The sequence below is a fragment of the Tamandua tetradactyla genome, chromosome 22 (genome assembly GCF_023851605.1).
Source record: "Tamandua tetradactyla isolate mTamTet1 chromosome 22, mTamTet1.pri, whole genome shotgun sequence".
NCBI classification, from domain to species: domain Eukaryota; kingdom Metazoa; phylum Chordata; class Mammalia; order Pilosa; family Myrmecophagidae; genus Tamandua; species Tamandua tetradactyla.
The window spans coordinates 11,714,666-11,786,754 of record NC_135348.1 but is presented as its reverse complement, the minus strand read 5'-3'; the positions used below and the strand labels follow the sequence as shown (position 1 = coordinate 11,786,754).

Genomic DNA, 72,089 nt, shown 5'->3' with positions numbered 1-72,089 from the left:
ACAGGACAGATCCCAGAGTTTGTCATGGGCTACCATGTGATCCTCTCATATTTTTCCTTCTAGCTGCTTCAGAAAAAGGAGGCTAGAGAGCTTAAATATTTTTTATCATCACCACCGACATTTTTCCTTCTTTTTGTGAAAAATAACATATATACAAGAAGGCTATAAATTTCAGAGCACAGCACACAATTAGTTGTAGAAAATATTTCAAAGTTTGACATGGGTTACAATTCCACAATTTTAGGTTTTTACTTCTAGCTATTCTAAAATACCAGAGACTAAAAGAGATATCAATATAATGATTCAGCATTCATATTCATTTGCCAAATGACTCTTCTCTGTATAACTCCACCATCTTCTCTGTATAACTATCTTCTCTGTATAACTCCACCATCACCTTTGATCTTTCCATCCCTCTCATTAGGGGTATTTAGGCTATAATAATTCTAAATTTTTTATATTGGAAGGGTCTGTCACTAATATGGGGTAGGGAAATGGAACTATCTGATGTTCTGGAGAGGCTGGGCTAGGTTTCAGGACCTATCTGGACCAGGGACCCATCTGGAAGTTGTCAGTTTCTGGAAAGTTATTCTAGTGCATGGAACCCTTGTGGAATCTTATATGTTGCCCTAGGTGTTCTTTAGGATTGGCTGGAATGGTTCTTGGGGTTTGGCAGATTATGATAGGTAGCAAGGTCTAACTGAAGCTTGCATAAGAATACTCTCCAGAGTAATCTCTCAACTCTATTTGAACTCTCTCTAACCCTGATATTTTATTAATTATGCTTCTTTTCCCCCTTTTGATCAGGATGGAATGGTTGATCCCACAATGCCAGGTCTGGATTCATCCCTGGGATTCACATCTCATGTCGCCAGGGATACTTGCACCCCTGGATGTCATGTTCCACTTAGCGGAGAGGGCAATGATTTTACTTGCAGTGTTGTGCTTAGAGAGAGTGAGGCAACAACAGAGGTCCTCCAGAAGTAACTCTTAGGCATGGCTATAGGTAGTCTAAGCTTCTCTGGTACCTACATAAGCTTCAAAAGAGTAAGCTTCATGATCGAGGGCATGGCCTATTGATTTGGGTGTCCCTCAAGTTTGACAGAGTATCAGGGAATTCCCTGATGGTAAGGTTTAATAGTTCCATTATTTTCTCTCATCCCTCAGGGGACTTTGCCAATACATTTTGATTATTTGCTTAATATAGTCTAGGATGTATCCAAGCATTACAATAATCCATACAGGATTAAAGGACCTCTTTCTTATTCTGTGCTCCCTGTGTTTCGATTGCTCAAATGAGCTATACGGATAGGTTGAATTGGATTACGCACTACAGAAAATTTCAGTTCCAGACCAAATAAACATTTCTTCCATTGGTCTCAAAGAGTATGTGTGGTTCTAAAATACAGACACTGTCTTCCTTACCCCTATGCTCTGAATTACTTTAACCCCAACCTGTTTGGCTTCATTCTTATCTCTAAATATCAGGTTGTATATAAAAAACAGCCTCTCAAAATCCAGAAAAATAATCACTACTCCAGACTTAATGTGTCTGTGCTAAAAGCTTATAATCTAGGCCTCTGTTTTCTTATAAGCATTTTCTGAAGATGACCATACCATTTTTGATCTTTTGTTTCTGGCTTATTTTTGTCGCACACGCCCACTCCCTTTTGTTACATGCCTCATGACTTTGTTCCTTTTTGTAGCAGCACAACCTTTGTTCATAAATATACACCATCGTTCATCAGTCTACTTCTCTGTCAGTGCATCCTTCAACCACCTGTATTCATCGGGCATCATGTAGAGAACCCAAAGTCCACAGTCCATCAAGATTTTGAATTTTAGATGATTTCATTGTTCCCGAGAGAAAGAAAACCAATAAACACACCTTCGCCAAATAGGATATTTAAACCTCCTCTTAACTCTTGTCCCTCACCCCATTATTTACCTCTGCTCTTGCTGTGGTAGTGCTGATGGTTTCCTTTTGAACATAGCTTATAGCATACAATAGCAGTTTTCCCCCTGTACCCTGGACTTAAACACTCTTTATAGAAGAATCATATATTTGAAGTAATTCTTATAAGAACTAATTCATATTTTTAATGTGAATCAGTGGGACACATAGGTCTATACAACCCCTTTCAATCTTGATCATCTTCAATATGGTAATATTACTTCTAGACCCACCAGAGAATCACCTTTGCTCCTATCTATTCCCTTACACTGGAGTTCAACCTCATTAGTTAATAGTTCACCCATCTCTAGCTTCTACGTATCTCTAAATCCCCTATATTCTGTATTATAAGCCTCTGATTATACCTTTATGCTGGTCATAAAAGTGGAATCATATAATATCTATCCTGCTGTGTCTGGCTAATTTAACTTAGTATTATGTCCTCAAGGCTCATCTACCTTGTCATGTGTTTCAGGACTTCATTTCGTCTTACTGCTGCATAATATCGTATGTATATACCACATTTTGTTGATCCACTCATCTATTGATGGGCATTTGGGTTTTTTTCCCCATCTTTTGGCCATTGTGAATAATGCTACTCTGAACATTTGTGTGAAAATGTCTGTTTGTGTCATTGCTTTCATCTCTTCGGGGTATATACCAAGTAGTGCTATTGCTGGGTCATAGGGCATCTTGATATTTAGTTTCCTAAGGAACCACCAAACAGTCTTCCATAGTGGCTGCACCATTATACATTCCCACCAGCAGTGCATAAGTGTCCCAGTTTCTCTACATCCTCTCCAACATTTGTAGTTTCCTGTTTGTTTAATAGCAACCATTCTTATAGGTGTGAGGTGGTATCTCCATATAGTTTTGATCTGTATTTCCCTTCTAGCCAATGAAAATGGGCATCTCTTCATGTGCTTTTGAGCCATCTGTACTTACTCTTCAGAAAAATGCATATTTATATCTTTAGCCCATTTTTAATTGGGTTGTTTGTTCTTTTGTTTTTGAGTTGCATGATTTCTTTGTATATACAGGAAATCAAACCTTTTCAAATATTATCTCCCATTGCGTTGGCTGCTTCCTCACCTTTTTTGACAAAATTCTTTTGAGGTTCAGAAGCATTTGATTTTGAGGAGTTCCTATTAATCTATTTTTTTTCTTTTGTTGCTTGTGCTTTGGGTGTAAAGTTTAGAAGCTACCTCCTATTACTAGATCTTGAAGACATTTCCCTATATTTTCTTCTAGAAGATTTATGGTGCTAGCTCTTATATTTAGATGTTTGAGTTCTTGTATTTAGGGAGGGGGAGATAGTGCTTGGGAGGGGTGCAGGAGAGGTGGGTTGGGCTGCGCTTTGGGTGGGGCTGGTGGGGTGGGGAGTGCCTGGAGCACGGGAATGGGAGCGGTGATGGGGTTCAGGTGTGTGGGGTGTGGGGTGAGTCGCTGGTCACGGGGTTGCACTGGTGAGGGTAGTTGAGACCAAGCAACACGGCCTGGCTTACTTCCTATTTCCCAGCTTCCATCCATGCACTCCCGTGGGCTCTGCACCTCCGCGCTGGGCTCCAGCTTTCTGCCTCAGTTCCTCGGCCCCTGCAACCAGTGTTGCCCCATGTGGTGCAGAAGGCTCTCCCAGGTCGGTCGCTCTCCTGAATCACCGCCTCAGTCACCCTCCTGTCCCTTCTCTAACTTTTCCGTGTAGTCAGGCTAATCTCGAGCTCTTCCCTTGAGTTTTAAATCAAAATCCTTTTGGTAAAGAAAAACATTATTTTGAGTTGAAGTTCTTGGTTTTCTATGGCAACTTTGAAGAGAGGAACCCCTTGATTATGGAACACCAGGAGGACATGTAACTGATGCTTCCCATCATTAACTGTTCAGGCCTTTTTAACCTAACAAGTCATAACCCTGCTTACTCTGTGTAGCACTCCCTCATCAAAGAAAAGTGGCATCAGCAATTCTGTAGCTTGGACAAGGGAAGAATATGCAAGTTGCATGTACAGTTTGTTGGCATTCTCTCTGTGCTGTCATCTACTCTGCTACACTGCCTCCTCTTTTTCAGCACACACTTATGACCCCATGGAGGAGAGCCCTATGGCTGAGGGACAGAGCAAGAAAAATATGAGTATGACTTCCCAATTCTACAAAACAAACTAGCTGTATTTAGGAGTGCACTGCTACAACATCTACCAATTTAAGAGGTAACCTTTAAAGATGGCTGGGAAGGAAATCCTCCAAGTTGAATTTCAAATAGAATATCTTGATTTTCATTTTTCTGGAAGGAGATATGGCCAGAGGGATGGAGCTACATAAATTTATGAACAATCCCTAACGAGTTCATCGAGTATATTAGGAAAATGGTAAAAAGGAGGCTTGCAGAAGACAGGTACAGATGGATAGCTTGGAAAGGGCCTAGAGTGGGAGGAAATTTGTAAGCTATGCGAAGGCTTGCCAGTAGATCTTCTCAGCAGAGAAAGCACACAATAATGAGGTGGATGAGATGATCTTCTCTGTGGAATAGTTGCTGAGTTCATGAACAAAATCACCAGTGGTGGGGATAAGGTTACACATGGACTCATTATCATGGGCGGCATGCAAAATACCATATACTCTCAAAGCCCCTAACCAAATCCTGAACACACACTCTCCACAAATCAATAGACCACCTACATCACAGTGAAAATAACAACTATAAGGTACAGTTTTAATGCTCATCTTCTCCCCATCAGACTTCATCCTCCCTATAACCCCTCTAGACTCAGACTAAGAGACGTCTGATTAGTTTAGGGGTAATAGCTCCCCTTTGCCTTCATCTTTTCTTCTATTTCTCAAGGCCTGGCTTCATTCTTTATTCTTTTTACCAAAACTATCTTCTCAAGCTTCCTTCACCCTGCAAATTCAAAAGGCCATTCTTTGGAGCTCTTCTTACTGAATTAGAGTCGTCAAGAATTGAGCAATTACTAGAGCTAATGAAATAATTTATGCTTGGAAATGTTTTAAGGACTCTCATGTTGGACTCAGAAATGTACTGATTATTTTTTCCTTCATTCTAAGGCTATGGAAAAAAAAGTTGAAACCATAAATTTGGGTGAATTCCGCTCTCCTAAATATTTCCCATATTATACACTGTTCCTGTGCTGCCAGGAATGATCTTTGTTATCGCCCGTGAAATTAAGAACCCTAAGCCATGGAAGAGGTACCAGGCCTGTTTTTTTTCAGTTGATATCGTAGACAGTGGCTGCATATAAAAATTATTGTAACTATCCCTTAGTGTCAGGTATGTCATAAGTGAAAAATAATGGGAATTATTTTCCTCCCTGTTCTCCTTTTGAACATAATATAATGTAATTATATTATATTCATTGCACAACCTTAGCTCTCAATTGTGCACTGCTAAAATGAGGGACAAATCTTATTAAATTTAGGTAAGTAACTATATTGCTACACAGATTAAGGACACAGTCAAAATACTTGCTTTTGAATTCTAAGAGGTCAACAAAATCAGATATTATTACTATCTATTTAATTCTAATCTACAAATTCATAGTTAGTCCACTAAAATGAGGGTGAGAGATACTCTAAGAAAGAAACAAACCCTCAACATAGAAGAACAAGCATGAACAGCATTATCAACAATATTCCACAAAAATAATGAAAATTAAATTCCCTTTATCCATTTAATCAGTCCTAATTAATTCTTATTCCACTGGCTCTTGTGTCAGCTCTATGATATTATGAAACCATTTGCTTCTGAAATAAAAAGTGCTCTGAAAATCCTGACTCAGTTGCTTGGGACAATCTCAAAAATGTATAATCCAAATCCTCCTGAGTGTCTCTGTCTAAGTGTTTATTCTTTGAAGTATCAGTTGCTAAGATTATCTGGTAATCTCTAAGTCTCTCTTTGAAGCTGTAGTTTGCTAAGTACACAGATCTTGTCTGATTTTCTAATAAAGCTATAAACCTCGAAGTAAAACTTGTAGCTGAAGATGAGCCAGGATGGCCAGGCTTGATTTATGATTATAACCAACAATATCAAAATGGGAAAGAGTAAAATCCTCAATTGTGCAAATAAACTCCTCTATAAGAATTTGTTTAGTGTTTCCTCTGAGTTTGAGGACATATTATTTTCAACGAAGGAATATCCCAAGTCTTTCCTATCCATTCTGTATCTCTGAATATTTTATACTGACATTTTACCTGTTCAAAATTATCCTTTGATTTAACAGCTCTTTCCATGGAGCACCCATGTAGCATAACAAAGAAACCTAATTATTTTTAGATAATGTGAGCAAATACAGCTTTTACATTTTCCTGGGCATCCTCCGGGAAATCTCAAAGTTCGTTTTAAGCATCAAAGAAATTCTAAATTTTTTTTCTGAATTTAAGATCTAATCTTAGGATGACAAAAATCAAAGGAGTTTTCAGAGGAGATTTTTGTCATTTGATTAAAAGAGGATCATGTGCACTTGGCAAATAATAACTGGATACTTATTTAATTAGTGTGACAGTACCATAATTTAAATAGGCATAAAAGACAGTCACATTATTGTAAGCCTCCTTAGCTCTTTCAGAGGTGTCAACATGGTTCTTCTGCATTTTTTAGATAATTAAGGACATGATAAACTTCATGTAGAGCACATAAAATTATTCCAATAATATATGGAATCTCTGCAACCTAAGATTACTTAGAAGATTTTTAAAATAGCAGCAAAACACTTAGAGAGAAAACCAAATTTGAACTGCACTAATATAATTTTTGGTGATAAAAATTTTGTTGATTCCTTAAAAATTAACTGTGAATAAGCTCATCAGAACTGAGTGAACTTCACCAAAATTTAAATCCTTCATTCTTCATTTAAGTCCCATTTATTATAAACCAAGATAAATAATTTCATTTTCCTCAAACCTTCTTTGGCTTGCTGTGCAATCTCAAGTTTTGCCTTCATTTGTTCTTTTATATTTTAGAACAATTTCACCCTTTATTTTGAAAAGTATCTTCTCTCATTTTCCTTTGAAAACAATAAAAATGCCAGATTTCATATACTACTATATTTCACAGTTATGTTATCATATATGTATATCATCCTAGGATATGCTCAATTACCCATAATAAGTATACATTTGAACCAAATTAATTAAGTTCTATTTCACTAGGAATTCATTTGATAATCACTTATCAAACACAAGCAATTTAGTAGACAAACAAAACTCATTCACTATAGCCACAAACATCACTTTTACACCACCAGAAATTGTCAAGAATAAGTTAAGCTCATTAACAAGACTTCAAAGTATAGCTCCTTTGTAACATATTAAGCTAGCAATTAAAGGGATACACATTAAAAACTAGGCCTTGTGAACACAGTTTCAGTATTTTTCCTACTTAGAAATTATCCAAGGATCCAAAGATTATTTATTAGCTAGATTTAATATTAGTCCAAGGTTGTAAAGTTAACTAAGGATCTTGGAAATCAAGTTTTAAGATGGCACATTGGACAATATAAAGACTACTGATATAAAACATTTCCAGCCTTCTGATTCAGTTTAGATGAAGACAGAATTACATTATTTGCAACCATAAGCATTATGTTAGCTTCTTTAATTACTAAATGCAGTTTAAGAAATTTAGGAAGCTTAGATACTCTAATACCAACTATGATCAAAACAAACACAAATCTGATAACACACCAGGGGAAAGACAAATAGCTGTGTTTTTTTAACCAAACTTATTAGTCTAATTTATGTAAGAACTTACCTTGATTGCATGAATTTGGATTCTGATGTAAAAGTATTTCTGAGCTATCAATGAAAAGGAAAATTTTCCTTCAAAGTCCAGTGAATGAAAGTATGAAAAGTTTGGCTTCTTTATTTCCTACAAGTTTGGGAGAATGTGAAATTTACATTGGTTTTCTAATTTTCTATAAACCAATTAGTACAGAGCTTTTTAATTAGAAAGCTTTTGAAATCTAATTAATTAGTAACTAATGGAAATGGGGAATATTTAACACTCCCACAAAAGGTAGTGGCTTTTCTCAATTATAGACACAACAACCCACAACTCACATCTTAAGTTCTACAACCTCAGCTACGGACCCAGTAAATCAGAAACTCACTACTCCAGACTTCAAAGTGCTCTCCTCCTTCCTAGTGGGCACATAATGACTCTTTAAGTAATATGTGTGCATAAAGAAACAAAAAATAAAATTAAATAAATAAATAAACTATAATAAAGTAAATTCCTCATCCTTTGTCACTCTACTGAGAATAAATACTTATGATCCAGGTTGGGAATGTCATATGTTGCCATCAATGAGAAATAACTTTTGTGCAAACTTGAACAAAAACCCAACAAACCAAGAACCAGTAGCAATACAGCTTAGAGAGTGCAGGCAACAGTGGCTCAGTGGCAGAGGTCTCGCCCACTTGATTCCCAGTGCCTGCCCATGCAAAATAAATAAATAAATACAACCTCGAGAGTCAACAAAGTTAGATTTGATTGTCACTTGAAATCAATTCAGGAGCCAGAAAACCAACACATGTCACATAGTTCATGAGGTGCATCCCTTGGGCAATGCAGTTTAATTGTGTCTATCAGAGAGTTCACTTGGGCATCTTGGTGGAATCTCCAAATTTTTTAAAGTAAAATTTTCAAAAAATAAAACTGACAACAAAAGAAAAATAGAAAACACAACATATAAACATAAACAAAATGTGTCAAATATTTTGTTCAATTTATTTACTAATTAGGGAAACAGTGAGATGCTAAGCTTGCTTTGCTTCTGTTCTAGTTTGCTAGCTGCCAGAATGCAACACACCAGAGATGGATTGCCTTTTTTTTATTTATTTATTTTACATGGGCAGAGCACCGGGAATTGAACCCGGGTCCTCTGGCATGGCAGGCGAGCATTCTTGCCTGCTGAGCCACCGTGGCCTGCCTGATGGATTGGCTTTTAATAAACGGGATTTATTTCATTAGTTCTTTAGAGGAAAGGCGGCTAATTTTCAACTAAACTCACTCACTATAGCCACAAACATCACTTTTACACCACCAGAAATTGTCAAGAATAAGTCAAGCTCATTAACAAGACTTCAAAGTATAGCTCCTCTGTAACATATTAAACTAGCAATTAAAGGGATACATGTTAAGTTCTTTCTTTGGGGGGAAGGCACAGGATGATCTCTACTGGCCTTCTCTCCAGGCCTCTGGGTTCCAACAACTTTCCCCGAGGTGTTTCCTTTCTGCATCTCCAAAGACCTGGGCTGAGCTGTGAGTGCTGAGATGAAATGTGCTGAGCTGCTTGGGCTGGACGTTGCGCTCTCTCATTTAAGCACCAGCCAATTAAATCAAGCATCATTCAATGCAGCCAGCATGCCTCCTAGCTGACTGCAGATGTAATCAGCAACAGATGAGGTTCACGTACCATTGGCTCATGTCCATAGCAACAGAACTAGGTGCCTTCACCTGGCCAAGTTGACAACCGAATCTAACTACCACAGCTTCCAAGAGAATTTGAGGGTCTAGTTATTTGAATCACTTTCATGAAAGAATGTTAGAATGCAGTAGCTGGTTTAGATACAAACCTGCTCAATGTTTAACAGCAAAATGATCCAAAACTTTAGGGTTATCTTTTCTATTAGGAAGAAATGATCTGCAGCTCTATCAGACAACAATTTATAATATGTAAGCTCACTAAGTGTGGGACATTAAATCACTTGTAAAGAATGAGCTGAACAAAGAGCTTTCTCCAGATGATAAAATAACCCTTTGGTGAACCTGATAAGCACCACCACTATATGGTAGTGAAAGGGTATCTTGCCCACATTTTTGCCTTATTTCCAATTTGTAAATACTTATTCATAGCACATCCACAGGCAGCTCAACTCCAAGAGATGTAAAACTAAATTTGTCCTCATTCTTTCAAAACACATCTTCCTTTTTCTACTTCCTGTTTTGGTTAATGGCATCAGTGTATATACAATCACCAAGTCCAAAACTTAATAATCTGGCTTTCCTTTCCTTCAACCCCCCTTCCACATACAAACAACCACCAGCTCTATGGATATTATTTTTTCCAAGTTTTAATCTGCCCTTGAAGTTTCACCTTTGTCATTTTTATGGCTCCCTAAATGCTCCAGCTAACTGTTACCCAAAGTTGAATGAGTATCAGAAGTACATGGGATGTGTGGTAGACAGACTCTAAGTCAGCCCCCGATTTTCCCTACATCTTGGTATTCAAGTCCTTATGTAATCCCTTCCTCTTAAATTGGGCATCATGGGAATTGCTTCTAACAAATAGAATAAGGCAAAGGTGACATGATATCTCTTCTATGATTACATTGCATAAGACGATAAGTTCCACCTGACTAGCAGATGCTTTTTCTTGCTGATACTGATGAATTAAGCCTCCACAGAGATAAACCCATGTTGCAAGGGACAGAGAGAAGCCCCCAGACAAGAAGCTGAAGCCCTCAGCCTGCAAAACAAGGAAGTGAATCCTGCTAACATCCATGTGAGCTTAGAAGCATGTCCTTCTCAAGGTGACCTTGGCTATGACCAACAACTGGATTGCAGCCTATGAGACTCCCCAAGCTGAAGACTTGAGTAAGCCATACCCTGATTTTTGATTCACAGAAATTGTGATATAAAAAATATAGGGTGTTGTAGCTGCTAAGTTTGCAGTAATCTGTTATTCAGCAATATATATATGTAATAAGAGAGCTCTTTAAAAAACGCAGGTTCTCAGGAACCAGACCTATGGAATTGTATTACTCAGTAAATTTTTAGTGGTAACCAGGAATCTGTGAGATTTTTTTAAAGATCTCTGTGTAATTCTTACCTTACAATTTGCCTGTGTCTGCTTACAATTTGTCTGAATCACTGCTTTATGTCATGACCCACACCTGCCTACTCAAAACCTTTATGTTGCTACCAGAACTTTCTCTCTAAAGCTCAAAAATGACCAAACTTTTTGCATGCTTTAAACCCCTCAATGAGTACACATTACCAATGAAATAAAAGACTATCTACAATAGAGTACAACCTTCTATTATCTGGCTACCGCATATTTCTCCAGTGTATCCTCCACAAAAGTTAGGGTAAACTGCATTCGTCATCTGAGTCAGACCCTTTGGTATCTCCATGCATTTGCTAGTGCAGTTTCTTCTGCTTAGAGTTCCCATACTCCATCCTAACTCCCATCAAATTCTAAACTACTCATTTAAAATATCCATATAAAATGACATCTCTTTTATCAATCATCTCAACAATCTTTATTTTGCTTTACATTACACTTCATGCATATATCTACTATAGGACATATCCCCTTGTCACATGATTATTTTTTCCAACTTGTGTCTTGTCCATTGGATTGTGATCCTTTGAATGGATAAGATCAATCTTATCCATATGTATTTATAGCAGCATAGTTAGAGGTTAGATATCCATCATATGCATAGAACATTGTTCAAAATTATTGTTCAATAAGATATAGAAAATGCAAAATATCTTTTCAATCCTCAGTGATCATAAAACAATATACACACCATCTTGCTTTTACTTTTATGTTATATATATATATATTCCCTGTTGATTCACTTTTATATAAATCAAATAATATAGCTGGCTTCCCTTATTTAAAGGTACTCAATTCTTCAGTAAATCTTTTGTAAAACAAAGAATCCTTTTGAGAGCATAATGTTAGTTTCCTACATCTCATATTTTCTTTTTTTTTTTTTTTTTTACATGGGCAGGGACCGGGAATCAAACCCGGGTCCTCTGGCATGGCAGGCAAGCGTCCTTGCCTGCTGAGCCATCGTGGCCCGCCCCATCTCATATTTTCTGGCTCTTAAATTATACTGAAATATTTGCCTTTAAAGCAGAGCTCATTTATATTTAATCTTATCAAATTTCTTGTTTAAACAAGTCTATTTCTCTTGGGTAGTCTCTCAGTGTACATTGGGGCAAAGGTGCAACGTTTTGCTCTTACTGGAATAGGCACATATCATGGATACAGATGTGCTTTTCCTGCATGCCATATTTCTGCCAAAACTACTTTTGGCGACTTACAGAATGCCTTTTCCACTGTCACAGTATTCCACACAGCATTGCCTCTGATAAATGTACCCACTTCACAGCAAATGAAGTGTGGGATGGGACTCATGAAAATTCCCTGGTCTTACCATGTTGCACATCATTCTGAAGCAATTGGATTGGCAGAATGATTGAATTACTCAATTATGGCACCAACTGGGTGGCATTACTTGCAGGGCTGGGACAATGTTCTCCGGGAGACTGTGTATGCTCTAAATCAGCGACAGTTCTATGGCGCTGTTTCTTTCAAGGCCAGGATTCACAATTCCAGGAACCAAGGTTGGAAATGGGAGTAGCATTACTCACTACTAACCCTAATGATCTACTAGAAATGTTTTTGCTTCCTGTCCTTGAAACCTTGAGCTCTTCTGGTCTACACAATTTACTTCCAAATGGAGGAGTGCTTCCACCAGGAGACGCACAACGATTCCATTGAACTGGAAGTTATGACTTTCTTTGCTTGTTGACTCAGACGAGAAAGGAGTGCAAAGTGGTGAAATTACTGTAATGGTTGAAGTGATTGATCCTGATTACAAGGGGAAGTAAAATTGCTACTATACAACAGAGGTTTAAACAAGAAGAATTTCCCTGGATTATAGGAGATCCCTTGCAGTATCTTTTGGTTATTACAATCATGTTATGTAATTAAAGCCAATGGAAAACTGCAGCAACCCAATCCAGGCAGGGATGAAGGTTTGGATCGCTCCAACAGACAAAAAACAAAGACCAGCTGAGGTGTTTGCTGAGGGCAAAGGGAATACGGAAAGGGTAATAGAACAAGATAGTTATAAATATGAGCTATGGCCACATGACCAATTGCTGAAATGAGTACCATGATGAATATTTCTCCCTTATTTTGTTACAATATGTTTGTATACATAAATTAAATATCTTTCTTTCTTCCTTATCTCATTCCCTTATCATATAACTTTAAGTTGTATTATTTTATGTCATATGATTTGTTACATGATATCAAGTTTAAGAGTGAATATTACCCAAAGACTTACATTCTCTTCTGGGGAAAAGGTGAGTGTGTTTCCATTTGTAGGAGGATGAGTTGAAACAACCTTAGGCAAAGGTATGATGTTGTTTTTATTTAGAGATGAGTGTGGCTTAAGAATATCAACTTGACAAGTGATGGACTGTGATGGTTAATTTCATATGTTAGTTTGACTAGGTTGTGGTGTCCAGTTGTTTGGTCAAACAAACACTGGCCTGATTGTTACCGTGAGGATATTTTGTGGATTCAAATAATTAGTCAGTTCATTGAATTTATGAATGATCATACCTACAATCAACTGAGGCAATTGCCTCCAGCAATGAGAGATGTCTCGTCAAATCATCTGAAGTCTTAAAGGGAGAAATCATCATTTCAGCAGTCAGAAACAAGAACTTCTATTTTTACTTCAGCCTGTCAGCTTCTCTTGGGGAATTCATCAAAACCTTCCTTGGAATTCCCAATGTGCCACCTTCCCAATGGGATTCAGACTTGCCAATTCCTACAGTCATGTGACCCAAACCCTATAACAAATCTCTTAACATTTACAAATATACATCTAGACAAAGAGATAGAGACAGAGATATATAGATATACATATCCTGTTAATTCTGTTTCCCCGGAGACCCCTGATTAATACTGTTGTTTTTAGGACAATATAGATTCCAATAATCATTTATGTTTGCTGAATTTTAAAGTCACCATCTTCTGCAAAGTTGTATACAAGCCATCCTTCTCTGAGTGAATTTTCTGACAATACTTGCTTCATTTTATATTTCAGGATACTGGTATTTACAACATTTTTCTTTAGTTAGGGGCATCAGTGTTCTCTCATATCCATTTCTCTAATCATGAAACTGTGAAGTAATTTTGGATTCCAGGTACTACTGTTCAGAACAGGGTTATTATGTTATTTGGGAAAGCCAGCAGAGATGAATAGACTCACTTTGTCTGGTAACCTGACCTGTTGGTGGAACTTACTGTTTTATAGTTAAGAAAGCATAGAGACTTTGAGATTTTGCACCTCCTAGAATTTTCTAGAACTCCAAAGGGTTGGCAGGTCTTTGAAATTAATTCAAGTAGAAGTGAGTAAGACTACCACTTACCTGATTTAGGGTGAGGTATTTATTAGTAAAGACATTGTGGAAAAATACCCTAGTGGCTTGTTTGTGACAATTCTATTCTAATCATTGCTTAAGATAATATGTTATGCTTTATTTAATATCCTTGCTCTGATAGATAGTAGTGCTGATAATTTTCTAAATCAAAAAATCCAGTTTTAGGCTACAATTATTATGCATTTTTTTCTATAGCCTATGCTTCATTCTTAGAGTGAATGATTTGAAATCTCATACTCACATGCAAAAAATACATAGACCAATAAATAAATAAACAAAACTTACATTTCAAAAGTAATTGCATAATTTCTCCAAAGTTCTTCACTCTATCATTGTTTGGATAGCCAAGAATCCAGTAAAGGTTACTTGGGGACAGGCAAGAACTTAAGAGTAGCACAGCTGTCAACAAACTAAACTTTGTGTGAGAATCAACCATTCTCAGCTCATGACACAAAGACAAATAGTCTTTTCTAGATCTAGTTTCCGGAAGTAAGAAAGAAGCAGCGAGGAAATCATTGGGGTGTGGATGGCACAAAGGACAGCAACGAATTTGGTTCGATGTTTGCCTGATTACAGGTGATGACCACTCACTGCTTTCCAGTCACCTGAAACATCTCTTTAGGTATCTGTGTCCATTTTCAGTAAATAACAATAGAGCAGGAATTTAGGGAAAAGTAGTCATCAAGAAATGTGGTGTTTGAGGGTAAAGATGTAAAGAGAATGGTCTGTAGGACCTTGTAAACGTGTGTAACTAAGGATTTATATACTATGGGACGAGACAAGATGTCAATTTGACAGAAGAAACTAATAATTTTTGAGAGCCTAGTCTGAGCCAGGCATGGTCCTTGGCACTCTACGCATATTGTCCTAATCTAATTCTAGGCACAATTTTATAGGTTGAATATTATTAGGCATGATTTACAGATAAGGAATTTGAGGCACAGAGAATTAACCCAAGTAACTTGCTTAAAACCAGATAGCTGGGCGGGCCATGGTGGCTCAGCAGGCAGGAATGCTTGCCTGCAATGCCAGAGGACCCGGGTTTGATTCCCGGTGCCTGCCCATGTAAAAAAAAAAAAAAAAAACACGGATAGCTAAAAATTAGCATAATTCAAGTGGCTCACCCCAGCCTATTCACACATCACCTCTAGGCCACAGTTGCCTCTCTATTAGATATGTGAGTGATTCATTAGGCAATATGCAAGCAGAGATTAACTTCTGAAATGACGATTTACCCTAAGAGAATGGAATCCAAAGGAAGAATGAAAGGCTGTGTGTCCCTGAGTCAGAGAAAATTCTATTTTCTTAGCAATTTAAGAATATCTGCTTTTCTAAACCACTGGAAAGAGGAACTTGTTTGGAAGAGGAGGTGAAGAAGCGAAGGACACACCTATTCAGTAGTTTCTCTTCAAGAAATCAGGTCCAGATTGGGCAAGGCAATCATGAACTAGGAAATTAAGAAATGTGAATAAGAGAGAAGATAGTTTCAAATAGTTTGAGTGGCCATTGGTAAACCAATAAATAGCAGGAATATTAAAAAACAAATTGCCTTTTCATATGTTCTTCCAGTATGTACAAATGTACAAAAAACATTTATTGACATCTGTATGTAACAGGAGCCATGCCAGATGCTGATGGTTAAAACACACATAGACCTTGCCCCAAGCTCTCAAGATCTAGTAGAGGAAGGTGTTCATCAAGTAGCTAAATTATCACATAAAATGTAGAAATAAAACTGTTACAAGTGTTAAACAGAGACAGAAGAGGGTTAGAGCTCTTTGATAGGGAAATTTGACTTCCTTAGGATAGGGTAGGACTGCTTCCCTAGGGAAGTGATTCTCTGGTTTCTAACCTGAAAGCTAATTAAATAAAGAGGTATTCCCAGAAATTTGTATTGTATAATTTATATCTACAAGTACTTTTTATCTACGAACACAAGAGTTCTACAAAATGAATTTATCTTTTAATTTGTATGGGTAGTGGGAAGTGTACAAATTCCCAATAATTTTGGAAGAATTTAGGTAAAATACACTTGATTCAACTCTCTCACTTTCACTCTCACTTATTTATTTATTGGCATATTAGCAGGATTTCCCTCTGGATGAGCACCTCTCAGAGGCTGGTATGTAACCAAACTATCTGGAGTACTAAATAATTGGATATTACATTTCTTATCACCAAGAGGTTCATTGGCCACTGTGTCTGATGGAGTTCTGGAATCTTCAACACTCTGAGGCATTCCAGGTGATTTTTTATTTGTATGCTGTATGGTTGGGGTCACATTTCCTTCTTTTTCCATGTGGCTATCCTGTTACTGCATCCAGAGAATTCTGATGAAGAGAACCCCAGGATCACAGTTTGAACAACATTGCATTGGTTTGTCCGATTGTATTTCATTTTTATATCTTCTCCACTATGCTTATCTATACATGATCTTAGTATTGTATTTTAGATAACAACATATCAAATCCATTTAACAGATATTAATAATTACATTTTCTATATCCTTTCCCCTGTGGCAGGTAAACGTAACAAAAAAATTGGCATCTTCAAACAGAACATTTCTTTTTTATTAAACTTGAATGCACTAGCACACCAAGAACAAGGTGAATGAAATGGCAAAAAACTTTATTATTGCTAATTTTTTATATTGCCACAAAATAGAAAGAATCACAAAAAGACACGAGAGGACAGAATTGTTAGAACACTAAAAGAATTTTTGACCCTTGCTCTGAGGCCTTAGTGTTAATTTAAAAAACTCAATGAGGACAGGAAAAAGTAGAATAAATTCCAGGAAATGAAATTTTTAGTCAAGTGTGATCTAGATGACACACGATTAAATTGAAGGTCTTTGCCATTATTTCCAACAGTTAGATGAAAATATCATAAATATTTTATTACTTATGCATGATGATATATTTTCAGAAATTTAGGAGTTTCTATTGTTATAAAAAAAAAAAAGGAAAATAAAAGCAAAAGTACATTTCTTTTCCTATTGGCTGATACCCAGTGTTCCATAGTCAGAGCATCTTACCAGCTTCATTTTTTATGCTACAACACTCCCCATCAAGGCCACTAGCACCTCAGTATGAATTCTCTCTCTGAGGATTTCCTGACGGAAGATGATGGAAGGGAGCCTTTCAAGGGGTCAATGATGGAGGAAAGAAAGGCAGTGAAAAGACTGGACAGATGCTAACATAATTAGAATGGCATAATTATAGACTCTAAGGGACTGAAATCGAAAAAGAGATTATAGATTGAATTCAGGGGAGGATGATATGGCTGGAATGATTGAAAATAAATAGGATTCATAGAGAAAGGTTGACCATGTCCTTTCAAGTATGGAATTTGAATTATACAAAATTAACTTTTAATAGCGATCTGAATTAAGGAAGAATTTCAAGTAACAAAAAAGCATTCTAATTTGGGCATGGAGGAGATAGAGGTGCTTGAAGGAGAAAGTAAGAGTCAAGAGCAGTGAGGGTGAAGGCACAGAATCACATGTAGCCATCTGAGCCCCATTCATGACCTACTCAGTCAGAATCTCTGGGAAAGGGGGAGGACCCTTGTTGGATTTCAGAAAAAGAATTCCAAGAGCAAAAGGAACTTTTGATGCAGAGCTTCCTCAGCCCCTTCCTCAGTGTCCTTGGCAGGTTCAAGGACCCAGAAATGAACCACTTGCCATACTAGCTAGTATTGTATCCTCCAGACAGTGCTGCTGATACCATCCTCCCTGCCAGCATCTCTCCTGTCTGATACATGCACCTGCACATCCAGAGAGAATACCTAAGCAAACTGTTATACCCTAAGTCAACAAGCCCCATCCAATCAAGGGACAGCACACCACCTCCTGGGCACCCTCCCCTCCTGGCATCATTTTCCCTTTAAAACACAGCTCTCAGAACAAAGAACCAGAGCCATTTTCTTTTTCTTCCTGCTGGCTCCCCAGGTGGGAAGCAATTTCAGGGTCCTACCTGCTTTCTTCTTTTCACCCTCCCACCTGCTTCCTCCCTACTTTATTCCATCAATGAATTTGTGAATCTTTGACCCGCAGTCTCATGTGGAATCCTTAAGGACCTTGTACCTGATGATCTTATTATCTATCACCTGTATATTTATAACATGCCACACGTGATTCAAATGTGCATCCCCAGTTTAGAAATGCTAATCTGGTCTGTAGCATTTGAGGAAGAGGATTGCCTGGATGACACAGTAAAAATGAATGATCTGGATCCTGGATTGAGTTTAATGCTTCACTTTGCCAGAATAATCTCTGTCAAAATAAATTTTGGGTAATATTTATTATTTCCATTTGTGGAATGAGTTGTTAAATGGTGCACCATGGGAACACAACAGAAATTCCAGTGAATGGCCACTTTAGGACTTCCATGACCCGAAAGGTCTAAAAGAGGAGGGGATGAGATCCCATCATGGCCAGTTGCCTGGGGAGGCCAAGTGCTTGGGTCATGTTGGTGGATGGCCACTCCACAAGCCCCAACTCCTGTAGGAACAAAGAGACAAATCTGTGCCACCCAAGGTGAGGTATTCATACAATACAGAGGCAATTGGTCCTGCCACTGAGAGGTCTCATCCAGATAGGCAGCTGGGTCTCCTTTTTCCAGGTTTTGGCTTAAGGTGGGTCAGACCTTTTCATTAGACCTCATTGCTTCCCAGGCTGCAGGACAGAAACATAATGAAACATCTGCACACAATTGAAGAGGTGAGAAGGGTCGGTAAGGGCAGAAAGATGGCCACTAGATCTCTTCCTTAGCAATTTACATGAAATTTACTGTTTTCATTATTTAAAATACAAGGTCATTACAAAAATTTAAGGCAGAGATTAAAGAAAAAATCACATGACATAAATGTAGTTAACTTTGGGATATATTTCCTTCCAATCTCTTTCTCTTTTTACCCTTCCAATCTCTTTTATTATTAACGTTAAAACATTGTAGACTTCCAGGAAGATGACCAAATAGAGTAGCTTGAGATTAGCCCTGCTTCAGGGAAAAGTTAGAGAAGGGACCGGAGGGCAACTGAGGTGGTGATTTGCAAGTGTAGCTGACCTTGTAGAGCCTTCTGCTCCTCATAGGGCAGGCCTAGTTGCAGAGGCTGAGGAACTGAGAGACAAAGCTGGACCTGGCATGGAGGTGCGGAGCCCTTGGGAGTGCACAGACAGGAGCTGGGGAATAGGAAGTAAACCAGGCCATTTTCCTTGGATGCGCTACCCTTACCAGCACAACCCCATGACCAGTGACTCACCCTACACCTCACATACCTGAAACCTATCACCCACTCCCATTCCCTGCACTCCAGGTGCCCCCACCCCACCAGCCCCCAGTGCATGTATCTGTCCCCAAACCCCACCACAATTGCAGCCCCACCCAACACTCCTACACCTTTCCTGACAACTACCTCCCCCTCCTTGTTCCCTGCAGGCTGTTGCCAGCACATAAAGGCTGTGGGCACTAACCTCTACACCCAAGCTAGCCCTGACCCCCTACCCATAATGTCACACAAGATCACCCCAACCCTCCTGAGCTTTGCACATCAGTTTACGGCACTCCTAGGTCCACACTTGTGCATGGGCTCCCAATTACATCATTCAGCTCTGGGAACCATAGTTTATAGCAGTCCTAGGACTGCGCATGTGCATGGCCCTCAGCCACACTTACCAGCTCTGAGGAAGAGCTGACCTGTGCAGCCAGGTCAGATCTGCCCCCAGTCCCTGAAAGCATAACACTGACCTACTGCAACAGCTCTACGCATGCTCACTAAGGACCCCTAGCCTTAGACCAGCACACACCAGGGTCACACCCTCTAGACTGATTCATCCTCCCTGACCGCTGGGTGCCCATGTTCACATGCATCAGTGTAAATCCCCAACTTGTACCTATACCTGCCCTGAAACAAATCACTGCACTGAGAGCCCCACCCCATACCTTGCTCACTGCTCTACAACCATCCTGCAAACACAAGACCTTAGACTACTAAAAGAAATCAATTTCCAAAGTAAATCAATCAAGATATTTACATGCCACGAAGACAGCAGAAGATCACAAGGCAAACATATCACAAGGCAAACAGACATAGCCCTGCCTAATGACCAAATTAAAAAGACATCAGAGGAGATGCAGACATTGGAACAACTAATCAAAGATGTTCATATAACTCTACTTGATAAAATAAGTGGGATAGCAAATGATGTAAAGCAAATCAATAAGATAGTAGAAGAGCATAAAGATGAATTAGAAAGAAAAGTTAGAAAAATAGCAGATAACACAAAGATAAAAGACTCTGTTGACTGAATAAAAAACATAGTAGAGGCATACAACACCAGATTTGAAGAGACAGAAGAAAGAATAAGTGATATAGAGGACAGGTTAACTGACTTCAAAGACTCAAAACAACAAATACCAAAAAAGATGGAAAAAATAGAATTGGATCTCAGGGAAATGATAGACAAAACAAAGCACTCAAATATAAGAATTATTGGTGTTCCAGAAGGAGAAGAGAGGAGCAAAGGGCTAGGAAGAGTAGTTGAGGATATAATGGGGAAAAACTTCCCAACCCTCATAAAGGACATAAATATATAAGTCAAAAAAAGCCCAATGAAATCCAAACAGAATAAATCCAAATAAGACTTCCCCAAGACACATACTAATCTCTATCAAATATTGAAGAGAAGCAGAAAATCCTGAAAGTGGTGAGAGAAAAACAATCTACAACATACAAAGGAAACCAAATAAGACTGAGTTCAGAATACTCAACTAGCACTGGCAAGAAGGCAGTGGCATGATATATTAAAGATCCTGAAAGAGAAAAACTTCCAGCCAAGAATTCTGTACCCAGCCAAATTGTCCTTCAAAACTGAGTGAGAGATTAAAGTTTTCACAGACAAGGAAGTCCTGAAAGAATTTGTCAACAAGACACCGGCCTTACAAAAAATACTAAAAGGGTTCTGCTGGCTGAAAAAAAAACACAGAAGAGGGAGGTCTGGAGAAGGTCACAGAATTGAAGAGCACCTCTAAGGGTAACTAAAAGAATACAAAGAGAAAGAGGGAAAAGAATACACAGATCTGACAAATAAAATCCAAAAGATAAGATGGCGGATTCAAGAAACTCCTTTTCAGTTTTAACTTTGAATATTAACACACTAAACTTACCAATTACAAGACACAGATTGGCAAAATGGATTAGGAAACAGAATCCAGCTATGTGCTGCTTGCAAGAGACTCATCTTAGACACAAGGATACAAATAGATTGAAAATGAAAAGATGGAAAAAGATTTTTCATGCAAGTTGCAACCAAAAGAAAGAAGGAGCAGCTATATTAATGTCGGACAAAATAGACTTTAAATGTAAAGACATAATAAGAGACAAAGATGGACACTATATGCTAATTAAAGGGTCAATTCACCAAGAAGATATAACAATCATAATGTTTATGCTCCCAATCAAGGAGCTCCAACGTACATGAGACAGACATTGGTAAAGCTGAAGGGAGTGATAGGTGTTTCAACAATAATAGTAGGAGACTTCAATATACCACTCTCCTTTATAGATAGAACAACCAGACAGAAGATCAACAAGGAAATAGAGAAGTTAAATAACTTGATAAATGAATTAGCACTAGTAGACATATATAGATCATTACACCTCAAAACACAAGGATATATATTATTCTCTAGTGCTCATGGAACATTCTCCAGGATAGATCATATGCTGGGGCACAAAACAAGTCTTTATAAATCTAAAAACATTCAAATTATTAAAAGCACTTTCTCTGATCACAATGGGATGAAGCTGGATCTCAATAACCACCAAAGAATGAGAACACTCACATGTATCTGGAGATTAAATAACACACTTTTCCAGAAAATTGAGGAAAAAGGAACTCTACGTAACTCATCTTATGAAGTAATATCATTTTAATATCAAAACCCAAGTAAAGATGATGCAAGAAAGGAAAACTGCAGGCCAATCTCCTTCATGAACATAGATGCAAAAATTCTCAATAAAATATTAGCAAATTAATTCCAACAACACATTAAAAAATTATACAGATGACCAAGTGGGGTTTATACCAGGAATGCAAGATTCAACACAAGAAAATCAATTTAATATAATACAGCACATTAACAAATTGAAAGGCAAATTTCACATGATCATCTCAATCGATGCTGAAAAAGCATTCGACAAAATTCAGCATCCTTTTCTGATAAGAACACTCCAAAGGTAACTACCTCAATATGATAAAGGGAATATATGAAAAACCAACAGCCAACATCATACTCAATGGAGTGAAAATGAAAGCTTTACCCTAAGATCAGGAATAAGACAAGGATGCCCACTGTCACCACTATTAGTCAACATTGTGCTAAAAGTTCTAGCTAGAGAAATCAGGCAGGACAAAGAAATAAAAGGCATCCAAATTGGAAAGGAAGAAGTAAAACCCTCATTATGTGCAGACGATACGATACTATATTTGGAAGATCCTGAGAAATCTACAACAAAGTTACTTGAGCTAATAAACAAATTCAGCAAGGTGGCAGAATATAAAATTAATGTGCAAAAATCAGTAACATTTCTATATACAAGCAATGATCTGGCTGAGGAGTCAGTTAAGGAAAAAATTCCATTCAAAAGAGCAACTCGAAAAATCAAGTACTTAGGAATAAACTTAACTAGGGACATAAAGGACTTGTACACAGAAAACTACATAACATTGCTAATAGAAATCAAAGGAGATCTAAATAGGTGGAAAGACATTCCTGCTCATGGATAGGAAGGCAAAATATAGTTAAGATGTCAATTCTCCCCAAATTGATCTACAGATTCAACACAGTACCAATCAAAATCCCAACAACCTACTTTGTAGATTTGGAAAAGCTAATTTCCAAATTCATCTGGAAGGGAAAGAGATCCCAAATAGCTAAAAGCATCCTAAGAAAAAAGAACAAAGTGGGAGGATTAACACATCCTGACTTTAAAACCGATCATAAAGCCACAGTGGTCAAAACAGCATGGTTGGCACAAAGACAAAAGCATTGGCCAACGGAATTGAATTGAGAATGCAAAAATAGACCACCAAATCTATGGACAACTGATTTTTGACAAGGGCCCAAATCCTCTGAACTGGGACAAAATAGTTTTTTCAATAATTGGGCATAGAAGAACTGGATGACAATAGCCAAAAGAATGAAAGAGGAACCCCATCTTACACCCTACAAAAAATTAACTCCAAGTGAATCAAACACCTAAATATAAGAACTAGCACCATAAAGCTTCTAGAAAAAAATATAGAGGGACATCTTAAAGACCTAGTAATAGGAGGTAGCTTCCTAAACTTTACACCCAAAGCACAAGCGACAAAAGAACTAGATAAATGTAACTCTTCAAAATCGAATGCTTCCGTACCTTAAAAGACTTTGTCAAAAAGGTAAAGAGGCGGGCAACACAATAGGAGAAAATAATTGGAAATCACATATTGGACAAAGGTTGGATTTACTGTACATACAAAGAAATCATACAACTCAACAACAAAAGAACAAACAACCCAATTATAAATTGGTTAAAGATATGAATAAGCATTTTTCTGAAGAGCAAATACAGATGACTCAAAAGCACATGAAGAGATGCTCATTTTCATTGACTATAAGGGAAACACAGATCAATACTACAGTGAGATACCACCTCACACCTATAAGGATGGCTGCTATTAAACAAACAGGAAACTATAAATATTGGAGAGGATGTGGAGAAACTGGGACACTTATGCACTGCTGGTGGGAATGTATAATGATGCAGCCACTATGGAAGACTGTTTGGCGGTTCCTTAGGAAACTAAATACTGAGTTGCTTTATGACCCAGCAATAGAACTGCTTGGTATACCCAGAGGAGCTGAAAGCAATGACACAAACAGACATTTGCACACCGATGTTCATAGCAGCATTATTTACAATTGCCAAAAGATGGAAACAAACCAAATGCCCATCAATAGACGAGTGGATCAACAAAATATGGTTTATACACAATGGAATGTTATGGAGCAGTCAGACAAAACAACGTCCTGAAGCACATGACAAGATGATCCTTGAGGACATAATGCTGACTGAAATTAGCCAGACACAAAAGGATAGATACTGTATTATTCCACGTCTATGACTAGCATAAATGTATAATCAGAGGCTTATAATACAGAATATAGAGGACTTAGAGATACATAGAAGCTAGAGATGGGTGAACCGTTAGCTAATGAGGTAGAACTCCAATGTAAGGGAATAGATAGGAGTGAAGGTGGTTATCTAGTGGGTTTATAAGTAATATTACCATATCAAAGATGAACAAGATTGAAAGGGGTTGTATAGATCTAAGTGTCTCACTTATTAATACTAGATAATGAATTAATTTTCACAAGAATTACTTTATAGATATGATTCTTGTACAAAGAGTGTTTTTAAGTCCATGGTACAAAGGGAAAACTGCTATTGCATGCTATGAACTATGTTCAAAAGGAAACCATCAGCACGACCACAGCAATAGCAGAGGTAAATAATGGTGGGAGGACAAGAGTTAAGAGGAGCTTTAGATTTCCTACTTGGCGAAGGTATGTTCATTGGTTTTCTGTCTCTCTGGAACAATGCAATTATTTAACATTGAGAATGTTGATGGACTATGGACTTTGGGCCCTCTACATGATGCCCAATGAATGCAGGGGGCTGAAGGATGCACTGATGGAGAAGTAGATTGGTGAATGATGGTGTATACTTATGAACAAAGGTCGTGCTGCTACGAAAAGGAACAAAGTCGAGAGATACGCAATGATGTGAATGAACATATGGGACATTTGGTGAGACAAAATAAACCAGAAACGAAAGAACAAGAATGGTATGGTCACCTTTAGAAAACGCTTATAAGAAAACAGGGGCCTAGATTATAAGCTTTTAGAGCAGACACGTTAAGTCTGGAGTGGTATTATTATTTCTTCATTTTGAGAGGCTGTTTTAGAGATTTATTTAGAGATAAGAATGAAGCTGAACGGGTTGGAATTAAAGTAATTCAGAACATAGCGTAAGGAAGACAGTGTCTATATTTTAGAACCACACATATTCTTTGAAACCAATTGAAGAAAAGTGTATTTGTTCTGGAACTGAAATTTTCTGTAGTGCATAATCTAATTCAACCTATCTGTATAGCTCATTTGAACAATTGAAACACAGGGAGCACAGAATAAAAAAGAGGTCCCTTAATCCTGTATAGATTATTGTAATGTCTGGATACATCCTAAAGTATATTAAGCAGATAATCAAAAACTATTGGCAAAGTCCCCTGAGGGATGGGAGAAAGAATATGGAACTATTAAACCTTATTATCTGATTTGTCAAACTTTAGGGACACCCAAATGCACAGGCCATGCCCTAAATCATAAGACTTATTCTTGTAAAGCTTATGTAGGTAGCAGAGAAGCTTAAACTATCCATAGGCATGCCTAAGAGTTACTTCTGGAGGGCCTCTTTTGTTGCTCAGATGTGGTCTCATTCTCTGCAAGTTAAATCATTGCCCTCCCCTCTACATGGGAAATGACATCCAGGGGTGAATATGGGAGATGACTTCCAGGGATGAATCCAGACCTGGCATCATGGGATCAACAATTCCATCCTGACCAAAAGGGGGAAAAGAAGTCTAATTAATAAAGCATCAGTGGCAGAGAGAGTTCAAAAAGAGTCGAGAGGCTACTCTGGAGGTTGCTATTACACAAGCTTCAGGTAGACCTTGCTACCTATCACAACCTGCCAACCCCCAACCAGGACCATTCCGGCCAATCCTAAAGAACACCTAGGGCAATATATAAGATTCCACAAGTGTTCTGTGCACTAGAGTAACTTTCCAGAAACCTACAACCTCCAGATGGGTCCCTGGTCCAGATAGGTCCTGAAACCTAGCCCAGCATCCCCAGAGCATCATATAGTTCCGTCTCCTTACCCCATATTAGTGACAGATACTTTCAACAGAAAAATTTAGAATTGCCACAGCCCAAACACCCCTAAAGAGAGGGACAGAAAGATCAAAGGTGATAGTGGAGCTATATTGAGAAGATAGGATTTAACAAATGAATATGAATGCAAGCTCATTAAATTGATATCTCTCTTAAAGTCTCCATCATTTTAGAACAGCTAGAAGTGAAAACCTAATATTGTGGAATTGTAACCCATATCAAACTCTGAAATATGTTCTACAACTAATTGTGGTCCTGTGCCTTGAAATATATAACTTTTTAGTATATATGTTATTTTTCACAAAAAAAGAAGGAAAAAATCTATTGTGATGATAAAAATAGTTAAGCCCTCTAGCCTCATATATTCTGGAGCAGCTAGAAGGAAAAATATGAGAGGGTCATATGGTAGCCCATATGGGATCTATCCTGTAATTACTTGTTAAAGAGTGCTTTGAAAACTATTACTTTTTTATTTCTTTGCTTTGTATATATGTTATACTACACAATAAAAAAAAAGAACAATCTTCTGAGCAGTACCCACGTAGCCTGTCTAGATGACTTACTCTAAATAAACCTGAGATGAAGCATTTAAGAAGTGTTCCATATATACCCCCAACTTACTTATGTTTTTCAACTTATTATAAGGTTTACTGCGAGGTAAAATTTTTAAAAAAATACGTGATTATACTAAATATACACCTTCATATTTGGCATTTAAAGTGGATATCATTTTGAAGTAAACATTTTCCAGTTAGCATATATTTTTCTTAGTAATGATTTTAGTAGTGATGCAATATTTTAATTATTATTAAAATTATGTACAGATAACTAATTTCGGTATAAACCTGGAGTCACATCTGGGAGTTTAAATATTTTTTATGATTTATACTATTAAGTGTATATTCTCTACTTTCTTTTATGAACTTCTTTGCTATCTTCTCCCACCCACTTTTCTTCCCTCCTTCCTTTCCTTCCTGACCAGGTGGAGCTCTCAGTTGTCCATGCTAAAGTGGGATGAAGCAGACAATTCAAAGAACACAGTGAAAACATACACGTGCACACATGCACATACACACAAATTTATTAAACCTTCTTCCTGTCAGTAAACAAATTGATCCCAATACTAGCTTCCACTGAAAAATATCTTTCTAGGCTTGGCAAACATTAAGGAACTAACATGATTGACTAAACTATAAGACATCTTTCTATACCAACAAAATGCTACACTCGTATAGATTTGGCAAACATTAAGGAACTAACATGATTGACTAAACTATAAGACATCTTTCTATACCAACAAAATGCTACACTCGTATAGATGTGGCCTGAAAACAGAAATCCCCAATTTTTCTCTGTTCCCATTACTTTTACTGCCTCAGTAACACGTTTTCATGTTGTTCCCTAGGCCAAAAGAACTGCTATTTATCAAGTAGTTAGTTCTATGTAACTTAAAAAATATTTATGCCCTGAAGGTTTAATAGTCATCTGAAAAAATGATATACATATATTGAAAAATTGCAATATTCTCTCATTCTTAAATGACCACAAGTTCTTGCAACTGGTTTATGTGCGTCGACTGGGCACTGCACAACTTTTCTAACCTTGAAATCAGCTTGACTCTCATTTCGCATTCCTTATTGATCAAAATTTTGTTTTAATTCAAAATTTTAATCAGAGAAGTTGTAGGTTTACAAAAATTTCATACAGAATTGCATTGATTTTTTCATGTGGCAATTGCCTTTTATCACAGGAAGCACTCAAAACCCATCTTCACAAAGATAGGATGCCATGAAAGGGATGTAGCACAACTTACTGGTGAAACTGTGAACTAACCTGAGCTGTAGTTCAGCAATGCCTAACAGATGCAAAGAACTAATGCCCATAGATGTTGAATATTGCTGTGCTTTCCTCTAAAATTTAAAGTATCCTACAAGCACCCCTGAGAATTAGCTGTAGTGGCCAGGAATACTTAGTACACAGCGTGGAAACCACGGTCATAGACTTCTCAAATGTTGCAATGTATTCTATGTTTAATAGTATATCCTAATGAATTCAGTACACAGTATGAATATGTATAAAGAAACTTTTTTCAAAGAGGTTAAATCCAGCACTGAATTATTGAATGGTATGATTAATTTACTATAACACAGCCATTATTGCAACATAAGTTAACAACATTCTCCTCTCATATGCAATTCATAAAAGAAACAACAGCCCTCTTTAAATGACATTATTTTAGGATATATATAAGTAGTTGAAAGTAATTTATAAGAAAGAAAAAATTAATGTAGTTTTCAAAATTGCTGAATTCCATATTAATCGGTCTACTACTTGGAAATATGGCTCTTCAGTCTATTTTTTAAAATTATATAACATCCCTATGACACAAAGTAGTATATGTGTTTTTTTTTCGGTTGGGGAAAACTAGGTTGATTTTTAATATCAGATTATTTTAACATTGATAACATGCTCAGAGCAAGTTATCTATGGATTTCAGACAATGATCCAGATTTCTGAGCCCAACTTGTGTGCTTTATTCAGCAATAAGCAATAAGTCCCCACTGGCTATACTCAAAGAGCATGGTGTTTACAATGTGGGAATTAAATATTGCAATCAGCTACCAGGGAACATTATGTTGTTTTCTTGCATGAGGTTGTTAAAGAATAAGTTAAAGTACCATTTATCTTATTACGCAAATCATTACAGGGGCAAATCTACTTAAAAACCTATCGTCTGGAGGTGGAAATTTTTTTTCTGGTTTAATTCTTCAGTTTACAAAGTATTTATTTGTACAGATCCCTGTGTACATATAAATGCAGAGGTTGGAGATATCCTTTTATGTTCACCATGTAGTCTTGCCTCAGACTTTTCACTGCACAGATAATATTAGATTTTGCCGTCTCTGGCTCTGATAATTTCATCAATTGCAAATCAAAGAAGAAAAAATCATTATGGAAGTCCAGAGGCTGAGGTGCATTCCCCAGAAAAGTCCCTCTTTTATAAATGTATCAAATCCTCCAATGTATGGGCAATGGGATGTGTGATGACTTTTCTCTTAGGCTAGCATCAATTTCTCCCCTCCCTGTTCACATGTGCCCTTCTCTCATCCAGAGATGAAGTATATTTCTCTCCTCCCTTTGAATAGAGGCTGACCCAAGTTATTGCTTCACCAAAAAAAAAATGCAGTAGAAAAGATGTTCTGGGACCAGGTCATAAGAAGCCTTGCAGTTTCTGCTTGTGTCTTTTGGAACACTCTCTTTTAGAAGATTCCCTCTGGATGAAGCCTAAAGTCATGTAAGAAGTCTGGCTACTCTGAGAATGCCACCTGTGAAGAGAGAGAAACATGAATGGTCCTTCAGCTATTCTAGTCAACCCAGCCCATCATAAAACCCGTGATTGACAGCACTATCTTAGAAGTGATTCCTTACAGCCCAGCCGTTCCAGTTGATCCCATATGGATCAGAGATAAACCACCCAGCTGAGCATTTCTTGAATTTCTGACCTACAATATCATGAGCAATATAAGATGATTGTTTTAAGTCACTGTTATGGGGTAGTTTGCTATGCAGCAATAAGAAATACAAACAAAAATCCCAGGAGGATGATCACATTGGAGCATCCTCTGATGAGCCCAAAGAACACCTGACTCTCCAGATAAAGGTTACTTAATTAGTTTTTCTTTTTTATTTACTAGTAATCAGAGCTCAGTCTCTATAAAGCTTGATGCCAACATAGAAACTTGTTGAGTTTGATTTTTGTCTGGCAGAGTTGCAAATGTTTTCTGTCTGGTTGAGAATATAAATCCACAAGTTATCACTTTAGAGTGCAGCAGGTTACCCACTAGTGTTACCTCTAATGGATCAGTATTATCTAGCATCCTTTCTTTCACTGCCTATCTGGGCCTTTGGGAAGCTACTTTGATCCAGCTTTGCCAATGTGCTGGTTCTCTTCTTAATCTGGTAAATAAATGTCTGAAGGTATTCACTATATATTTTGTTTGGGAATTATATTTTTAACCTTGAAAATTATACTCTGACATATGTAAATGAGTATTCTTCCCCAGTGGTGCTACATTACCTTAGTATCACAGAACCCTGCTAACTGCAATGGAGAAGCATATTTCAAACAGAAGCTGGTACCCCAGGGCTGGGTAAAGCCAAAAAGGACCCCTAACTAAGTTAAATTGAGTTGGGTTACCTCCTTCAACAAAACGTTTCCCTGATTCTCCCCACACTCTTCATTCATATAAAAACTGAGTATTCCCTCTTGAGGCCCTAAATCTGCTATGTCATAGTCTAGCAGAGGACCTATCTGTTTATGGTCCTTCTTTATTTATATGTCTGAATCCCCTTACTAGACTAGAGACACTCAGTGGCAGGCCTGTGTGTTATTTATTTTTATATGGCTAGTGCCAAGCACAACGCCTGTAACAAATTAGACACTCAATAAAGATTTGTTTACAGGAGTTATGAGTAATAAAATGTTTGAATGGATTTTATATAATTCTTTTCGACAAAAAAAGAGTAGGAGTCATAAATTAAATCCTACTTGCTTTATTCATTCCATGTTTTGAATTTTTACTTTGAGTAAGCCATTTCACAATCTCCAAAGTGGTATGTAGAAATTATATACAAATTTTCGAATTCCCACGCTTAGGACACATCAATACTAATTTAGCGTGAGAGAGAGCTTTGATTTCACTTGTACTCTTTTGCGGAAAATTTAAAATTAAATTTTGCTTTGAGTGTATGATTCAAAAAATATATATCAAATTATGTCCCTATAGGCTACAAGGATAAACACTTATTAAAGAAAACTGAAATTTCTAAAAGGGTGCCTGTTTTCTCTTCAGCCAAGGGTCTTCTCTGCATGTTTCAGACAATCAAATGAAAATTTGCATCGATTCAACTCTGAATTCCTTTAAAAATGTCCCTCCCTTTGTTCTTGGTTAGAATTTGAACTGCGAAACATTTACATCTAAATACCCCTTTGGATTTGGATCCTTACCAGTCTCAATATCTATTCAGATGATCATGGAAAGATAAAAATCTCAGCAAAATGTGGTATAAGTTGCTTACAATCTTGCTTAATTGCTTTGAATCTGCAATTAAAATTTCCAAACAAAAATAAAAACCCCAAATCCATAGAAATAAAAATCATAGCAAATGATATTTAGACCCAATTTAAGATTTAGTAAAAATTCACTTTAAATAACTAGTTGCTTTTTTAAATGAGACATCTGTGTTCATAACACATTGCATGCAAAAATCTTTAGAAAACCTAGCCTCTCTATTAGCTTTGCAAACCTCAGTATTTGGTGGCCATTTATTGCTCAATTCACACTTTACTGGTCCACTCACTGCAAATAAGCCAAGTTTAGATCCGAGAAGGAAATAAAAGTTATTATCTTTTTATTAGAATAAACTTGATTAGAATGATTAGCTTTTTTAAAAATCAAGTTTTGAAAAAAGGGATATTATTTAAAAATTTTTAACAGTTTCAGCTCCATTTACAAAAATTGGGCTCTTTTTTTCTATTTCTACTTGATGCAAACCTAATCATCTCTGTTCAGATATTAACTCTCATTGTTGTTTCCTTCTTGTCTGAAAGAAACGTTAGGCACAGATCCAATTAGAAATACATCTATGATTAATCAAAAATTATACCCCAATGGCCATTTAGGTTTCTAATTTTTGCTACAAGAAAATTTTTTTTGGATTCTCTGTAAGAAGCCTAAGTTATAACTAAATGTATTAAACATTTAAATAAAGCATGACAGAATTAGTTACACACATACTAAGCACTGTAACTAACTGTTAAGCTAAATTGAGTATTAATATCTTCTAACTAGGGACTTGTTACCAGGCTTTGTTTAGCCTACACAATTACATTCATTACTAGCTTCTCTGGAGTTCAGAGAAGTCCTCTTATTTGGGCTTGCTGCTCTCTCTTTAGCTCCTATGTTCTTTCTCTGTTTCTCAGAGGTCTCCTTCTTTCCGGCAGATACCCTGATTTATGGAGCTTACTTCTTTTCTCCTGGAATCAGCTTCTACATTCCAGCTGCGCTACAGTATTTGGCTTCTGTCTGTGATTTCAGTCAAGTTGGTATGGCTTAAAGATTATTTAGTATTCTCTCAGGAAACCCTGACATTAAGGTTTGAAAAACAACTAACTTTCTGGAGAGTGAAACCAAAGGGCTTTCCCCAAGGAATCAAAACAAACTCACTCTTCTTGGTGCTTTTGTTTCTCCTGTTTTTGTTGCCTCTTAGCCAAAAAGTAGCCTCTTCAAGTCATTCCAGTTTGAAGCCACTGAAATTTTATACTGAGCACTTTGTGCAAACAATGTGATTATCCAATTCCATGACATATTCACTTAATCATGGAAGAAGCTTCCTGGCATTCCCTTTATTCAGTTTGACCTTTGTGATTAAGGTTTGTTTATGTAATGGGAACTTGTCTTAAGAAGTGTCTTGCACTTCTTCCTTGTTGGAATTTATATGAAAGAAATAACTGGGCAAGCGCACCAGAAATAGATACAAGATTGTTTATCACAGTTTTGTAATGACAATAATTAATCAGAATATAGTTACACAGTTTAGAACTAGGCAGTCATTAAAGAGAAAATGCATATTTATATTTATAGCTATGTAAAGACATGTGATATATTTTCTTAAGAGTCAGAAAAAATAGGTTACAAATGAGTATGATCCATTTTGTAAAAAAAAGGTTAAAAAAGAAAAAATAAAAAGGAAATGCTAATCGAAAGTATAGAGAAACACTAATATGCTAATAATGGTTACCTTCAGGACAAGATTTTAGACCTATACTGCCCATGATTTACATTGTCTGTATGTGGCTAGTTTTATATTTAGATTATTTAAAATTAAATAAAATCAATAATTCAGTCCCTCAGTTGCAAATGTCACATTTCAAGTACTCAATGTCATTTAGCTAGCGGTAATCATTTTGGACATCACTGACAAAGAACATTTCTATCATTGTTTTCTTGAGCTTTTTACAATGTTTTTAAATTACCTGTATAATTGAAACAACTTAACACAATTATTTATACCTTGGGGAAGGATTCCTCGCTATCAGAATGAATTGAGAGTGAAGGAAATCATATCATGGTTATTTTATCTAACGCATAGGCTTCATAAACGATCCTCTATTCTGACAATGAAATTTTTTAAATGAATAATTGTGACATTTCTTTATTCTTATTGTTTAAAATATCTGAAAATTTTATTTACTCAACAGGCTCTTTATTGTAGTCTCATTGGGAGCATCTACTCAACCAGAAGTGAAGACAGAAATTGCTTATTTGGGAATCTATCTTTGGCTGCATTCCTTTTATGTTACTGTACACTGAGGAATGGATTATGTGATGGGGAAATCATAGTTCAGGCACATTTTAGATACTTTAGGAGGTTTTTCAAGCATCAAAAGCCACATTAGAGGCTACAATATTGATTATGCGCAAGCTTGGTTGCACAGACTATCTATCTGTCTGTCTGTCTGTCTGTCTGTCTACTTGCCTATCTGTCCATCCATCCATCCATTCATCTTATCATGCACAGATCTAATTCACCTGGGATTCTGAATTTTAAAAAATTTAAATTCCTTCATGCAAAATTTGAAAGTTTTTAAGAATATGGATTTTGCTACTCTTAAAAATTCTTATCTGAAAAAAAATATCTTATCTGACAATTCAGGGTCTAGACTGCTGCGGGGCCAGCGACTTGAACCCAAGCAGCAGACTGTTCTTCTTACAAGAAGCATGTGCTCTTATGCTTTCCAACTTGTCATAGCCCTCACCATTTCCTACTGTCTTCAAATTTAGCTTGCTGGTACGTTTATGTTACATGCTATAGCCATGCAGCATCTGAGTTTGAGTCTGTGCCCTATTTTCACAGCAGTCAGCACATGGTAGAATGTTAGAGGTAGATGCGGAGGTAGCTGAGGAGTTGACTGCTTTCAAGAGACAGATCAGATTCAATAATCCTTCTTCAATTTATATTAATCAGTATTTCACCACCACAAACTTCTATCAATGTCCCCATAGGGTTTATTGGTGTCATCAGACTGGCTCATTGTTAGCACAATGAGAAGTATATGTACATTAAAAGATATTAATTAGGTCTTAATGCCCCAAAATGTCATGAATTAAATGTCAAAAATATCCTTGATAATACGACGCAAATAAATTTCTCATCCAATTCTGTCCTTACTTATTGGAAGATAATTTAAAGGTAATTTAAATCTCATTGGGTTTGCTGTCTAGAGGTCTGTGGAACTATGTGAATTTTCTAGGACACATATGGGTATAGAAGGGAGTGAAACAAATATTTATATATGGCAGCTAAGCTGTTTTTGAAAGGCAACCTTAAAGGAGGAAAAAATGCTTTGTGCAATTGCTGTGTCAGGGAAATAAGGTGAATCCTCCAAAATAATTATTGGAACAACAGCACCTGTCTGTTTCTTGTATGCATTTGTTTTTGTGGTTGCTTTTTCAAGCCACTCACACTCTTTTAGAGTTACAACCAATCAGCACCTAGCTCATTCCTCACTGGTGCACATGTATTAGAATGCATGGAACTTGTTGCATTAAACACACAGATGGGAGCAATGAGTATGTTCCCAAAGTAAAAAGTATCTACAAAAATATTTTTAAGCGGAACTGAGTAGAACATGTGGGATATTTCCAGTTCTGCTTACTTCTGGTTGCTTAGTTACTGAAAAGCCCAAGCCGATTTGTTTGATAAATAATTTCTATGTCCCCTTAGGCATAATTCTACATTAACCTAAGATTAACTTCAGATTACACCCGATAATGATGTCTTACATATGCAATACTATTAGCGCTTGGGCAAGCTCTCACAGAACTGAAAATCTAATCTCCAAACAAGTCTTCATTTAATTTTGGAAAGAATATCGATCTTTCTGGGGGGTAACACTAAAATCCCTCTTATTTGTGAATAGTTTAATTTAAATCTAAATTATTTGCAGCACAGTATTTTTTCCCCCAGAGGATGTCCGAGTGAACCGTATGACCATCCTCATTTTAGAAAAGAAGAAACTGATACAATGAGGGAAAGTAAATAGTGCAAGAATCTCAACTCAGAAATTATTAAGGAAAAACTTAGGCCTCTGGCTTTAGGTTTTGTTTTCCTGACTTTGTAGACTCTTCCGCCCCCCAGTAAAAAATGAATAGGGGAAAGAGTGGCTGGTTGTAAACTTCTAGAAGGAATGGCTCTGTATAAAGGATTTCTGGGAGGAACAGATCCTGCAGCTTTGTTGATTAATTCTAGAATCCTATTTCGCTCCTATCCGCTAGCTCAGCTCAAGTGATTATGAGAGGGCTCACCATAAGGAGATAGCAGAGGGGTCTCCAGAGGCTGGCGCTCTTTGTTGCACGAAGCACATGGACTTTATCAAAGAGCGTAGAACAGGGAAGTCAGATAACTGACCAAGAGGAGACTGTGCATTATTCGCTAACCTACTATTGCCTCCTCCTGTTCCAGTTTTGCAGCCAACCGACGCGCCCGCTACAGCGCTACGGGCTTTGGAATCCGAATCCGCGCTGCCGGAACTTGTAAACTGTTAGCAGACCACCTGCTAAGAGAAATGCTGAACCTGGGAAACCAGGATCTGAACCCGCTTTACCATAGGGACCACACCAATGGCAGAAAGACCAGCGCCCGGCGCCCCAGTCCTGGGGAGGCTACGGAGGCGCTTTTCCCTCCCACCTGCCTGAGGTCGCCGTGCGCCCGGCGTCCTGGGGACCGCCGCCTCCCGGCCAGCAGCTGAATGCGTCCGCCCTGCCTTCGCCCCGCTTCTCCCCGGTGGATTTTGTGCCCCGGCCCAAGTCCACGGTGCCTGCCCCCGCTGGACCATTTCTGCAGGAACCGGAGAGTGGGGAGCAAATGGGAGGAGCTCGGGGAAGGCAAAGGAGGTGCGGGCGATGCGGACGCCCAGAGTATAAACTCTGGGGTCTTGCGGAACCTGAGATGAGCAGCTGCAGGCGGTGGTGGCGACCCGCGAGGGGGGCGCCGCCCTAGGTAGGGTCCGCAGCCCGGGAGGCTTTCGCCGAGACCCTGGACTCTGTCTCTTGCTCCCACTGCTGGGAGCGGAAACTTCCCGGCCAGCTCCTTCCCCTGCGGAGCCCCCGTCCCCCTCCCCTCCCCTCCGCCCCGATTTTCTCTTCTGGGTGGGAGGGATCCGCCTCTCCCTCGCCCCCACCCCCCATCTCGGACCCTCCCATCCTCACCCGCCCCCCCCTTTCCTCCCCCCACCCCCCAGGCTTCTCGGGGCGGCGCGGTGCAGTTCCCCCCAGGCGCCCTCGGCCGCAGGGGTCCGCGGCAGAGTCGAGCCGCGCCAGCCCCTGAGCCGCGCCTACTGGCTGCCCGGGGCCGTCGGAGGGGACAGAACTGCTCCTGCCTTTGGAGACCGGTGCCCTCTCCGGGACCTCCGGCCACAGCCCTCGGACTGAAGGCGGCACACAGCTTCAGCGCATCTCAGCAGAAGAGGGAGGGGGCCCATTCGGCAAATGTAAGTCCTAACTCATTCACCCGGGAGGGAGAAAATCCCTAAAGAAGCGCTCGGGTCGGGTGGAAGAGGGCAAGTTGAGTTCCTCAGGAGTGTGGGGACTTTTCTCCCCTGGTTTAAGCTGAAAGGGGGTGTTGTTCGAGTGGGCTGGGGGATACCATCCCCATTTTCTACTTTTGCTGGAATTTTCCTTTCCTAGTGAATATTCTTAACCCTTTCCTCGTCCATTCTTAGAGGGCAGTTAGAATTTTTACGGTGGAGAAGCTTGTTCCTATTTCTGCGGCTTTTTTAGAAAACAAAACACCTGTCTGATGGGGGCAGATCATTCTGGATTCTCCAAAATTTTGAAGAATAAATGCATTTATTTAAGCACGCACTCATTTCCCACTGTGAGGTCTCACTCACTGGTGGGGGGATATGATGGAAGGGAAGGAGGCAAAACTCAAGGCTTTAAGACTTTTTGTAGTACTGATACATCATATGAAATTCAAAGACATAAAATACACAATCCGGCTTTCAAAAAAGTACCGAAGCTCAAAAGCACAGAAAGGGGACATTCTCAAATCCTTCATGTGTATTTTAAACTTTCTACTTAATTGGCAAGCAGTCCTGTCTGCACCGTATGTTTTTGAAAGCTCTGTCTCCTCCAGGACTAAAAAGTATAGGGGATGTAACATGATTTCTGGATTTCCCCCCCTAGAAAAATTTTTGGAAGCTGCTGTGATAGATAAAATATCAAACTTTATTAACGTAAGAGATTATTGCAAAAAGCTCCACGAATGTAAATGTATTATAGAATTAAAGCATTAACTGGCCTCCCACTCAAGATAATTTGAAGTTCTGTTAATCTCCGAAAAAACCTTGAAACCCACTTTCCTAGTCTATGAAGAAATATTTCTATAATAAAATCTCTGAAGAATCATCTGTTCAAGAAAAGTGTACCACTTCACATTTCTCCTTAAATGTGTTGAGTAATGTGAGCATCTGCTTTAGACTTAATTCAGGGAAAGGTTTTTCCCTTGTTTGCTTAACTTTTTGTTTTTGTGCTTTTGAGTTTTTAATTCAACAAATCCTTTTGTGTATTCTGTTTTCCTCTCCCACTTTTCCAGAAGTGCTATCATAAAATGGTACTTTCTCTGGATAAAATGGGACCTATCTGAAGATCAGCAGAGCACTTAAGAACAGGCTTAAGGCTTACTAATAGGCTGTAGATTAATAAATACCCTTCCTGCAAAGAAGCTTTAAATAAAGGGGCTTCAAAATAAGAAATTAGAAAAAAAAAAGCAAGGTAATCAGGGCTGAAAAGGAAAAGCAAAATGTCACCAAATCAAATGTACTCCTACTCCAATATTCTTCAATCTCATGCTTACTCTTACTTTGATCCGCTGAGATCCCCAAACCCAGACCTCTGGAGTCTTGTTAATTCTGTTAATTACTTTTTAGGATTGACTAATTGTGCTTTGTAAAGTCAGCCACTTTCTAAACCTAAGAGAATTGGTATGGCCTATCAGACATACATTCCACGATTTCAATGGTTAACTTTCATTTTCTCTAATTACAGAAGAGTGGAGTCAAATGTGAATGAGAACCCAGACTCTTCCAAAATCCTACTTTAAATTTATGGAGATGGAACTAGAATATGTTGGTACACCAAATGCAAATGCATTAAAACCTTACTTTGTGTAGTCACAAGTTTGTGTGTGTGTGTGTGTGTACTAAGCTCTTGAGGTATAAAGATATCTTCTTAGTATATACCAACGAATTAAAATCCTAGGAACAGGGATTGATTCAAGAGGGAGTTTTAGGACAACTTTCTTCTGGAGTTGGTCACCTGATTAAGAACAAGAAAATATACACAAGGTTGTTATGCCAGGGGAAGGAATCCTCCGTAAATGAAAGAATCAAAATTGTATTTCGTATTTTGCCTGGATCATTGAGTAAAATCGTGCTTTCCTTTAGCTCCTAGCTGTTTTGCTAAATTATTAAGTATCTTTAATGTGCTAGATGATGTGCGAGGAATAAAACATTGCATGAAGAAGACCTTTCTCTGTCCTCCTAGAGATTGCTGCGCTGGGTGAATGAAGGAGAACGGTTGCAGTGGTACGTGGTGATTTGCAAAGTCTCAGGTGACACAGGATGCCAGGGGGACTATTCCTGGTTTCCTGGGGATAATAACACTTCAGAATAGGAAGTGCAGAGAATCATGAGAGAGGCTGACCTGTTGCTGGAGCTGGGAGTAATTCAGTATGACAGAAGTATAATATATATATGGAATGTTAGGAGAAATGAGGGCAGTAGGGAAGCTGGGCTGAGTTCAAGAAGAGCTTTGAATGCCCTAAGGGGCTGAGATATTCTTCTGTAGGCCAGTGTTAGCCAGTCTGTGGACACAAACCTTTTAATGGGAGAGCAAATTCATAAAAGCAATTTTCAAATCCATATATGCATGTTATCGGTGGATCATGCCAAACAGAATCTCCTGAGAAATGTAAAAGAGGAGAAATTTAATTCAGAGAATTGGTGACGAAGTGATGGAAGGGCTGTAATGCTTAGCATGGGATGGTACTGCCACTAGGGATTAGTAGAGCAGGGAGGCATTCCTACCCCCATGCTAGAAGGATGTTGAAAGGAGGTGGTGTTACTCAAGCGTTGGGGCCAAAACTTTAATTTCAACAGATTAGAAACAGGAACCATGAGGGCCAGTTGTGTGGGAACCAGCTGCATGGAAGACCTGCTGAGGCACTGCTCAGAGAAGGGAGGGAGGGAGAAGAACCCCTTGGCTTCTCTTTCACCTGCCTTCTACTTTCCTGCCAGTACCTCCTACATGCAAACCCAGCTAGAACCCCCCAAAATCTTAAAACCTGGGTGACCTGCAAAGGCCAGCCTTCCTGTGATATACAGCAGAGCAGGACAGAGTGGAGATGAGATTGAGGACACACAGGCTCCGTATTGTCTGTAGGCTGCATAAATGTAACTCACCTATTAAGGTAGATAGGTGCTATTGCGATTAATACGACACAAATCCATTTTTAAAAAAAGGTTCTAAAATAATAGTTGTGGTTTTTATCATTATGAATATATTCAAAATCAACTAACACCATGATGTCAGGTTCTGGAATTGCTTTCCTATAGCCTTAAAGTGGGATCTTATATTAAAACGTTTGTGGTCATTGCTTTAAACAATCCAGAGACATTGGAAAAAAATATGATCACAAGTTTAGAAAACTTATTTTGATGGCAGAGTAGTCTCTATACAGTAAGTTGCATGAGCCTTAGAATACAGGTACTATCGTGTTTGTCTTTTTGTCCACAACAAGATGTAGGTTTTTAAACGTTCATTGACTGCATGTTTGAATACGAGTAAACACAATGATGGCAGAAATGTTTGTAACTGCTTTTTAACTTTAGGTAGCATAATGAATTGTAATAACATTAACTGAGTTAGGGAATACTGAAGGGAAAAAACTGAGAGGAGAATTAGGATATTGGAGAAGAAGGTGTTAAAATGTTTATATTTAGGTGTTTCAGGAAAATATAGTTCAGATTTGAATATATTTTTCTTTTAGTACCTGTCAAGGATTCTGCTGGAAATATGTAGAAAATTCATTTCAGATCATCAAAAAAACAACTGGTCTACATAGCCTATCTTATTTTAACATTAAACTCTATGATAGAAAAAATGGCTATGAAATAGAATCTGCTCAGTTTATCTTAAATATTATACACCCCCAAAGTCCTGGAATCAGGAAAATAGTTTTAATAATTTTCACTTTCCTGTGCAATTTGTTGCTATATTTGTAAACTGAAAGCCTAAGTATTGTAGAAAACTTTCCTTTGTCTACTTAAAATTAACTTAGTGAATTTGCAGCTGTTATAGCATTAATTGATAAAGTTGATAATGTTCATCCCCCTTCAGATGAATTCAATCAGCTTAATAGCATTCATATTAGAATTGTGTTTGTACTCTCCATATTACCTCTTTTTCATCATGGCATTTATTTTATGGACTGGGTTTGCTGGTCCATATTTATGAATAGATTTAATTATGACCTGCTTCATTAAAAGGTTCTGCTATGTGCAATTTCAGGCTTCAGAGGACAGATATTTTGAGATCCAACCAAAATTAAACTATCATACTTGTGATATTTCTCTGCCTCATCCTTCTGTCTTCCTTGCTCCATCTTTGTTCATTATTCTGTTGTAGATCCTTGTGCTGGTTTCTAGGCCAATTGGAACTGTTCTGAGCATGGGCCCAGTAGGTGCAGAGGCTGATGAAAACCAAACAGTGGAAGAAATGAAGGTGGAGCAGTATGGGCTGGGGCAAACCACTCCTAGAGGTGAGCTGGCCCCTGACCCTGAACCGGAGCTCATAGACAGCACCAAGCTGACTGAGGTACGGATTGTCCTCATCTTGGCCTATTGTTCCATCATCTTGCTTGGAGTGATTGGCAACTCCTTGGTGATCCATGTGGTGATCAAATTCAAGAGCATGCGCACAGTAACCAACTTTTTCATTGCCAACCTGGCAGTGGCAGACCTGCTGGTGAATACCCTGTGCCTGCCATTCACTCTCACCTATACCTTAATGGGGGAATGGAAGATGGGTCCTGTCCTATGCCACCTGGTGCCCTATGCCCAGGGCCTGGCAGTACAGGTGTCCACAATCACCTTGATGGTGATTGCCGTGGACAGGCATCGCTGCATTGTCTACCACCTGGAGAGCAAGATCTCCAAGCAGATCAGCTTCCTGATTATTGGCTTGGCCTGGGGCATCAGTGCCCTGCTGGCTAGCCCTCTGGCCATCTTCCGGGAGTATTCACTGATTGAGATTATTCCAGACTTTGAGATTGTAGCCTGTACTGAGAAGTGGCCCGGTGAGGAGAAGAGCATCTACAGCACCGTCTACAGTCTTTCCTCCTTGTTAATCCTGTATGTTTTGCCTCTGAGCATCATATCCTTTTCCTACATTCGGATCTGGAGTAAGCTGAAGAACCACGTGAGCCCTGGAGCTGCTAATGACCACTATCATCAGAGAAGGCAAAAAACCACCAAAATGCTGGTGTGTGTGGTGGTGGTGTTTGCAGTCAGCTGGTTGCCTCTCCATGCCTTTCAACTTGCTGTCGACATCGACAGCCACGTCTTGGACCTGAAGGAGTACCAACTCATCTTCACAGTGCTTCACATCATCGCCATGTGCTCCACCTTTGCCAACCCCCTGCTGTATGGCTGGATGAACAGCAACTACAGGAAAGCTTTCCTCTCAGCCTTTCGCTGTGAGCAGAGGTTGGACTCTATTCACTCTGAGGTATCTGTGACATTCAGAACTAAAAAGAACCTCGAAGTAAAAAAGAATAATGGTGCCAATGACTCTTTCACAGAGGCAACCAATGTCTAAGGAGGCCTTAGAAATGAAAAATGAAAATGTATGCATGAATTCTAACCACAGCTGCAAATCTGGCTGATGAAGGCTCACCGGTGCATAGTGATTTCCCAGTTTAAGGAAGAAATACAGTATTTGAGTCAAAACATCTGCATATAATGGCTGGAAGACTAACTAGTAGAGACCAGGTGAACCCTCTTATCCAAAGACAAGGCAACAGCATACTTTGTTTACAGGTTTTTGGATGATAGGTTGAATTATGAGTAAAAGCAGAGATGCTTTTGATTCTACTCTTTTCCTAGAGTGAAGGAAGCATGAATGAGGAATCTGCATTATCAGCATTGCTGAAAGGCTGTGGATAAATAGGTTGGCCTTGTTGACTTTCAACTCACATTAAGGTGTTGATTGGGGATGCTGTACAATTCACTGCCCTGCCCTTTTCTTATGAAAAAACTATCAGACGCAAATTTCTCTAGGGAGACACATGCTCTCCTTTATTGCATTTTGGTTTTGCTTCTCTTCCTATAGTCTAAATCCATCAGGGAATGCTGCAAGTAAATGTTGCCAATTATTGGAATGATTTCAGGGAAATAAAGGGAAACTTGCTATATAATCAGTGTTTTGGCAAATGATGGGGAAATACTTAATATTCTATGAGTCCATTGTTCTTAAAAACCAATGCATGTTTGGTGAGAACTTTCTTAAACTCGGAATTAAAGACTGAATTTTTCAAAGTTACTGAAAATCAGCCATGATTTAATCTGTAATTTCAAGTTGTTCCTACTTTATACATATAAGAATTAGATAACGATAAAGCATATAACAATGATTTTAATAGATGCTAATTGCTTAACCTTTTGAACATGTATGATTTTTGTTATCATTCCTATGTTGTAACTGAGTTTCTTCTCATTAAAAAGTAAATCATATTAGAAAATAATTTTGTAGCCTTTCATAACATTTCATGGTTATTTGTAAGTTATTTTTGCACAGGTACATAGCTCGAATGTGTTTACAGAACACTCCAGTGTTATTTTCTTTGAAATTAACCTTCCATGGACCCATTCATGAGAGAAAAAACAACATAATTTCATCAAAATGGAACCTATCTGGTAAGAATTATTAGAAACATTGGATTTATTCCACCCTGCAAATGTTCTATTTGGACCAATTTCAGCAGAAGTTATTTCTTCTCTTCTCAAAATAATTAGCTACATTTTTTGAGAGTTTATGAAAATATATATATAACAAAATTGCACCTATAAATAGTGAAACATATATTACAATATTTTTTCACTTAATGATTTTATGAATATAATTTTATTTTAATAAAACCCAACCCGGATTCCTAAAACCCTATAATGTTTAGGGAAAATAAGTGAGATGGTAAAATAGTTGAACTTCTTTGAATAATGTGAAAGAAGTTTCATTACAGTTATATTTTTGTAAGTATGATGAATTTCTGAATAGATTCCTTATATTTTAAATAAGTTCAACATGAATATGAAATTTACTTGCAATCATTAATTTCATGAGCTGGAGAGTTTCATTTTATGGCTAAATTTATAATTAATATTTTGGCTCTTATTAAATTCCTTCCATGGTTGAAATAAAAAGCTGGTCTTTAAGTTGGTCTGTGGTTTTAGAATACCAAAAAAGAATTAAAATGATACAAATTAGATTAAGTGGAAGACAAAATAGGGAATAAACAGAAAATGATGTATATCTGTGCCATATCATAAAATTGAAGAATTCATTTTCTATTGTAGTCAACATAGCAATCTGAGAACAAACTTTTTGCCTTATAAATAGCAGTGGCTTTGCTTAAGATGTCAATGGATAGTTATGGCTAAAGTAGTTTTGGTGTTTTTTTTTTTTTTTCTGAGAATTCCTATGCTCTAGGAATTTGCATGCTTCTCTATTACCTGTTGTTGTAGTGAATTATTAGAATTTAATTACTGATCCAGTTAATGTGTTTGATCCAATTGCTTCAATTCCTTATTAAAATATCTTTATATGTAGTGATTTTTCTGTGAAATAAAAGGAATGTTTGGTATATTAGAGAAATTATATGATATTTCATATCATATTTCTTGTCCAAGAAGCAGAGATGAGACAGGAGAACAAGAAATCCTTTAAGGAGCTTGAAAAAAAGGAAACAAAGGTGAACAGACTAACTCTCTTCTTTTTCCATTCTACACAAACCTGAGTCAACTGATTTACTCCTACGGTTGAGATTATAATCCATATCTTGATGACATCTGATTTATTGTTTTTCAGATCAGCCCTTCTGAAATTCATACCTCTCTCTGCATCCGCTGACTTGACATGTCCGCAGGGACATCTCACCCAAAGGTCAAGTCTAATCTGTTTAAAACAAAACTTGCCATTTTGACCCACACCCACTCCAACTCCATTTTGTCCTCCTGTGTTCCCTGTACTATTCATGACACTCTCTATCCAGTTCCCCAAAGACTTAAACCTTGGAGTTACCCTCGAGTCTTTCATCTCCTTATTTCACATGTCTAATTAATTCCTGCATATTGTTAGTTCTAATTCCTAGATGTTTCTTGAACCAATTCACTTTTCTCCATCCCTATAGTCCCTAACACAGTTCAAGCCCCTCCTATCCTATCCTTTCCCTGGATCTCCATATTAGCTTCATAACCTGTTATTCTTCTCATCTAATCTGACATTTATCCTTTAGCCAGAGTATCTTTTCAAAAACTCAGAATTTACCATATTACCCTTCTGCTTAAGTTTCTTCAATGTCCCTGCACCCTTCTTTTGCTGAAGTCATAATGTTTCTTATGACATAAGAAAGCTGTTTAGAAGCTGGCTGTGCCTATGGGTTTTATCCCTTATAAATTCTCTCCTTGCTGATAGATTTTTTTTTTGGCATGGACAGTCTCTGGGAATCAACCCCAGGTCTCTGGCATGGCAGGTGAGAACTCTGCCACTGAGCCACCATTGCCTATCCCCTTGCTGATAGATTTTAAGCATCACTAGAACGGGGGTACTTGCATCACAGGTACTTGTAGTTTGTTGCACCAAGTTATTCATCCAAGAAAGCTGAGTTGACAAAGTTAATCTTAGAGCTAGGGTTTGAACATAGTTCTTTAAGGTTGTAAATCATAAGCTTTTTACATTACATTATACCACCTCTAGGAAGTATGGCTTTAGTTATGCAGGATAACAGTAAAAATGCATATTTGTTCAGGATCAGATGGACCTTGGTTTTCGGTATATTTTTAAGGTTACACACTTAGGTAATTGGAATGGACCATATACATACTCTATTTGCAGCTCACTCAAAATTATCCAGTACTTTGTCACCAAGGAAGCATGGAGGAGCCAGTGAATTGTAGCAATCACGATTCAGTTGGGAAAAGAGAAATCATTCTAGATATTTCAAGTTCAATGCAATTCAATACAGGAAATTAAAGCTTAACAAAACCACTGAGAGAGTGGAAAAGTGAAGTTAAGGAAAGATCTTGCTAGCTACCACTCGTGAGTGAGTGATGCAAAGACAAAATTCAAGATTCATCCATCAAAACTTATTATTGCCTCCTGCTGAAGCCCACTCTCTGACTCACCTCTGCAACAAATTAATAGCTTTTGCTTTTCTTCTGCCTTCCAAAATGCATGTGAGTATTTCTCATTTATGTGATCTAACTCAACCCTTGTTGGCAGGGTTTTCATAAACATAATTTTTAGATCTCCAACATCAAATATATGGGGGGAACCAAGGAGGGAAAATATGATGCTTAGTAACTATCATTCTGGCAATCTCAAAATTGCCAAAATGGCATAATTTCTAGTTTTTATCCTTCTTTTGCTTTTTGAGTTCTTCAGAGTTGCAATGACAATATCCTTTTGTTTTGTTTTGTTTTCTATCATAGTCAATGTGTTTAAAATGCTCTTTGAAATTGTAGAGATGGACTCCTGTAGTAGGTTGAATGGCATAAGGGAAAGGATGAAATCCATAGAACCAAAAGTTGAACAATGGCCTAAAAGTGGAAGGGGGATTTAAATTCTGGGAGCTGAATTAGCTTCCTAGGGTAAGCAAAAGGAAATGATAATGTTTCAGAGAGAGAATAGGCTTTACATTTTTCAGGTTGATAAGAGAGATTAAATACTAATAGACAAGGCAGCAAACGATGAAATCTTTTTTAGACAATGCAGTTGAGGGGGTAGAAATTAGGATTCAAGGGATATACTATTGAGACTGCCAAGTGCATTGTGTATACTAAGTTGGAGGCAAAGACCATTAGTCAAAATAGATCAGCAATAATATCTGGATCCCATCAAATTTGATCTTATTGAGGAATGTAACAGCAGGATCTAGGGGAACAGGGATTATGTAATTTTACAGGTAATAAAATTTTGATTGCTTCTGCCTTTCTGTTCCAGACAAAATAATTTATTGGAAATAAAAAAATGTTCTACTTACCACAAAAGCAATCCTGTTTAAGCCATTACCTCGGTAGTTTTTGTCAAAAGAACAACAAAAAAAAATCTCACAGCTGGACATGTGTCCTATACTAATAGTTTGTGACCTCAAAAGCTCCAGAGGAGTTATACAAATTTGTCTTTCTCCAACGTAAGTATTTCATACTTACTTTCTAGTGTTTAGCTTAAAATTGTAAAATTGGATGTACGCTTTGCTTATCCATGATAACCTTCATGAGAATTATTTATCATTGCCAGTATCTTCCAAAATAGTGTGAAACAGATGATGATAGCCACAAGTATTAAATTAATTCTTGCCTAAATTACGAGACCCCAGTAGCTTTTCTGTAGGGTGAAATGTAATTAGGAAAGGCAAATTAAATTTTGGAACTGTCAATATTTTGATGTGATACTATTTTTAGATAAAACAGTTGAGTAAATACACTGAGCAGTTTTGCTACTAATGCTCATCATTTGTATCGATTTATTCACTAGCTCTTATTTAATACACTTGGGGCCTACCGGCAGGTTTTTAAAGAGAATTGTATGACTGCTGTCATCACAGAATTACATCATCCTCAGAAAAGCTCTTGACTTTAAACAAATTCACACCATTTCTTTGGTATGGATTCTTGTATACCAAAGGCCTGGGTCATTATCATCAGTTGTTGTTTTTTTTCTCCTAGTCTCCTACCCCCCAATTCTTTTTTCCACTGCCAGAGATTGGGTGGAAGGATTTTTGGGGAGGCCAGAACTCTGAAGAGCAGGTAACAGTGCCTGAATGAATGGTAAGCCAGTGGTCCACTCTGCATTAGGCAAGGCTTAAAGCCAATGATGTCCAATGAAGCAGAAATTCAAAGAGAAATAGAGCTAACAGACTCTGGGCAGGTGCTGGATCAAAGAAGGTGAAAAGAAATGGAGGTAGGAGCCAAGTAACGGCCATACCTGTGTGGCTGGGCCACACTGCATGAAAGGTCCTGGACGAAGGTGGGAAATCTTAAACAAGCATCTCCTTATGTGGCGTGTGTATGCTTAGGACACTTACATTCACTCTTTTTTAGTTAAAATCACCTGCAAATTCTCCTAACTCTCCAGAATAAAGTTGATTTGTTTAAGAACTGGGAATTTATTTATTCATTCAATCAGTAACTATGTAAATTTATTGAGGCTTAAAATAGTAGATCGCTGTGATAATAGGTTACTGTTTTTCACAGAGCTGGGGATGGCGTGTGTATATGTGTTAGGGTATTCTAGGTAGAGTTATTATTTACTGTGGGGGAACAAGACACAGAGGAGAAGGTAAGGATGGAGGGGAAGGGACAGAGAATATTCCGAAGACTTGGGTCAGCAATCTCCAGTATTCTGTTTGATTGGATTGTGCAGGTCAAATGGTTGCCAATTTACTGGAATAATCCCTGAATTGCTGGAGTATTATTGAAATCCCAGTCAACTAAAGGACTCAGAATTAATCTCTCATCATTTTATCCTTTAAGATACAATTTAAATACACTGCACAGCTTTAGATGTATAGCTATGAGTCTTGACCAATGTATTATACACATATGTGACCACTTATCTCACTAAATATATAGACTATTCATATCACTCCGTAAGGTTCTCTCATGTTCACTTCCAGTCAATATCCATACACTGCACCTCCCATAGAAGCTGCTATTCTGATTTTTTTTTTTTTTTTTTTTTTGCATGGGCAGGCACCAGGAATCAAACCTGGGTCTCTGGCATGGCAGGCAAGAATTTTGCCACTGAGCCACCGTCATACCTCCCTGTTATTCTGATTTTTATCACCATAGTTTAGTTTTATCTATTCTTAACTTCATAAAAATGGAATCATAGTCCAGCCCTGGCATCCGGGGATTAACAGCATCTTCCTGACCAAAAGTGGAAAAAGAAATGTAAACAAAATAAGGTGTCAGTGGCTAAGAGAGTTCAAATAGTGTCAACAGGCTATTCTGGTGACTACTCTTATCCAAACTTCAGCTAGATATTGCTAATTGCCAGTTTGCCAAACCCAACCATTCCTGTCGGCCCTAAAGAACACCTAGGGCTTTTTCTCAGATTCTACAAAAGTTTCATGCACTAAGATTACTTTTGAGAAATTTACAACCTCCAGATGGGTTCCTAGGCCAGATAAATCCTGAAATGCAGAGGGGCCAGCCTCTTCAGAACATCAACTGGTTCAGTCCCTCCATCCCATATTATTGACAGTCCTTTCTAACATGAAAAAGCTTAGAATGGGCATAGCCCAACTATCTCTAAAGATTGGGAGAAGGGCCAAAGGAGGAGGAGTTATAACAGAGAAGATAGGATTTAACAAATGAGTATGACTGCTGAAACATTCTATCGATATTTCTTTTAGTCTCCAGTGCTTTGGAGCAGCCAGAAGGAAAAACCTAAAATTGTGTATCTGTAACCCATACCAAAGTCTGAAATCTGTTATATAACTATTTGTTAATATATACTTTAAAATTTATTTGTTTTTTTGTATATGTATTTCAAAATTAAAAATGTTAAAAAATTGAATCATGGAGTATGCATTGTTTTTGGTCTGAGGCCTTTTACATAATATAAAGACTTTGAGATTCATCAATATTTTCGCATTTATCAGTAGTATATTTTTTATTGCTGGATAGTATGCAACTGTTTGAATATATCACAATTTATTTATCAATTCTCCTTTTGATATACATTTGATATATTTCCAGTTTTGGGCTATTATGAATAAAGTTGCTATGAACATTCTTTTCCAGGTGTTTTTGTGGACATACATTTTTATGTCCATTAGGAATATATATAGTAGAATAGCTGGCTCTAGAGTAGAGATATGGTTCGCTTCATAAGAAACAACCCATGTACTTCCCCAAAACGTTACACTCCCACTTGAAATGTATGAGATAACAAGTTGCTTCACATATTTGCCAATTTTTGGTGTTATCAGTGTTTTTAATATTTTCCATTGTCAGTGGAAATATCATTGTGCTTTCGACTTGCATCTCTCTGATGACTAATAGTGCTGCCCAACTCTTCACATGTCTTATACAGAATTTGCATTTCTTTGGGGAAGAGTCTACTCATGTCTATTCCCCTCACCCCACCTCACCTCTTTTTAAGGTTTGAGTGTTGTCGTTTTGTTTTGTTTTTACTGAGTTTTAGTAGACCTTTACAGCTCTGGGTTTATATTGGAGATATTCTGAATATATTTTCCCAGACATTGCAAAATTCTGGGAAAATATATTCAGAATATTGCAAATATTGCAAATGATTTTTCCCTGGCTATGGCAGAAATTTTTTAATTTTATCAAGTTTACTTTATTATTTTTCCTTTTAAAGTTAGGGCTTTATGTATCCTCCTAAAGAAATCTTCATTTACCCTTAAGATGGCAAGATAGGTTATATTTTCTTCTAGCTATGTTTCTCACATATTTTTCTTTCAAATTTATATGTGACATCACAAATTAATGTTTGTTTTTAAGTTTATTTAATTTTAATATTTTTATTCAATTCTTCTGTCACCAGTCATTAAAAAGGACCTTATTTTTGTGCAGTGAATGACCTTGGAATCTTTCTTATAAATCAGTTGACTACACATATTTAGAACTGTTTCTGAGTTATTATGTCCATTTGATCTGCTTGTCATCTCATGCCAATCCCATGCTGTCCACCTTATAACCTGGTAGCTGTGTTTGCCAAATTTATTCATCATTTGCCAAAGAGTTTAGGTCTGTATATTTTCATATAAAGTTCAGAATAAGTTCAATTTCTGTGGAAAAAGATGCTAATAATATAGTGTGGATTCCATTGACTATGGATTTGTTTGGGGAGAATAGATATTTAGCAATATTAAGTATTCTAATATATGATCATGGTATATGTCTTTATATATTTGCATCTAATTTCTTTTAGTAATTAGTTTTCAGTGTGGTGTTTTTGTGTTTCTTTTGTTAAATTTGTTAAGTATTTTGTTTTTTCATACTATTAAAATTGGAATCGTTTTTTTTGATGTCCTCCTCAATGAGCCATTGCTAGCATACAATTGGTTTTTGTTTTTTGACCTTGAAAAATTTACTTATTACTCGTAGCAATGTTTCATAGTTTCTTCAAGTTTTTCTATGTAAACAAGGCTGTTTGTTGTGAAGAAAGATAGTTTTTTTTCTCCCTGCCTAATCCTAATGGCATTTATTTCATTTTCTTGCACTATTGTACTGGTTAGGACTGCCCGTAAAAATGGTGAATAGCAATGATGACAGTGAATGCCTTTGATTTGGTCCTGACTTCTGTGTGGAGTAGAAGTGTCCAATACTAAACTATTAAATGTGTAGGATTTTTGTAGACAGCTTTTATTAAATTAAGGAAATTGGGCGGGCCACGGTGGCTCAGCAGGCAAGAATGCTCGCCTGCCATGCCAGAGGACCCGGGTTCGATTCCCGGTGCCTGCCCATGTTTAAAAAAAAAAAAAAATTAAGGAAGTTATTTTCTAACTGCAGTTTGCTGAGTGTTTCTAAAAATTTTCTTTTTAGGTGAAAAAGAATTTTGATTTTATCAAATAAAATATTCCTTTTTCTGTTGAAATGGCATGCTTTCTCTTTAATTTTGTTAACATTATATATTTGATTAGACTGGGCTTTTGATAGCAAACCAACCGTACATTCCTGGAATAAACCTCACTAGGTTATGATGTAGTACCTTTCTCATGTATTCCTCAAGTCGCTTTGCTAAGAATTTCTTGGGGAATTTTGCATCTGCATTCATACATATTGAATAAATATTGGCTTATATAATTATTTCCTTACAAAAACATGTTGGATAGTGCTTCCTTCTCTTATATTTCATGAAATAATTAGCATTTCTTTCTTAAATGTTTCATAGAATTCACCAGTGAAATAATCTGAACAGAGATTTCCTTGTAGGAGAATTTATTTGTTTCTTTGTTTGAAATTACGAATTCAATTTATGTTGTTAAATAGTAAATATTGTTGTTACTACTGAATTTTTTCTTGAGTTTGGTTTGATATGTGGATTCTTTTATGGAATATTTTCCTTTCTTCTAAGTTGTTGAATTTTTTGTCATTAAATTGATTATTACCGTTCCCTTTTAATTCCTGTTAGATGCGTATTGATATAAAATAATTCATTGCTAATATTGGTAATTAGATTTCTCTCTCTTTTTTCCTTGATCATTTCTACTAAAGATATATCTATTTTGCTAATCTTAAAAAAACCCACAACTTTGGCCTTGTTGATTTTTTCTATTTTTTTTTTTTGCATTTTCTTTTTTATTGAATTTTTCCATTATTTTTATTTTTTTGCTTTCTTTTTACTTTTTGATTGAAAACTCTTTTAGCATCTCAAGGTTGCAGCTTAAAGTTCAATTATTGTAGACCTTTCTTTGTTTCTAATGTAAGAATTTATAATATATAAAAATAGATAATTTTCTTTCTAAATCCTTTACAGCTTCATTGTTCTCTTTAATTTTGATAAATAGTATTTTCCCTATTATTCAGTTACATTATTTCTTTTTTCACCTTTTGATTTATTCTTTCCCCTGGGGATTATTTGGGGCTGTCTTATTCAATCTTTAAATATTTGGGACATTTCTAGTCGTATTATTGCTGCTGAATTTTAATGTAATTCATTAATTGTCTGAAAACATTCTGCATGATTTTAATTGTTCCCACTGCATATTAGGAAACTAAAAACAGTGATTCCTGAGATCTGGGCAAAAACCAAGATCACTACTACAACTGCAGCATCATACTAACATTAGAAAATATCCTGAGTATAGCACGTAGGAAGGTAATATGTGTAGCCCTCACTCCATGAGTTAGAGACCCCATGTTAGAATTCTGCCAGTTGCTCAGTGTGTCTATTCCAATTATGCATTTTGGGACTGGGGAAATAACTACAGAATCGGTCCTGGGGCCCACTAGACCCACTTTGAGAAGGACCTGTGTTAGAACTTCATTGATCACCTGACCTCCATAAGGCCTCAGTGGTGCACCAGAGTGATGTTTTGGGTCCCCTGGTATTAATATGGGTAGAATCCGAAGAATTTTCAAGTTGAAGAGACAAAGCTGAAAGTTCAGCAGAAAAAAAGGAGGATAGAATTTACAGGTCAGAGTATAGGAAAGAAGAGTGTAGCAGTCATCACAGTACGGATCACCATGTGTATCAAGAAAATACCGTACACTTGGCGTAAAACTAATTCTTAGAGTATTAGAGGTACAGGATTCAGAGCACACACAGGGCTGTTTGTCTGATTACCTGTGCAAATATTTTAAAGTTTTTTCATGAACTAGAACAAATTTATGACACTATTACAAGGAGTTAATAATAGAGAGGTATATGGGGAAAACATACGTATTATAAACCACAGACCATAATTAACAGTAATATCTTAATAATCTTTCCTCAACAGTGAAAAATGTACACAAATGGGTCAGTAATGGGGGAGATAAGGAGTATGAGAAGATTTGGGTTTTCTTTTCATTTTTATTTATTTTCTGGAGTAATGAAAACATTCTAAAATTGATCCTGGTGATGTATACACAACTAAGTGATGATACTGTGAGCCATTGCTTGTATACTTTGGATGGTTTGCATGGTATGTGAATATATCTCAATAAAATTGCATTAAAGAAAAACATGACCAGGCATGAAACAAAGTCAAAAATAATATCCACAATGAGAGCAAAAGACTACTAAACTGACCCAGAATTCAAATCAGCAGACAAGGGCCTTAAAACACTTATTGTAATGGTTCCATATATTTAAAATTTAAGTAGAAATATGTAGGTATAAAAATAATCCAAACCAAGCTTCTGGAGATGAAAATTACACTGGGTGGGATTAATAATAGATTAGGAATTGCAGAAAAAAAGATCAGTGAATTTGATCTTCATGTTTTTTTCAAATGATTTTCTTTTCTCCCTGCTACCTTTTTCTACTCCTACTATCTACGCAATGTTCACAATCTTCTTATAAATGGAAATGCATTTGTGAATATGTCTGCATGTGTTTGTCAACCATTATCCTAATGCTGGCTATTAAAAAATGCTTGAGTCACTTCAAATAAAAAAAATGATATTTTTTTCCCATATATCATTCTATACTGCTCCTTTTGTTCCACCACAGAACAAATCCCAAACATTTTTTTTTGCTGGTTTGAATTATACACTTCTGTTATGTAATTCCTAGATTGCTTTCCAAAATGATTATACTAAATGATAAATTCCCAACAGCAATGTGAAATGGTGCCAGTTTTCCTAATATCACCAGCACTTAATCTCGGCAATTTAAAAATATTTTATTGCAGAGTGCACTCCCACCAGTGGTACAAGACCATACTAGCTGCACCGTATCCTCACCAACATTGGTATTTTCTTCCATTCTCTTTTCAGCTATTTGGTGGTGTGTTGTATTGCATCATGTCAATTTGTATTTCTCTCATTTTTAATAGTGAATTTCATTGTGAATGAGGAGAGGAATTCTCGGAACATCAATAATCTTGTTGAGATGCTGAACATTTTCTTAGCTTCTGTTGAAACAATAATGTTATATGAAATTGTACTATTTTAGTATTCTTTCATAAATTGTAACAAAGGTACCACACGAATGCAAAATGCCAACAATAGGAGCCATTTGGGACACTGCTTTTACATGAATTTTCTAGAACCTACAGCTTCTCTAATTAAAAAATAACATTTTTTAAAAAGAAAATTATAGTTTTTTCATTTTAAAAATTCTATTTGACATTACTGCAGCTTTCTTATTAACTATCTCAGAAATAACGTATAGAGGAGACAGAAGGACAGGGAGAGGAAATTGAAAGGACCTGACTTGCACCCTCATATAATGGGTTTCTCTCCCCATCTGCAACACACATTCTTACATCTTCCCAGGTCACATTTCCTTCCTGAGCACCTACTCTAGACTTTATCAGGGAAACACAGGCACAAAAACAAAATCAAAAAGAGACCCAGCTTTTGGAAGATGGCGGCTTAGTAAGACACGCGGGTCTTAGTTCCTCCTCCAGAAAAGCAACTAAAGAAACAGAAACAATATGAAACAGCTCCCGGAGTCACGACAGAGACCAAAAAAGACAGCGTACCCCATTCTGGAACGGCTGAACGGGTAGGGAGAATTCACTGCGGTGAGATACCCGAGGGGTGCACGTTTTCCCGGCTGGGGTGGCTGGCGACTGGGGTCCCCTCCACGCACGTGGCTCCCCAGTCGGACTGGGAACATTGGATAGCGGGGCCCTCCCGTCACGCTTGGCGTCTCAGGCCAGCTGGGCAATTTGGACCGGCACTCCCCCAAGCCACGGCCAGCGACCCCCGCCTCCACGCGCGGTTTCCCGGGCTGACTGCCCCGCAGACAAACGACCGCCACGAGCGCCACCTACTGGGCAGGAAAAGAAAAACAGAGCCCAGAGATTCCACAGAAAAACCTTTCAACCAGCTGGGTCCCACACCCAGGGAGATCTGATCAAATGCCCAGACACCAGCAGAAAATAATGGATGACACTCGGAAAATTGAAGATATGGCCCAATCAAAGGAACAAACCAATAGTTCAAATGAGATACAGGAGCTGAGACAACTAATGCTGAATATACGAACAGAAATGGAAAAACTCTTCAAAAACCAAATCAATAAATTGAGGGAGGACATGAAGAAGATATGGGCTGAACAAAAAGAAGAAATAGAAAATCTGAAAAAACAAATCACAGAACTTGTGGGAGTGAAGGACAAAGAAGAAAAAAATGGAAAAAACAATGGATACCTACAATGGTAGATCTAAAGAGACAGAAGCTACAATTAGTGAACTGGAGGATGGAACAACTGAATTCCAAAAAGAAACAGAAACTATAGGGAAAAGAATGGAAAAACTTGAGCAGGGAATCAGGGAACTGAATGACAATATGAAGCGCACAAATATACGTGTTGTGGGTGTCCCAGAAGGAGAAGAGAAGGGAAAAGGAGGAGAAAAACTAATGGAAGAAATTATCACTGAAAATTTCCCAACTCTTATGAAAGACCTAAATATACAGATCCAAGAAGTGCAGCGCACCCCAAAGAGAATAGACCCAAATAGGCGTTCTCCAAGACATTTACTAGTTAGAATGTCAGAGGTCAAAGAGAAAGAGAGGATCTTGAAAGCAGCAAGAGAAAAACAATCTGTCACATACAAGGGAAACCCAATAAGACTATGTGTAGATTTCTCAGCAGAAACCATGGAAGCTAGAAGACAGTGGGATGATATATTTAAATCACTAAAAGAGAAAAACTGCCAACCAAGACTCCTATATCCAGCAAAATTGTCCTTCAAAAATGAAGGAGAAATTAAAACATTTATAGACAAAAAGTCACTGAGAGAATTTGTGACCAAGAGACCAGCTCTGCAAGAAATACTAAAGGGAGCACTAGAGTCAGATACGAAAAGACAGAAGAAAGAAGTATGGAGTAAAGTGTAGAAAGAAGGAAAATCAGATATGATATATATAATACAAAAGCCAAAATGGTAGAGGAAAATATTATCCAAACAGTAATAACACTAAAAGTTAATGGACTGAATTTCCCAATCAAAAGACATAGAATGGCAGAATGGATTACGACCCAGCAATACCACTGCTAGGTATCTACTCAAAGGACTTAAGGGCAAAGACACAGACGGACATTTGCACACCAGTGTTTATAGCAGCATTATCTACAATTTCAAAGAGATGGAAACAGCCAAAATGCCCATCAACAGACGAGTGGCTAAACAAACTGTGGCGTATACCTACGATGGAATATTATGCAGCTTTAAGACAGCCTAAACTTATGAAGCATGTAATAACATGGATGGACCTAGAGAACATTATGCTGAGTGAGTCTAGCCCAAAACTAAAGGACAAATACTGTATGGTCCCACTGATGTGAACCGACATTCGAGAATCAGGTTGGAATATATCATTGGTAACAGAGACCAGCAGGAGTTAGAAACAGAGTAAGATAATGGGTAATTGGAGCTGAAGGGATGCAGACTGTGCAACAGGACTAGATACAAAAACTCAAAAATGGACAGCACAATAATACCTAAGTGTAATGTAACTAGGTTGGAACACTGAATGAAGCTGCACCTGAAATATGGTTTTTTGTTTGTTTGTTTGTGTGTTTGTATCTTTTGTTTTTGTTTTTTTCTTTTTCCTTTTTATATATATATATTATTAGTATTATTATTTTAATTCTCTTCTCTATATTAACATTCTATATCTTTTTCTGCTGTTTTGCTAGTTCTTTTCCTAAATCGATGCAAATGTACTAAGAAATGATGATCATACATCTATGTGATGATACTAAGAATTACTGAGTGCATGTGTAGAATGGAATGATTTCTAAATGTTGTGTTAATTTCTTTTCTTTTTTTTTGATTAATAAAAAAAATTAAAAAAAAAAAAGAAATAACGTATAGGCATAATCGTATTACTATTTGTTTGCCTTTACTCTGCAAAACTTTGTAAATATCATTTGAGATTTAGGATTCAAAAAGTTGAAAGGAATTATAAGTGCGTTGTATTTTTCAGATTTTCTCTCCAGCAGCAAAGAGATGTTCATATACTTTTTTTATAATTGAAATGTAAAATTTATTGTTGTTTTTGTTTTATGCCAGAAACAGAATGACTTTTAAAACGGGGAATTTATTAAGTTGTAAGTTTACAGTTCTAAGGCCATGAAAATGTCCAAATTAAGGGAAAGCTATGAAAATGCCCAATTAAGGCATCAACAAGAGGTTACCTTCACTTAAGAAAGGCTGGTGAAGTTCGGCATTTCTCTCAGCTGAAAGGGCACATCTGCTAGCTTTCTCTCCAGGCTTCTTATTTCATGAATCTCCCCCAGGGGTGTTTTCCTTCCTCATCTCCAAAGGTGTCTGGCTGTGTGGGTTCTCAAGCTTTTTCCGAAATGGTTCCATCTTAAAGACTCCAGTAAGCAACCCCACCTTGAGTGGGTGGAGACACATCTCCAGGGAAACTACCTAATCAAAAGTTGCCACCCACAATTGGGTGGGTCACATCTCCATGGAAACAATAAAAAAATGCCACCCAACAATATTGAATGAGGATTAAAGGACATGGCTTTTCTAGGGTACACAACAAATTTAATCCAGCACACATGATATATCCTGGTTCTTATCTTCCTGGAGCAACTCCTACCTCTCTTTCATAGTATCTGCTACTTAGTTTCACATTTATTATTTGTTGATGTGTCGACTTTTATAGGTGAGAACTTTCTTGACAAATAAAGATTGGTACTCCATTATAATAGTGCATACTAAAGCTAAATATCTGAAGGTATTTTCATTATAAAATGTTTAATTATTTTGATATTTCGTTTCTTATTAAAGTAAACAGCTTGTTGTTTTTCAAAGTGTTTTGGTAATAAAGCCAGCCTTGAGGATCTTTTATTCTTCCAGTTTTCATTATTTAACTTCACATATCTTCAGATATATGATTTGACACTCTGATGTTTATTGCATGTAAAGTAATGAGCAATAAAGCTCCACAATAAAAAAAAAGATGATTTAATTAATTTATTCTTAATGCATCATCCAAAGTTTAAAATTAGTATTAAATTAAAATATAAAAATATTTTTCTAGAACTTTGGCTGAAAGCCAGATTTTCTTATTGAAATTATACTAATACTGAATGAAACAAACAAAAAGAATGGGCTCCTTATATCTTATATTTTATCCTTATTATACTTTATTGATAATAAAATTTGATCTAATATTTTAAAAGTTCTCATTTTAGTACTATTGAGCCATTTTCAAAATCTAGAACTTAGGTTTCTAGTAAATTATTAAAGCTCACTTAGGAGAGATAGTTAAATATAGTTAATATTAATTGAACTTTCATTGCCTTAATCTCAATATTCTCTAAAAAGTTGTTTTCTTACATCAGTAAGAATGTGATGCTTTTTACCAGATGGATTCTAAACTTATATTGCAATCCGCTACCATTTTTGACATTTAAAAAATTCTATTTGGCATTTCATTATGTCCAAAATTTTAGGTTATTTTAAGTAATTAATGGTAATAAAAAGTTAATGGTCCTTTAAAATGTTTGTTTTACCTTCATTCTTTTTTAACATTCTTTATTGTGAAATATAACATATATTTAAAAAACAATATATTTCAGTGTACATTTTAACAAGTAATTATAGAGCATGTTTCAGAGTTTGGTATGGGTTATAGTTCCCAATTTCAAGTTTTTCCTTCTAGCTGCTCCAAGACAGTGCGGACTAAAAGAAATATCAATAGAATGATTCAGAAGTCATACTCATTTGTTAAAACCTGTCTTTGTTATAACTCCTCCTTCTTCTTTGATCCTTCTCCCAGTCTTTAGGGATATTTGGGTTATGCCCATTCTAACATTTTTCATGTTGAAAAGGGGTGTCAATAATATAGGATGGGGGTGTAACTGGTTGATGTTCTTGGAGGGACTCCCACCTCTGGGTTTCAGGACTAATCTGGCCTAGGAATCATCTGAAGGTTTTAGTTCTCTGAAAAGTAAACTTAGTGTGTGCAACTTTTGTAGGATCTCAGATAGAGCCCTGGGTATCGCTTAGGGCTAACAGGAATGAAGTTGGTTGGGGTTTGGCAAACCATGGCAATTAGCAATACCTGGCTGGAGTTTGCCTAAGAGTAGCCTCCAGAATAGCCTCTGGACTCTATTTCAACTCTCTTAGCCACTGCTACCTTATTTTGCTATATTTCCTTTTCCCCTTTTAGCCAGGAAAGCATTGTTGACCCGGTGATGCCAGCTCCAGGCTTATCCCTGGGAGGCACATCCCATATTGCCAGGGAAACTCTCACCCTTGGACATTAAATCCACATAGGAGGGAGGGTAATGATTTTACCTGAAAGTTGGGCTTTGAGAGAGTATCTCCATTCTTTGAAAAATTATTTTTACAAATATGTTTATTGCTTTCAGTGTTATATTACATTAAACCGACTTGTGGTGTTTGAAAATTTTTCCCTCCTTGATGATTGAAAATTTCCTTGTTTGAATCCTAAGCTTTAACAAAATTTGATTGCCATTTTGATGAAATATTTTTGCATTGAGCACTTCCAACTTTTAATGCTCAAACACCAAAGCATTATTTGCTTTCAACATTTACATCACCAGTCATAGTATGAAAATGATATTTTTGTTGAAATAATCAAGGAATTTTAAATTCCAGAAATATATCTTTTTTTAAGATTTTGATTTTGTACTGATTATTAAATAAAAAGATGTTTCTGGTTGTACTGATTTCTAGAAAATGTTAAAAGATTGTACAAACTATAGTGAATTATTAGTACCATTGCTTCTCCACCCGGGTTTTGATATTTAAATACATTCAAACTTTGTTTTCTGTTAATTATGGGGGTTCATTTCAATTATCAGATTCATAAATTTTAGAATTTATTCTTATGCACAATAATTATGGCACACAGTAATAAAATCAATCTAAAACCAAGCTGATTAAAGGGAGAAGAAACTATAGAATTTGGAAGAATAATAAACTTGGGACTCTCATAAAACATATAAAACTTTGGAAAGTTTGTTCATTGTACTATTCTGCTTATTGCAACGTGCTAAATTGGAAGATTGCTGAAACGTTTCTCAGATGTTGCCATACAAAGAGGGCCAATTATCAATGATTGTTGCAAAACCCTAAAACAATTAGCTTGGAAGTATTAGTTTATTAATTGATACTGGTCAGTTTTATCACTTACTATTATTATTATTTGCTGACAGTGTGTTAATGTTTCAATGTTATTACTACTTCTGTGATCACACTGCTATATGTCAGCTGATATCAGGTCTGGAAATTTCCCAAATTATTAGAGCCTCTTCCCTAAAATAAAAGCCGGAAACTCACTCTCCCAGTTTCCCTTGCTGTTTGACAACAGGCACATGATCAAAACTTTACCGATCATAAACACTTGTGCTAGACTCTGATTCTGAAGGAATCAATGTGAAGAGAAAGGTGCTGCAACTAAAAATAGTATTTAGTAACCAGCAAAATCAAACTTGGAGTTTTTGCCACTTTAGCCCCCAAATGGCAATATATAAGAATGCTTTCAGCACAATCAACAGGAGGATGGAGCATGAGATGGAATCAGAAGGTTTGACATGGAGTTATTTTTGGTGGTGGTAACTGAACACGAGATCCCTACAACTAAAATAGATGGGAAGTCACCAATATGCTTGTATTAGCTAGGGCTCTTTAGAGAAACAGAATCAACAGGAAATATCTGTAGATATAAAATTTATAAATGTGTCTTATGTATAAAATTTATAAACGTGTCTCATGTAACTGTGAGAACATAGAGTCCAAAATCTGTAGTGCCGGCTGTGAAGCTGATGACACTGATGAAATGTCTGGATGAACTCCACGGGAGAGGCTCCCCCGCTGAAGCAGGAAGAGAGACCGTCTCTTCAGAATCCTCCTTAAAAGCCTCCCAGTGATTAGATTAAATGCCACTCATAGCAGAAGAAACTCCCCTTGGCTGATTAGCTGATTACAAATGCAATCAGTGGATCACTAAGGATAATAGTGAGTGGTGCTACTCCCATTTCCACCTCTTGGTTCTTGGATCAACGGATGCTAGCTATGGAAGAAAGAGCACAATACAATGGACACTGATTCAGAGCATCCTGGAGAACATTACCCCAGCTCTGCAAGCTATTAGCCACCTAGTTGGCACCGTAATTGAGTTTTCAAAAGGCCATTCCACCGTTCTATCAATCTAGCTGCTTCTGGATGATAAGGAACATGGAAAGACCAGAGAATTCCATGACCATGTGCCCATTCCTGCATTTCATTTCCTGTGAAGTGTCTTCTTTGATCAGAATCAATGCTGTGTGGAATACCATGACAATGGATAGGGCATTCTGTAAGTCCATGGATGGTAGTTTTGGCATAAGCATTGCATGCAGGGAAAGCAAACCCATATTCAGAGTATGTGTCTATTCCAGTTAGAACAAAGAGCTGCCCCTTCCAAGAAGGGAGTGGTCCAATGTAATCAACCTTCCACCGTGTGGCCAGAGGGTCACCTTGGGGAATGATGCCATATCAGGAGCTGAATATTGGCCTCTGCTGCTGGCAGATTAGGCACTCAGCAGTGGCTGTAGCCAGGTCAGCCTTGGTGAAAGGAATTCCATGTTGCTGAGCCCATGCATAACCTCCATCCCTACCACCATGACCACTTTGTTCATGAGCCCATTGGGCAATGACGGCAGTTGCTGGGGAAGAAGGCTGACTGGTATCCACAGAATGGGCCATCTTATTCACTTGATTAATAAAACCTTCCTCTGCTGAAATCACCCTCTGGTGCGCATTCACATTCACAAATATCTTCATGTTTTAGCCCACTCAGAAAGGTCTATCCGCATACCTTCTCCCCAGACCTGTTTGTCACCAATTTTCGAATGATGGTATTTCCAAGTACCTGACCATCCAGCCAAACCATTTACAACAGCCCATGAGTGAGTATACAAATGTACATCTGGCCAATTCTCCTTCCAAGCAAAATGAACAAGCAGGTGCACTGCTCAAAGTTCTGCCCACTGGGAGGATTTCCCCTCACCACTCTTCTTCAAGGACATCCCAGAAAGGGGTTATAGTACAGCAGCTGTCTACTTTCAGGTGGTTCTTGCATATCGTGCAGAGCCATCTGTAAACCAGACCCAAGTTTTCTCTTCTCCAGTCAATTCGCTGTAAGGAATTCCCCAGGAAGCCATAGCTCTGGTCTGGGAAACAGAAGGTAATGTGGCAGGAGTGGAGACCAAGGGCATTTGGGGCACTTCTTCATATAATTTACTTGTGCCTTCAAGACCTGCTCTGGCCCTATCTTGTATATACCATTTCCATTTTATGATGAAGTGCTGCTGTGCATACCCAACTTTATGGCTTGGTGGGTCAGACAACACCCAGCTCATGATAGCCTACTCAGGTCTCATGGTAACTTGGTGATACACGGTTAAATGTTCAGTCTCTACTAAGGCCCAGTAGTATGTCAAAAACGGTTTCTCAAAAGGAGAATAGTTATCTGCAGCAGATGGTAAGGTTTTGCTCCAAAATCCTAAGGGTCCACGTTGTATTTTCCTATAGGGGCCTGCCAAAGGCACCAAATAGCCTCTCTATTTATCTCTATTTGCTACTGACACTTCCAGCACCATTGGATCTGCTGGATTATATGGTATAAGTGGCAGAGCAGCTTGTACAGCAGCCTGGACCTGTTGCAGAGCCTCTTCTTGTTCACGTCCCCACTCAAAATCAGCGACCTTTCTGGTCACTCAATAAATGGGCCAGAGTAGCACACGCAAATGAGGAATATGTTATTGCCAAAATCCAAAGAGACAAACTAGCCATTGTGCCTCTTTTTTGGTCATAGGAGGGACCAGATGTGGCAAATTATCCTTCACTCTAGAGGGGATATCTTGACATGCCCCACACTGCTGGACACTTAGAAATTTCACTGAGGTGGAAGCCCCCTGTATTTTTGTTGGATTTATCTTCCATCCTCTGATGCACAAATGCCTTACCAGTATGTCTAGAGTAGTTGCTACTTCTTGCTCACTAGGTCCAATCAATATGATATCATCAATATAATGCACCAGTGTGATGTCTTGTGGAAAGGAGAAATGATCAAGGTCCCTGAAGACGAGATTATGACATAGGGCTGGAGAGCTGTTATACCCCTGAGGTAAAACAGTGAAAGTATGTTGCTGACCTTGCCAGTTGAAAGCAAACTGTTTCTGGTGGTCCTTACTAATAGCTATTGAGAAAAAAGCATTTGCCAGATCAATAGTTGCATACCAGATACCAGGGGATGAATTGATTTGCTTAAGCAATGATACCACATCTGGAACAGCAGCTGCAATTGGAGTCACCACCTGATTGAGCTTATGTTACTCCACTGTCATCCTTCAGGACCCATTTGATTTCTGCATAGGCCAAATAGGAGAGTTGAATGGTGATGTGATAGGAATCACCACCCCTGCATCCTTCAAGTCCTTAAGAGTGGTGGTAATCTCTGCAGTCCTTCCAGGAATCTGATATTGGTTTTGATTTACTATTTTGCTAGGTAGGGGCCATTCTAATGGCTTCAACTTGGCCTTTCCTACCATTATAGCCCTCACTCCATGACTTAGAGACCCAATGTTGGAATTTTGCCAGTTGCGCAGTGTGTTTATTCCAATTATGCATTTTGGGACTGAGGAAATAATTACAGAATCGGTCCTGGGTTCCACTAGACCCACTTTGAGAAGGACCTGCGCTAGAACTCCACTGATCACCTGACCTCCATAAGCCCCCAGTGGTGCACCAGAGTGATGTTTTGGGTCTCCTGGTATTAATGTCACTTCTGAACCAGGGTCTAATAATCCCCCAAATATCTGATCATTTATTTTTCTCCAATGTACAGTTACCCTGGTAAATGGTTGTTGGTCTCTTTGGGGAAGGTTTGAAGGAAGATTAACAGTATAAATTTGTGGCAATGTAACAGGGCCCACCCCCAAAGGGACCTGGCCCCTCATTCAGGGGGCTCTGGGTCTGTAAACTGTCTCAAGTCTGGAAATTGATTAAGGGGCTGTGACTCTGTGTTTTTGTAATTCAAGTGAGATTTCTCTTCACTTGACCTAGAACTCTTTTGTTTATACAGCTCAAACAAGAATTTGGTAGACTGCCTATCTATTGTATTTCTCAGTATCCCATGATCTACTAGCCAATGCCACAAGTCTTTGTGAACCAGATTATTTTGACTCCTGCTTTAAATCTGCTATCTATTATGATAACTATGTCCACTTTGTCTTTGGCAATTAAGTGCTGCCACCTGGCTTCTGCCAACTCGGGATCTGGTTATTCCCATTGTGTTTAAGGATTCCAGCTCAGTGACAGCTATTTGTACAGTAATATCTGACCCACAGAGAAGTACAACTACAGAGCTCTTCAGGGATGATGGCATTAGTCTCACAAATTTATTTCTCAGAGTTCTGGTAAAAGGTGCATCCTCCAGACATTCCCGGGGTGTGAGAGCAGGCTTTCCATGATAAAACCACCCTAACATTCCAATCTCTTTAAGCCTCTGGATCCCCTTAGCTACATTATGCCAGGGCAGTTCTGGCATTTCAACATTAGGTAATTTTGGCCACCTTTTAACCCATATTTCAGCCAACCATCCAAACAAACTCTTAATGCCTTTTCTAACCCCTCGACCTATAACATTGAATGCAGAATCTCTGCTTAGTCAGTCCATATGAATAAATTCAGCCTGATCCAGCTTTATGTTTCTCCCACCATTAGTCAACACCCTTAAAATCCACTGCCACACATATTCCCCTGATTTCTATCTATATAAATTGGAAAACTCTTTTGGAGTAAAATGTCCTTCATCATGGGTGATACTTTGTACCTCACATTTTGGGGACTGTTGGGACTTTAGTCTAGCCATAGGCCTAGGAGAAATGAGGGGTGGTGGGGGTGGGTCATGAAAAGAATCAGAAGTATATTCCAAGCCATTTGCTTCAGGGCCTTCATTTGCAATTTCATCTGGTGAAACAAGATTAATCACTCTAGGGCTAATCCCTTCAGGTGGAGGTTGGGTGGCCAACTCCTCAGGGCAGAGCAGGCTGGAGGTGTGGTGGTTATGTCCTCAGGGAAGACTATTAAGGGGTTATCTAGAGAAGATTCAGCATGACTTAGGGTTTCAACCTCTCTACCCACATCATTCTCAATTCATATGTCACCATCCCATTTTTCAGGGTCCCACTCCTTTCCAGTCAATGCCCTCACCTTAACAGCAGACACCATGCAAGACTGAGATTTCAGTTTACGTTGTAAAGTCGCTACTCTAACAATAAGACTGTGAGTCTGATTTTCAGAGATCTCAAGTCTAGGTGACAAGAAATAAGATTTTCTTTCAGGACACTCATAGAAACATTTACATCTGTCAGATGGCAAGTAAGTTTCTCATTTGAAGACTTAAACCCATCCCTTTCACTTTTTAATGTATACAGTGTATCTAAGAACAACCAGCCAACATCTCTGTGCCTCCTATTTCCACAAAACTCTGTAAAGTTGTCAAAAATGTTATTCCCCAGAGCCTGGCTTTATACAAGCAAAGCAATAGAAGAATCCAATGATGATATTTTGACTATATCTTTTGCCAACTCACCCCATGGACTGACAGTATCATTCTGATTATGGGAATCAGAGTCCTTAGTGCCTTTGAGCCCAGTTAGAGTAGAAAACCAATTGTAAATACCCATTTTTAAGATTCTGTTTCTTAAGAACTCCACTCCTGGTACCAAGTTGTGTTAGCTAGAGTTCTCTAGAGAACCAGAATCAGCAGAAAATATTCATAGATATAAAATTTATAAAAGTGTTTCATGTAACCATGGGAATATAGATTCCAAAATCTGTAGGGCAGGCTGTGAAGCTGATGACTCTGATGAAAAGTCTGGATGAATTCCACAGGAGAGGTTCACCAGCTGAAGCAAGAAGAGAGACTGTCTTTTCTGAATCCTCCTTAAAAGGCTTCCAGTGATTAGGTTAAATGTTACTCACTGCAGAAGACATTTCCCTTTGGCTGATTGGCTGAATACAAATGCAATCAGCTGTGGATGCAACCAATGTGATCATGATTTAATTCTATGAAATGTCCTCATAGCAACAGACAGGCCAGTACTTGCCCAACCAGACAAATAGGCACCACCACCTGGCCAAGTTGACACATGAACCTGACCATGACAATGCTTTTACATTTTCTGCTAAGAATGATGACTGACACAGATTTATTTAATTAATTGATTGATTAATATATTTTTATTTTGGGGGGTTGCAATGTGTGGGAATTGAACCTGGGTCTCCTACATGAAAGGCAAGCATTCTACCACTGATCCACCCATACACCCTCTAATTTACTTTTAATGCAGAGTTTTGTGTTTAGAAAAATCATGCATAAAATACAGGTTCTAATTTCCCACCCTATTGCTAACACCTTGCTTTAATGTGGTGCATTTGTTTCAATTCATGAAAGAACATTGTTATAATTGCACTATTAACTATAATCCATCACTTATAATAGGTTCATTATTTGTGTTATACAGTTCTATATTGCTGTTTTTTTACAATTTTTTATTCTAGTAACAAATTTACAACCTAAGTTTTCCTTTTCACCATGTTCAAATATATAACTGAGTGCTAATAATTATGTTCACAATGTTGTGCTACCATCACCACCATCCATTACCAATATTTAGATTATTCCTTACAGAAACTCTGTAATTAAGCATCAGTTCCCCATTCTCTACCTTGACTCCTTCCACTGATAAACTATATACTGGACTCTGACTCTGCTAGTGTGCTTATTATAATTAATTCATATCAGTAAGGTCAGACAATATTTGTCCTTTTGTGTTTGGCTTATTTCACTCAACATGATGTCTTCAAGGTGCATCCATGCTGTCACATTATCAGAACTTCATTCTTTTTATGCAGTGGAATAATATTCCCATAATGTGTGTGTGTCTGTGTATCATATTTTATCATCCATTTATCAGTTGATGGACACTTGGGTTGTTTCCATGTTTTTGCAATTGTGAATAATGTGCTATGAATATTGGTATGCAAATAAGTTTATTTTGTGAACCTAAGCTACATAAATGAGAATGTACATGTATGTGTGCATGCATATGTGTGTGTGTCTGTACATGTGTGATGGAAATGCAGTCAGTTCCAGAAATGACCAAATTTAATATTTATTTTTAAAATAGAGCCTATTAATATATTTAATAACATTTATCATAAAATTTTTATGGAATTTGAATATCGCTCTCCAACCATTCATTTAACCTTGTCTTGGTTTAAGATTTAAATAGTCAAATCTAAATGGGAACTTGTTTGTACTTTTAAATCTTCCTAATAAAAATTATCAAATATCGCTGAGAAAGATAGTGGAAGGAGAAAGTTAGCTTATGGAGAAAACAGTCAGCACTTGAGATTTTTATGGTTCAATGGGACTCTGGTAAAACCATGGGTTCATAACCATGTGACTCCAATTTCCAAACCAGCCCTAGTGCTAAAGTGTTAATAATCATTATCAAGTTACTCAGGCTTTCCTACATCATCTCTAACAGAAATAATAGCCCACATGTCATGCAGTTATTGTACACAATAAATGAGATTTTGTACATAAAGTTCTTAGAATAATGCCAAGCACTTCATAGATAATTAATGTTCTTTTACATTGTGCAAAAAAATAAAGAGAAATAGGAAGAAATTATGGGATTGATGATAGATCAAAATTACAGAAGCCCAGAGTGACGTAGAGATAAAACTTATCAAAGTTCAGATGAAAGGGAAAAATTAATGGAAAGAAAACATTGAATTTGTCAAGGAGACTACCATGCTGTGTGTGATTTCAGTTAGAAGCTCAGAAATGAATACCTAGTGTGATGATTAAGTTCATGTATGAACTTGGTGATGTTATGGTGTCCAGTTGTTTGGTCAAACAAGCACTGACCTGATAGTTACTGTGAGATTATTTCATGGATTTAAATCATTAGTAAATTGATTGCAACTACAGTTGATAACATCTTTGGCAATGAGAGAAGTCTCATCTAATTGGTTGAAGGCTTTAAAAGGAGAGGGGATTATTTCAGCAGTCAAAAGAGAGAATTTCCAACTCTATTTTAGCCAGCCAGCTTCTCCTGGGGAATTCATTGAAAACCTTCGTCAGAGTCCCCAGCTTGCAGCCTGCCCTATGGAATTTGGACTTGATAATCTCCACAGTTACATGAGACAATTCTTAGGAATATTTGCAGATATTTTCTGTTGGTTTGTTTCCCTAGAGAAACTTGACCAACACAGCTTCTAACTGTATGCAAGACAAACTTTGTATGTTTTAACTTATTGAATCTTCTTAGCAACTCTATGTGGTTGTTATTATTATTATCCCTGTTTAATAGGTGATTGATGAAAATGAGTAAGAATGAGTGAATGTGGATATTTTTAACTAGAGGAACAGGGCATTGGGTGCATTTTTTATGGCTTTTTTTTTTTTACGTTGGATGCAAAGACAGCTGATCCTTTATACTGTTAGCAGAAGGGAGAGAGGCAGGTGTTAGAGGAGGAAGAACGTGTGGGGAATAAGAGAGAGTAAACACATTTTTGAGTAGCGATGAAGGGCCAATTAAGGTGATAGACAACTACTGATTGTAACTAATGTAGTTTCTGCTGCAGCATCCATCATTCCACTTGGCCAAGTTGACACATGAACTTAAGCATCACAATTACTTTTATTAATAAGAAGTTTCTCTCCAGCTTCCTGAGAATAGTCCTTGTACCTGTTCTCTGGATTCCATTCCTTCCAAACTCTATTTGGCCCTTCTAAAACAGAGGAACCCTTTGTTCCTGCTCTCTATTGGCTCAAATAAACACCCCTTATAAAATATTTTGCCTGCTTTTTCCTTTCCTTCAGAGCTAAGTTTTCGGCAGGTCTTATTTATGTTGGATAATAGTCATATTCATAAGGATGACTGAAATGAGTTTGGAATTAAAATCAGACCGACGAAAAGCTTTGAGTGTGTTAGCAAAGTAGAAACAGGAAATGGATTTCCTGCTGTGTATTGTTCCCAGCTAATTGCTTAGCAGTAATATAAGTAATAATTTTGTTACATCTCTCTGTTGTGAATTTGCAAAATTCAGGTAATAGGATTTGTATAAGCCAGATGTTGAGTTTACTGATGATATCACATGCAATTTAATTACCATATTGTTTTTGTTGAGTTTTTGTCATATTAAATGCAGGGCACTAGAGTTGGAGATAAATTATATTGTATTATCAAGGAAAAAAATCATTGTGCATGTTATCTTTGAATCAAGTTTAAACCAGAGTGTTTCTTGACATGCAATTTTAAGAAGGATGTCAAATGGATCAGTACAAATTTCCTTGCTTTTTTTCCAAGGCAAATACTTCTGTTATCCCCTATGAAATCCCAACATCCTAAATGACCATACTTGTTAAGAAGAAGGATCCTGGTAACTGTAACAACTATGGGTCTTTTTTCTCCCCTTTCAATGCTCAGGCCTCTTTAATCCAGCATTCTTTGAAATAGTTCATTGAAATTGAGCTTTCTGTGCTCTTCTGTGTCCTTTTTATTGCTAAATTTAAGGGTCTCTTCAATTTCATATCTTGCTAGTCATGTTTCAAGCATTTGACATTGACTTCTTGAATATCTTCTTCATTGGCTTCCTTGCCACACATTCATATTTTCTTTCTATGGTCTGGCAACTCTGTCTTAGTTCTCCAAACTCCTCTTTTTCTACCTATTCATGTTGTATCATTCCATTGCCCTGATTTACCAATTTTTAAGATACATTTCTCTCCCTTTATGTTAAGGATTATCCTAGAAATTACAAGACTCCTACTTACCTTAGTGAAGTCTAACATTATTCAATTCCTTTATCTTCTTCCTAGGAATTAAAAGAATCTTAAAATATCTTGAAATCATGTAGCTCCACCTTGATACACATATCATGTTGGAGTGATTTTAATTTTACTTTGTTTCTTTTAAAACCAAGACATATTTTTGTGGTTGCACACAACCAGTGTTTATTTTCATTTCCCACATAATTTCCATGTATTTGTTTTTCATTCTTGCATTTCAGATTTTTCATATGTTCATATGTACTGTCTCCTGAAGTATATTCTTTAATTTGGTCATGAAACTTCTTGCTTTGTTTTTGTTTTTGTTCTTAACCTAAAAAATGTCCTTATTACCTTTTCATCCTTGATGGACTGTAGCTGTGTACAGAATTGTGATGGTTATTGTTCTAGTTTGCTAGCTGTCAGAATGCAATATACCAGAAGCAGAATGGCTTTTAAAAAGGGGGATTTAATAAGTTGCTAGTTTACAGTTCTAAGGCTGAGAAAATGTCCCAATTAAAACAAGTCTATAGAAATGTCCAATCAAAGACATCCATCCAGGAAAAGACACCTTGGTTCAAGAAGGCTGATGAAGTTCAGGTTTTCTCTCTCAAGTGAGAAGGCACATGGCGAACACAATCACAGTTTCTCTCTCGGCTGGAAGGGCACATGGTGAGCAAGGTGTCATCTGCTAGCTTTCTCTCCTGGCTTCCTGCTTCATGAAGCTCCCCAGGAGGCATTTTTCTTCTTCATCTCCAAAGGTCGCTGGCTCGTGGACTCTGCTTCATGGTGCTGTAGCATTCTCTGCTCTCTCTGAATCTCTTTCATTCTCCAAAATGTTCCCTCTTTTATAGGACTCCAGTAAAACAATCAAGACCCACCCAATGGGTGGAGACATGTCATCACCTAATCCAGTTTAACAACCACTCTTGATTAGGTTACATGTTCAGGAATATGATCTAATTACAGATTCAAACATACAGTATTGAATAGGAATTATTCTGCATTTATGAAATGGGATTTTGATTAAAATATGGCTTTTCTAGGGTTCATACATCCTTTCAAACCAGCACAGTTATGTTCTTATTACATTGAAGATATCCCACTGTTTCTGACTTTCATTATTGCAGTGTAATTCACCTGCTGCTTCTTTGAAGGTATCTATTCTTTTTCCCTCCCCTCTGGCTGCTATTAAGAGCCAGTCTTCTATTTTGACTTTATTCTATTTTTCTGTGATGTGGCTAGTTGATTATTTTTATTTATCCCACTTTGAGTTTGTTGGACATCTGACATTTATTTCATTTATCCGTTTTGAAATTTTTTCAGTCATTGTCTTTTTACATATTGATCTTTCTCAGATTTTCTCTCTCATCAACTTCTGAGACACCAATTAGACATATTTTATAACTTTTCACTATTTTCTCCACATCTCTTAACTTCTTATTTATTTTCAACCCTTTGTCTCTATGATACATTTTGGACAATTTCTTCTCCTCTATTTTCCATAGCATAATTCTCTTTTCGGCTCTGTCAAATCTGTTAAAATCATGTATTTCATTTTTAATTTCAATGATTGGATATACAGTTTCTTTATTTTATATGTGCTAGATAATTTTTATAGTTTTCTAATCTTTGCAGATATCTCTATTATTATTATTATATCTTTATGTACATCTTAGCATACTTAGTTAAGAATTTGCATCTAATCGTACTGAAAACAGACATCTCTGTAGATTTATCTGTCTGTGTGTTTAGTTATATTTTTATTGTGTACTGTTCATTTTTCTTAGAGCATTATTTGTGACTAGAATGAATGTGAGCTTATCTAAAAAAAGACTTATCCATATGCTTTTACCTACTTTCTTGGGGCAATACCCATCTGGAACCACTTAAAATTCATAGTTTGCGGTGTTTTGGTACTACCCACTGGCTCTAGCAGATAATTATAACTTCTTGATCTTTTTTTTTTCTTTTTCCCACACTGTCATTAGAACTTTTTTTTTAATAATTCCTTGGGGCTGTGTGTGGTTATTTCTGTTCTCTCCTTCACTGAAGTACAACCCAGTTTCAAAAGCCATTTTG

The 72,089-nt window shown here is 37.4% G+C and overlaps 1 protein-coding gene and 1 long non-coding RNA gene across 2 annotated transcripts; both read left to right on the top strand.

Annotated features, from left to right (window-relative positions):
* Positions 1-36,609: 36,609 nt before the first annotated feature.
* NPY2R (neuropeptide Y receptor Y2) lies at positions 36,610-43,243 on the top strand. Its single transcript, XM_077139574.1, has 2 exons — positions 36,610-36,707; positions 40,906-43,243. Exon 2 carries the CDS (start codon positions 40,948-40,950, stop codon positions 42,094-42,096), a length of 1,149 nt encoding a protein of 382 aa, XP_076995689.1. The 5' UTR covers positions 36,610-36,707; positions 40,906-40,947; the 3' UTR covers positions 42,097-43,243.
* A 1,667-nt stretch (positions 43,244-44,910) lies between these two features.
* LOC143666039 (uncharacterized) lies at positions 44,911-48,112 on the top strand. The gene is made up of 4 exons (XR_013167326.1): positions 44,911-45,025; positions 45,388-45,728; positions 46,495-46,684; positions 47,220-48,112. It is a non-coding gene; the product is annotated as an uncharacterized LOC143666039 (long non-coding RNA).
* The last annotated feature ends 23,977 nt before the right edge of the window (positions 48,113-72,089 follow it).

Bases quoted from the DNA above. Each gene is read 5' to 3' on its own strand.
- NPY2R (XM_077139574.1), top strand. From the start codon at position 40,948: ATGGGCCCAGTAGGTGCAGAGGCTGATGAAAACCAAACAGTGGAAGAA.